General features: G+C 42.6%; 3 protein-coding genes and 1 long non-coding RNA gene across 8 annotated transcripts in view; 3 read left to right on the top strand and 1 right to left on the bottom strand.

Annotated features, from left to right (window-relative positions):
- The first annotated feature begins 7,421 nt into the window (after positions 1–7,421).
- Positions 7,422–8,485, top strand: LOC118455085 (uncharacterized). The gene is made up of 3 exons (XR_004844012.2): positions 7,422–7,450; positions 7,528–7,586; positions 7,890–8,485. It is a non-coding gene; the product is annotated as an uncharacterized LOC118455085 (long non-coding RNA).
- A 7,860-nt stretch (positions 8,486–16,345) lies between these two features.
- Positions 16,346–24,665, top strand: si:dkey-3h3.3 (E3 ubiquitin-protein ligase DTX3L). 3 transcript variants are annotated; one of them, XR_015719825.1, is made up of 6 exons: positions 16,346–16,437; positions 18,776–19,747; positions 21,496–21,713; positions 22,294–22,370; positions 22,586–23,161; positions 24,132–24,665. XR_015719825.1 is itself a non-coding variant. In XM_087848842.1 (5 exons), exons 1-5 carry the CDS (start codon positions 16,414–16,416, stop codon positions 22,587–22,589), a joined length of 1,284 nt encoding a protein of 427 aa, XP_087704968.1. In that variant the 5' UTR covers positions 16,346–16,413; the 3' UTR covers positions 22,590–24,665. The 3 variants fall into 3 exon arrangements, 2 of the variants coding, with proteins under 2 accessions (XP_087704968.1, XP_087704967.1); XM_087848842.1 differs by having other exon boundaries at positions 22,294–22,359; positions 22,586–24,665; XM_087848841.1 differs by having other exon boundaries at positions 22,586–24,665.
- A 237-nt stretch (positions 24,666–24,902) lies between these two features.
- golph3a (golgi phosphoprotein 3a) lies at positions 24,903–34,737 on the bottom strand. Its single transcript, XM_087848843.1, has 4 exons — positions 34,340–34,737; positions 29,671–29,802; positions 27,416–27,530; positions 24,903–27,030 (listed from the first exon to the last, which is right to left on the bottom strand). The coding sequence occupies exons 1-4, from the start codon at positions 34,547–34,549 to the stop codon at positions 26,606–26,608; spliced, it is 882 nt and encodes a 293-aa protein (XP_087704969.1). The 5' UTR covers positions 34,550–34,737; the 3' UTR covers positions 24,903–26,605.
- Positions 34,738–42,115: 7,378 nt separating this feature from the next.
- pdzd2 (PDZ domain containing 2) overlaps positions 42,116–68,032 on the top strand; it is a 57,064-nt gene continuing 31,147 nt past the window's right edge. For 2 of the 3 annotated variants that reach the window (XM_087848838.1, XM_087848840.1), the window contains exons 1-7: positions 42,116–42,418; positions 55,535–55,612; positions 57,477–57,744; positions 59,456–59,931; positions 62,330–62,822; positions 66,193–66,338; positions 66,458–66,590. In XM_087848838.1, the coding sequence (XP_087704964.1) occupies positions 57,655–57,744; positions 59,456–59,931; positions 62,330–62,822; positions 66,193–66,338; positions 66,458–66,590 (1,338 nt within the window). In that variant the 5' untranslated portion in view covers positions 42,116–42,418; positions 55,535–55,612; positions 57,477–57,654. The remainder of the gene's footprint in view (positions 42,419–55,534; positions 55,613–57,476; positions 57,745–59,455; positions 59,932–62,329; positions 62,823–66,192; positions 66,339–66,457; positions 66,591–68,032) is intronic. The other variant, XM_087848839.1, reaches the window with a different exon arrangement.

The raw sequence follows: 68,032 nt of genomic DNA, 5'->3' as shown, positions 1-68,032 counted from the left end.
GGTCAAACCAATGGGGCAGCAAAATCCTGTTCAGCCATGGCTCATCGAGGTCGGGGGTGTAGCGATTTTATTCAATAACTTTGCTGGGGATCTTGTAATACAACGGACTGACTTGGATGGTCATTGGTTGATTGCTGTAATGAGAGTTGAAAGTTTGTTTTTCATTTTAGTCAACGTTTATGGATACAATAATGAAAGTCAGAATAAAATTATGTTAGAAGATATAACTTAAATATTTTTGAACTTAAAGGTCGATACCCTACAGAATACATTTTAATGGGTCATGATTGGAATATGACTCCTGATGAATGGACTGATAGATGGCCCTCAAGGACAGGTACAGGTACAAACAACAATTTGACAGATATTTGGAGAGTAAGAAATACAGGAATTAAGAGCTTTTCCTGGTTTAAACCAAATGGAGCTTGTAAGTCTAGAATAGACTATAGGCTAGGAAGTGACAACATTCTTAACCACACTGTAAACGTTGTGATGTCAAATGCATCTTTCTGATCATTGCTTTATTGAACGATGCTTAGAACCGGAAATTAGACAATCAAATAAAAAACTTATTGGAAGTTCAATGCCAAACTTTTACAAAATGAAGACTACTGCAACATAGTCAAAAAAATTATAAAAGATATTATGGCTGATCATCTAATTGTAGGATATATCAGTAAATGGGAATTCATTAAATTCAAAATTAGAGAATTTAGTATTTAATTCAGTAAAAACATAAGTCAAAAGCAACGAGAATATGAATGTAAATTATTCCAAGAAATGACTTATTGCTGTAGTAAAGATGATCTAAATACCCAAGAAAGGAGTAAACGTATGGAGTTGCAAACTAAATTAGATCAGCTCTACCTAAATAAAGCAGAAGGAGCTTTTGTGCGTTCACGGGCCAAATGGTTTGAGGAGGGGGAAAGAAATTCCTCATATTTTTAATTAAATTTAATCGGGTTATAAAATCCATTACATTGTCACTTAAAAACATAGTTGTAAATGATATAATATATTCTGACATCTCCCCCAAGTTAAGGCAATTATATATAGATGGTATTCAGTTTTGTGATGTTAAATGTAATAATAAGTTTCTAAGATCTTCATTAAGGAGTCGTTATTCTCCAAATTTACTTAGACGTAATTACATATTAAAATATTTCCAAAGGAAGAAATTGAAAGAATAAGAACTGATTATATCACCTTCCCTATCCCTCCTAAAGGGAAAGAAGTCCAATTTAAAATTTTTAATAAAATTTACCGGACAAATAGACTCCTTGGTGATAGATTCAGAATAGAAACAGGTAATTGTGTATTTTGTGAAACAGAAGAGGATTTGGACCATCTATTCTTTTTGTGCAATTTTATACAAATATTTTGGATTTTCATACCAGGCTTTATTCCAGTGGGATTCAAATTACCCCATTTACCTTAAATATGATAATGTTTGGAGTGTTTTTGAAAGAAAACAAAGCTAATGATGGTGTTAATGTGTTATTAATCTTGTGCAAGCAATTTATACATAAATGTCGTTTTTTTTAAGACCAAACCAACACTAGCTTATTGGAGAAATGACCTGAACGTGTTGGTTAAATCTTTGACTTTAGTTAAAAAGAAAAAGGCTGCTTTTTTGTTTCCTTTTTGGAAGATTTTAATTTAGTGAGTTAATAATCTGTTAGATTATGTGACCCCATCTTTATATCTTCTTTTTCCTATGTATGAAAGTTGCTAATATGTAAGGAATGTCTATTCTCTGAATGTGTAATACATGGTGCATTTTGTTTGTATGTTGATTTTGCTAATTAAAAAAAACAAACAAAAAAAGGGTTCGTGGTGGTCCCATATATCCCACAATTCATAGCGCAGTGGTGGATGTGGATAATTTTGCCGAAAAAAACGGCAGAAGCGGAGCGGACGAAGAGTAAACTTTTTAAAGTAAGTACTGAATATTATGTCACTTATTTATGTGCGAATGTTTAATAATGAAGAACATTAAAACATTACTGTTGGCCACATGTCGGCAAAGTTACAAACATTAGTGATGTTTGTACTAATTTGGTTTTAAAGCCTTTACTTTAAAATACACGCCGTTCAATAGTCGACCTTAATCTTGCAGAATGTGATGATTTTATGGATAATTAAAGTCAGTCATATGTCCACAAACACAACAAGCTGAAAGTCAGTGATGCTGCTCGGTTTGCAGTCCTGAATATCACGGCACAAGCAGGATTTACTGCACTGTTAATGTTAGAATAGAATAGAATAGAATAGAATAGAATAGAATAGAATAGAATTCAACTTTATTGTCATTGCACATGCACAGGTACAGGGCAACGAAACGCAGTTTGCATCCATCCAGAAGGGCTTTAGTGATATAGATATATTACAATATATATTAGCAATAATATAGATATGTAAGTATGTTACAGAAATGGGTCTATTATGGTATGTTATAATGTACACGGTATGAAGTATGTTATGAATGTATGTTATATAAGTATGTACAGGCTATGAACAGGATATAAATATGAAATAAAAAACTTTACAGAAATCTGAGATATACAGTTATACAGAAATGTGAACTATGCAGGTTATAAACAGTTGTAGGAGTAAAAATTATCGTATGTACAGAATGATTATTTACACAGAACTATACAGTAGTGCAGTTAAGATCAGTGAGATATGTGGATAATTTCTACAGAGGCTATAAAGTGCTGGTGGTTGTGAGTGGTGGTTCAGTCCATGTTATTATTGTGTGTATGAGGGTACGGTTGTCCATGTGTGTGTGTGTGTAGGTGGTTGTGGGTGTGTGTATGTTCAGTCCATGTGTTAATGTGGGTCAGAGGTCAGGAGGCAGAGTTCAGGAGTCTGACAGCTGTGGGGAAGAAGCTGTTCCGGTACCTGGTGGTCTTAGTCCGGAGGCTCCTGTAGCGCCTCCCAGAGGGCAGGAGGGTGAAGAGTCCATGTGATGGGTGACTGGGGTCTTTGATGATTTTCCCAGCCCTTTTCAGACACCGCTTCCTGTAGATGTCCTTTATGGCAGGAAGTGGTTCTGTTCCGTGTCCTGTGTACTGCTTGTTTGTATATTTGTCTTTTTGGCTGCTGTTACAACCAAATTTCCCCCTTGTGGGACAATTAAAGGATTATTCTATTCTATTCTCTGTGTTAAGCAGCAGGTTGTTTCTGTCGCACCACTCAGCCAGACGATCCACCTCCTCCCTGTAGGCGGCCTCATCGTTGTCACTGATGAGGCCAATCACCGTGGTGTCATCTGCAAACTTAATGATGGTGTTGGAACCATCAGCAGGTCTGCAGTCGTGGGTGAAGAGGGAGTAGAGGAAAGGGCTCATCACACAGCCTTGTGGTACACCGGTGTTCATTGTGATTGTAGATGAGCAGCGGTTATCCAGCCGGACATGTTGGGGGCGATTGGTCAGGAAGTCCAGTAACCATTTGCAGATGAGGGAACTGATGCCCAGGTCTGTCAGTTTTCTGATGAGTTGTGAGGGGTGGATTGTATTGAACACTGAACTGAAGTCTATAAACAGCATTCTGGCGTATGTGTTGTTGTTGTCCAGGTGTGAGAGGACAGAGTGCAGTGCGATGGAGACTGCATCCTCTGTGCTCCTGTTCTGGCGGTATGCGAATTGGTGGGGGTCCAGGGTGGGGGGAGACAGGATTTGAAGTGTGCTAGGACCAGCTGCTCTAAGCACTTAGTGATGATGGGGGTGAGGGCTACTGGGCGGTAGTCGTTGAGGCTTGATGGGTTGGAGTTTTTGGGTATCGGGACGATGGAGGTGGATTTGAAGCAGGCCGGTACCACAGCGTGGGCCAAGGACAGGTTGAATATGTCTGCGAGCACTCCTGCAAGCTCCCCAGAACACGCTCTGAGAACACGCCCGGGATGCCATCAGGACCTGCAGCCTTGTGGACATTGATCCTGCTCAGCACCGCTCCTACATCGGTGGGGGAGAGAGTCAGAGGTTGGTGGTCTGGCGTCATGTCATGTGTGACGACTGCAAGTGTCCAGAGTGAGAGCCAAACGGACTTTGACGTGTGTTTGAACGAGCTGACGGTTCACTCGTTAAGCTGAAAGAAAGATGCTTTAATCACAGCAGTCACACATGTGTCCACTGTACCATCTGGGACTCTTCTTGTTTAGCACTCGTAATAACACAAACACTAAATCCTCCTGTTTGTAGCAGTGTGTACACCTGAGACTGTCACCTGTGTGTCCTGCACTCTCTCTCTGTTTCTTTCTCTCTGATTGTGGAATAAAAGTATGAACATGTGTTTATAAGTTACACTTGTGTTTGAATCCTGCAGCTTATCACACATTTGATTTCCATGTGTGACGACTGCAAGTGTCCAGAGTGAGGACAGACTGAGGGACCCACTGCTGCACATCATCTGTGAGGCTTTGCACCCCTGATGATCCACCAGGACAAACTCGGCAGTGTGTGAGGAAGAGGAGGAGGAAGAGCCAGCAGCAGCTGACAGATGGAGAGAATAGACAGACTGTTCCCTGTTTGTGAAGGACTGCTAGGAAAGTTTAACATCACTAACTGTCTGTCCTGAATCAGTCTTATTAGGTAATGTTCAAATAATGTTATCATCCAGTGTTTTCAGTGTGGGAGAAAGTACTCAGGGCCTTCAAGTTACACACTATGAAAGGCAGCAACAAGTTTAATGTTCAGAAACCTAAAGTATGTATCAGCAGCTGAATGGAGCTAAAAATAAATGTTTGTTTCAGTTCTATGAAGCTTTGAGTATTTTGGATCAGTAGCACTGCTGTGTTTGTTGCATCATATCGCTGTAATTGTTTATATGCTTTATATATTCTGAGCTAAGTTGAGCTAAGTTGATCAAAGACTGATTGTGTGCATATATGAGGCGTCTCAGGAGCCTGAGGTGTTTGTGGGCGTTTCCTCCTGGACTGTGGCTCTGACACTCATCTTCTGCCTAATCTTATGGACATATCTGTTTTGACCTTGTTTTGTCTGCACTGGCCTGCATGTTGTTAAATGTTGGTTTCCTTTTTTCAGATCTTTCTACACTGTATATATTATTCTGCTGCGTGCCTCTGCTTCTGATATCCACGGTTCACTTGTGTCATACACAGAATGTCCTCCTGTTGCCTGATATGCACTCATCCATGTGTTTTACTTAATAATATTCTCTTTATTATATTTATGTGAACTCAGTCGAAATTGTATTAAACCCCTTTGAAGTTATAAAGAGCTTATAGAAGAAAGTCTGACACATTTTAACCCACAGCCCTGCAGATCACTGAGGCTGCTTAGCTAATGCATAGCAATCAATAACACTGCACAATGTTTAAGCTCACTATGATAATGCATGTAAGTCAATATGATTGTTTGAGAGAAACTGCACCTCAGAGAGCAGCAGTAGGGGGGCATCAACAAAAAGCTCGAGTCCAGAGAGTTTCCATTAAAACAAAAGAAAAGAGCAGGATTCTTCAAGCCTCATGAATAAAGGTGTGAAGAAGAAAAATGTTCTGCTTTCTGTTTGAGATCATCAGTTCATCTGTTCTAAGGTAGTTAAGTGAAGATTAAATCCTCAAGAATCTATGTTTTACTTAAAAAATATATTTCACTATGTTATGTACTCCAATTGTTAAGAGGAAATCTGGCACCGGAGCGGTTCACAGCCGAGTGTGAAGCAGCAGGAATGAGGATCAGCACCTCCAAATCTGAGGCCATGGTCCTCAGTCGGAAAAGGGTGGAGAGCCCACTCCGGGTCAGGGACGAGTTCCTGCCCCAAGTGGAGGAGTTCAAGTATCTCGTGTTTTTGTTCATGAGTGATGGGAGAAGGGGGTCCGTGTGTCGATCTCCTGCTCCCTTATATACCGGTCTGTTGTGGTGCATTGAGAGCTGAGTGTAAAAGCAAAGCTCTCAATTTACCGGTCGAGCTACGTCCCTACCCTCACCTATGGTCACGAGCTGTGGGTAGTGACCGAAAGAACGAGATTGTGGAATTCGATTCCTCCGAAGGGTGGCTGGCCTCTCCCTTAGAGATAGGATGAAGAGTTCAGCCATCTGGGGCTCAGGGCAGAGCCGCTGCTCCTCCACATCGAAAGGAGCCAGCTGAGGTCGTTCAGCACTGCTAAATTTCATCAAGGCACCACTAAATATAACATAATATTATATTTTCCTAAGTTCTCTGTTGGAGACAGTGCAGGTCACAGTGCAGCAGGTCAGGCAGAGTGGGGCCTGCTGATGGTCTGTTTGAGGCTGAAGCTCCAGCGCATGTGTCACGTACGTCCGAAGCTTCATTCGAGACGTTCCCACCTCAGTACCCGATTCAATCATTTATAAAGAAGTGAATCACTGGCAGAGTTTGTGCCGTGTTCGGGCGATGATTCTGCAGGAGAGAGCGAACCAGGATGCCACACATGGAGCAGGAAGGACGAGCCGACGTTCTGCCTGTTCAAAAACCAACTAGAGTAACCTTGTGTTTTTATTTGACTAGTTAATAGACAATTCTACCCCCACGTCAAAAATACACATTTAAGTTCTAATACATATATACATGTCTGCTGGTTAATGACATAATCACATGGAGGCAGGAGTCACAGCACAGGCAGAAGACTGTGTTATCTATTATTATATTTAATGTCATTTTTATCTATTATATTATATAAGGAAGGCTTATTCATCAAACAATAGACACAAAAAACTTCACCCAAAAAATGCCTGCATAGCGGCGCAGCGACAGATATCGCGCAGAACTGTCACGTGATATTAAACCTACGCTCTCCGGTGGGTTAGATGATTCAAGATGCTTTGCATATTTCTGGCCAGCAGATGTCACCAAAGAGCAGCAAACTTGTTCTCTACAAGCTTCAGAAAGCTTCATTTGGTCATCACGAGCAGGACTCGGACTTAAAGTGATTAACTAAACTTATTTATTTTTATATTATCTTATTCTTTTTTGCTTGAAGAAGAATGGACTGGCTTTATGCTGTTAAGAGACTGGGTCATGTTTCTCCTTTTATCTGCTCTCCTATAGTTCTCTAGCTTACTCTGGAAAAGTCATGATAACTAAGGTGTCCACACTCACATGTGTATATTTAGATCTGTGATTATTCATTCTGAATCATTCTTAGACACCACAAAGGTAGTTTTGTAATTAATTTTGTAACTTTGAAAGTAACTTTTTAATGTTTATCCAGTTGAACTGAGGTTTGCAAAAGGTGAAACAGACTGAATATGTTTGCATGTTTCCTTCTGAACAGATGCAGGTGTAACCCAGAGTAAAATCTGTTTCCTGCACTTATTTCCTGCCATTGAACGCATCACAAGTACATGACTCCAACCACATGACTTTGCTCAACCAATCGGATGGCATGCGGGTCATAGTAAGCCTGTCCGGGCTTCCTCCTGTCAGATGCGTGGAGGCAAGCCAGGTGACAGAGCTGTTGCAGGTTTGTATTGGCAAACATTGGTTGCTTTTCCCGTTTTAATGCATTTATTTTAACACCCACTAACTTATGCAACTTAGATGCTGATTACTGTGAGCCAGAGCCATAGTGTTGTTGTGCACTGAACAGAACGGAAGTGGTAAGTTTGAACTTTTAATTGATTGTTTGTATTGCTACCAGCTGACGCTAATTGGCTGCTGCCGGTCCAAACAATTTGATGTTGATTTGACTGATATTTGTTGAATACAAAATGCTGTGATGCTATATAGTATGTATATAGCAGTTGAAATGTTTCAGTTAAATCCTTATTGGTTAATATACTGTTTGTTTATTTATAAATTGTTTACACAGGAACAAGAATAACTTCATGTTTTTAGCTTAATTGGCTAACATTTTTGTGTTATTCTTGTGATTTCTTATTGGCCTTGTTTATTTAATGCAGGCCAGGTGAACCCTTTTCGGGTATGAAAAAGGATGGCGAGCCAATGAACGGCTAGGAGCAGGACTCATTCTGCATTGAAGCTTCCACTGGTTGGGTAGGAAGCTATCAAAGACGACGCTCTGTCCCCATTTTCCAAATACACTGATTTCCACACTCATACACACCATTCCCCCCATTTCTGGACAACAGCGCTTGGACATCTCTCATGGACATTCAGATAAAACTCATGGACTTCAGTGTGGATCAGTGGTTCTGATGTTAACATGTGTTATTTATGGGGAACTGTTTTTTTTGAGAATCTATATTGCTTGGTATAAGCCATAAGAATTTGCTTAGTTGTCTTTGTGCACCCCCACTGGGTTTCTGATTAATTGAGTAGCTGCAGCAGGAGTGATTATTTAAGTTCCCCTTTTCTTGTTATTTTCCTTTGGGGTTCGATTAAATACATGGTACCAGCAAAAGCATTTTGTGTTGTGTGTATTTATTTATTACTGCCCATCAGCTCCAGTAGCATTCGTAAATCTTCTGATTAATAATGACCATAATATTTCACTCAATACACAGCTTTCTGTATCCTGTCACTGTGTTTGTGAGTTTGAGATAAATAACTTCTTTGTAACTAAAACTGATTTTGAAGCACAATTTCACTAACTCATCTACACAAAGCAATAACATTTCTCTCTATTTTATAGCCAACAGCCGGATTTATGAGCACCTCTTTCTCAAATCTGGCTTCACAGAGTTACATCTGTCTGGTTAGGGATAGCCCATTTTAATGTCCACTTTAATCTCAAAATCATCAATATTGTTTTTTTTTAAGGTGGCCCTAACTCTCCTTATATTGTTATGACGATTGTTCTGTTGCAGATAAATAAACCACAGTATCCAATGCCGACATCTTGAAAGCTGTTAATTGTCTGAATGACAGATTCTCCAGTTTTGAACAAATGGTGAACAAAAACAGAGATTATTGCCGTGCAGGATCACGTGAAAGGTCTTGAACTACAGAGCAAAGAGACAGACGTCACCGTGAAGAAGCTGAAAGATCGCATTGCTGCGCTCCGAGGAGTGCATTTAAATTTTCTATAAAACTTTTCATACCTCCAAGTTAGTCGTACGAATATTTGACATTATTATGGTAATGTTTGGACTTGTTTGCGTTTTGCATTGTGAGTAGTTAAACACAAACTTTTATAGGAGTGTAAATGTTAATTTGCTTAAGCATTTGGGTCACTTCATTGGGAAAAAAAAAAACAAAGAAAAAAAATAGAGTCTGAAGAATTTTACGTAGGTACTCAAAACTTAGTGTTCCCTTTTGAGAGTATCTTCTTTAGGTGTTTATACCTTAGCACCTTATAAGTTTCAGGTTAATTTAACATCCAGTTCACTTTATTCGTTCCCTTCTTCCCTTATGGCCGGCTTACATTTCAGTTCCTTAAAAATACTATCCTTTAAAGCTCAAGGTATTCATGACAGTACCAAAAGAAAGTCCATTTTCATTTTCTGTAGACAGAAAAATGCTGATTTGATTTTTCTACAAGAAACTCATTCGTGTGATAATGATGTAAAATTTTGGAAAGCAGGGTGGGGTGATCACTGTTATTTTTGCCTCTCAACATTCGGCAGGCGTAGCTGTTAGGTTTAAATTGTTAAACGTTGTCATTGTGTTACTTAAATTTTTAAGTCTTAGATCAAACAGCATGATCAAAGACATTCCTTTGTTTCTATTGCCCTCCCCAGCCTGTTGGTGGGGGAGGCTGTAGTGTTTATTATAGGCACATCCTATGTGAAGGTTCTGTTTTCTTGCTTATTAAGTTTCCTGCTTTTATGATCCTTTTGGTGAGCAGGAGGTCACACAAACGCACCCTCAAACACAAACGCACCCTCAAACACAAACACACACACGGTACCTTATCTTTTCTGACCATAGGGGGGTTTACAAGGGGTGGTGCTGTGTGTACTGTAACTGTTTTCAATAAAAAGCAGCAAGCGGAGGCCGGGGTGGAAGTGGTCTGAGACGGAGGGCAGAAGGGCTGCTCTGAGATCCTCCCCTTGCGCAAGTTAAATCGCTGTTCGTCTTGCTTCCTTGTCATTAACGGGAATAAGTGTCTAAACCAGCGGCCTGTGGAAGCACAGACCCAACAGTAGCCATTCTGCTTAACAACTTTAAAGGTAACATTATTGAGTCATTGTCTTCAGATGAAGGCAGATGCAAACAAATATGTAAGACTGCGTTCTTCCATTTGTGCAACATCTCTAAAGTTAGAAATATCCTGTCTCAGAGTGACGCTGAAAAACTAGTTCATGCATTTATTACTTCCAGGCTGGACGACTGTAATTCATTATTATCAGGATGTCCTAAAAACTCCCTGAAAAGCCTTCAGCTAATCCAAAATGCTGCAGCAAGAGTCCTGACAGGGACTAGAAAGAGAGAGCAGATTTCTCCTGTTTTGGCTTCCTGTTAAATCCAGAATTCAAAATCCTGCTCCTCACATACAAGGTCTTAAATAATCAGGCCCCATCTTATCTTAATGACCTTGTAGTACCATATCACCCTATTAGAGCACTTCGCTCCCACTCTGCAGGCCTACTTGTTGTTCCTAGAGTATTTAAAAGTAGAATGGGAGGCAGAGCCTTCAGTTTTCAGGCCCCTCTTCTGTGGAACCAGCTTCCAGTTTGGATTCAGGAGACAGACACTATCTCTACTTTCAAGATTAGGCTTCAAACTTTCCTTTTTGCTAAAGCATATAGTTAGGGCTGGACCAGGTGACCCTGAATCCTCCCTTAGTTATGCTGCAATAGACGTAGGCTGCCGGGGATTCCCATGATGCATTGAGTTTTTCCTTTCCAGTCACCTTTCTCACTCACTATGTGTTAATAGACCTCTCTGCATTGAATCATATCTGTTATTAACCTATGTCTCTCTTCCACAGCATGTCTTTATCCTGTCTTCCTTCTCTCACCCCAACCAATCACAGCAGATGGCCCCGCCCCTCCCTGAGCCTGGTTCTGCTGGAGGTTTCTTCCTGTTAAAAGGGAGTTTTTCCTTCCCACTGTCGCCAAAGTGCTGCTCATAGGGGGTCATATGATTGTTGGGTTTTTCTCTGTATCTATGAAGCGCCTTGAGGCGACTTTTGTTGTGATTTTGCGCTATATAAATAAAACTGAATTGAATTATTCTGGTTTTCAAATTGGACAACACCTTCTTTATAATCTGTAATTTATACAGTCATAACAACACAAATCAGGCCAAATCTATGTGCATACAATTATCTGAGAAACTTGATTTCTTAAAATCAAACTACAAGGGAGCCCACATGATTCTTGGAGGAGATTATAATGATGCTCCAGACGATCTTATAGATAGAGTACCAATAAGAACATCTCAACACTCACAATTTAAAAGCACTGCGTTTTTCTGTGAGCAACTTGCAGATATAGACGTATGGAGATTTTACCTGGAGCAATGCAAATAGATCTCTACAATCCAGAACTGACTTGTGGTTAATATCGTCTTCATGTTTGCATTCTGTTTCAGAATCTTCTCATGATTTTGCTCCATAAACTGATCACAAATTGATCACAATTCACGTAGTTGGAGTCAAAGTCAAAGTAATCTACGTGGTTTTTGGAAGCTAAATAATTTATTGAGTGATGATACATTTTGTAATATAGTGGAAAAAACGGCAGAATATTTGGGGATACCAATATGAATCACACACTAAAATGGGTATTTTTTAAATCAAGGTAAGAGAAGCAGCAATAAGCAAAGAAATAAAACAAACAAATGACTCTAAAGAAATCAGTATTATGAATGAATTAAACATATTCATGAAGAAAGATGCTCTTTCAGATTATTCAGAAATTAAATTGAAAAGACTAAAGGAAGAAATAGATAATGCATATATTAACATGCACTGTTCCAAAAAATAGTAATGTCAAAGTATCTTACTGTATATTTTACAGTTTTGTCTTTCTAGAATATCATTAAATTTAGTAGGCTGTGATTTCACATGTCAAAGGTAAAATAACATAACATCACTGTAAATATAGTAAAACACAATTTACTTGTTTTTAAATATATTTTTTGTACATGTGCATATTCAGATTGTAAAAATACATTCAGAAATGTATCAAATTTCACAAATATTTGTCTGTATGTGAGAGAATGATCTGTCAAATCCAAATGTAATACTATGGAAAAATATATAAAATGATCGAAAATTAATGAGAATAATCAATAATTAAAGGAGTATTTGAATTATAACATTTCATGTCATCCAGGTCTGATTCAATAATTCAGAGGTAACAAGTGAAAATATAATTAATAGGAATAAAAACATATAAAACTTTGCACGGCCACGCTGCGCTAATTATATATTTTAAAAATAAATGTAGAGGCAGGAATTGCAATTAATATAAATCTCAAAGTATTCACAACATTCCTGAACAGAAACAGGCCTCTGCACCTGGGGTGAGGGTGTGGCCATGAAAACAATGTGACATGCCATTGGATGTTGGGACACATAATAACGTGACGCTAAGCATCGGCCAATGAATGTGAACTAACAACCACAAGGTCGCGGGTATGGCTGCACTGTAGGAAAACATCCTGATATAAAAGTATTTTACTGCATTTCACAGTTTTGTTCTTCTAGAACATCATTAAAGTTACGTAGATAGACTGATTTCACATTTCAAATGTAAATTAACGTTAAACTGTAATGCAATAAAACATCATTTTCATGATTATTAAATGTATCTGTCTGTACATGAGCACATTTAGATTGTTAAAATAATTCACAAATGTATCATGATTTCACAAATATCTGTCTGTTATTTGAAAGATCGAGCTGTTGAATTCAAATGTGATGCTATGGAAAACAACATGATTCCTATAAGCTTGTGTTACGTCACATAAGTATTATTATTATTGCTATTTAGGGCGATCGTGGCTCAAGTGTTGGCAGTTCGCCTTATGATCAGAAGGTTGCCGGTTCGAGCCCCGGCTCGGACACTCTCGGTATTGTGGTCGAGACTCTTCACCTACTGGTGTTGGCCAGAGGGGCCGATGGTGCGATATGGCAGCCTCGCCTCTGTCAGTCTGTCCCAGGGCATGCGATCCATTATTATTTAAGTTAACTGTATATTTCTGTACATTTGCGTATTATGATTCATATTGCCACATTCAGTGACCTTGTTTATAGGTAATTTCATTGTTTGATCACGTTAAAATGTTCCTAATTTAATGTCTAAATGGCTGGCTAAATGTCTCACTTGGAAAAGGCAGAATCCCATGTAAAATTAGCACAACAAACTCTATTTTCATTACTGAAACTAACTGTATTTTCATGAGAAAGTTATTTTCTGTTATGTTACGGTAGTATTTTGGCGCCCCAGCTGCCGGAATATTACTGTTTTTTTAGGATTTTTTTTTTTTCCTATTTATAGATGATTTCATTGTTTAATCACATTAACATGTTCCTAATTTAATGTTTAAGATCACTTGAAAAGGCAGAATCCCATGTAAAATTAGCGTAACAAACTGTATTGTCATTACTGGAAATAACCGTATTTTTATGAGGAAGTTATTTTCTGTTATTTTACGGTAGTAAAATAGCTGCCGGGATATTACCGTTTTTTTAAGATGTTTTTTGTAACAGTGTGGCTACTGGGGCTTTTATAAAGTCCAAAGCAAAATGGCTCGAACTAGGTGAAAGAAATTCTTGTTACTTTTGTGCTCTTGAGAAACGAAACCAAAGAAGAAACAATATATCTGCTCTTAAGATTGATAATAACATACCCACTAATCATTTAGATATCTCAAAACATGTTGGTTCATTCTACAATGATATATACAAATCAAATTGTAATGATTGCGATAGATTTATCGAGTCAGTTAAAAATTTTGCACCAACTATCTCAGAAAACTTTAAAACTAATTGTGAACGTCCCATAACAAAATCAGAAATTTCAGGGGCAATTTGATCAATGAAAAAGGGCAAATCTCCAGGCAAAGATGGTTTATCAGTGGAATTTTATTTACAGTTCTGGGATATCATTGCTGATCCTTTATTAGAATTATTTAAGGAATGCCGTGATAGAAAAGAAATGTCCACAAGCATGAAGCAGGGTATTATAACTTTAATTCCCAAACCTGATAAAGATCTTATTATAGAAAATTGGAGGCGTATCACGCTTTTGAACATAGATTTTAAGATCATCTCATTGGTCTATGCCAAAAGATTTAAAAAAAAAAATCTTGATGAGATCATAGCTGAAACGCAAACCGGATTTATGACCAACCATATCAGTTCAACCATAAGGCTTATTTTTGACCTATTACACTACCCTGACAATATAAATAATGGTTCCCTTATTGTTTTTCTTGATTTTTATAAAGCTTTCGATACGGTAGAACATTATTTCTTATTTAAAGCACTCAAAACCTTTGGTTTTGGTCCAAACTTTGTGTCAACTATCAAAATGTTTTATAAAAATATTGACAGTTGTGTTATACTATATCCAAATACTACTAAGGTTTCCAGTCATGAGATCTGTTCGCCAGGGGTGCCCAATTTCACCCTTTTTATTTTTGTGGCTGAACTACTTTCATTACATGTTTTGAATAGCCCAGTAATTAAAGGTTTATCTGTTATGGGTAAATCAGACTGACTCAACTAGCAGATGACACCACGCTATTCTTAAAAAACAAAGATCAGATTGAAAAGACTATTTCATTAATAGACAGATTCTCAACTGCCTCTGGATTAAAACTAAATAAATCTAAATGTGAAATTTTATTTTTGTACCAATCAAATGTCAAATCTTTATACGATATTCCTGTCAAAAACTGTGTTAGATACCTTGGTATTCATGTCTGTAAGAATGACACGTCAACAACTCAATTTCTCTCCCAGGATGGAAAAAGCTCAAACTATGTTGAACTTATGGCTCCAAAGAGACCTATCAATTTTTGGTAGGAAGTGTTTCCAGATTTGTGTATCCAGGCCTTTCCGTTAATGTGTATGATTCCATGTGTAAAAATATTTTGTTAACTTTGTATGGAAGAATAAGCACCATCATCTGAAAAATTATTGCTTTGTGGACCTAAAGATAAAGGTGATTTTGACCTTCTGGATTTCATGGACCTGAACTGTACATTAAAGGTGAAATGGCTAAAAGAATGCTTAAAATCTCCTGGATCATTATGGCATTTCATTCCACAACATTTTTAGGAATGTTGGAGGTCTACAGTTCTTATTGTCTTGTAATTACAGTATATCAAAGTTACCAGTTAAAAACAGCTTGGAAACGATGTTGTTCACATAACTTTTCTCCACATAGATTTATTATCTGGAATAACGAATGCATCACTAAAAGGAACAAATCGCTTTATTTGCAGAATTGGATTGATAAAAATATAATCTATTTAAAAGACTTATTTGACTCTGAAGGCCAGCTACTTAGTTACAATGACTTTATTACAGAAAAACATTCCTATCAAATTTAAAGATTTTAGCTCAGTAATAAAGCCCGTTCCCAGCGGACTGATTGATGAAAAGCTACAAAAAACAGAACACACTACATGCATCCGTTAACACTCTTTATATAAATGGTATTGATCTCTTAAGCAAGAAATGCACCAATACACATATTAGAGAATGTTTGTGTAAGGCGAAGAAAATAACTCCAAGAAGGAAGTTTTTTTGGAATGCTATTTTTGAAAATATCAACTGGGATAAGGCGAGGCTTATTCCTTTTAGATTTTGTATCACAAACAAAATAAGAGAATTACATTTACAACAGGTAAATACTACATAACATTTTACAACATATACAACATAACATATACACAACATTTCAAGATTCTGTGACACTGATAGAAAATGTACCTTTTGTAAAACTAAACCTGAAAGTGTAACTCATCTGTTCATATAGTGCTACATTTTGGAGAGAACTTGAAATTCTATACTGTGCAAAACAACGTACAAAGTCGAAATTGAAGGGAAGGACATTATCACTTATTTTGAAACCAAAGGAAAAAGGTTAGTGTACCATTATCTTTATATCTTACTAGGGAAATTCCACACACATGAATGTAAATTTCAAAACTCAACCCATTTGTTTTTGATTGAAATGGAATATTACTTAAACTCTCTTAAATCAACTTCAAATAAAAAAGATTTATCATTGATTGAAATTCATTCTGAATTTTTCAACAAACGAGCTGTCACAGATACATTCAAGTACAAAGCTATTACGAAGTCTGTCACATCCCTCTTTTTCCCTTTATTTATTTACCCTTCTTATTTTTAGTGTACTGCTTATTGTTACGCTGATTTGTCCTGTATCTCTACTGTACAAACTGAACTGGAATGACTGACTGTTCACGTTACAATTTCAAATAAAGTTCTGAAAAAAATCAAGGTTAAAAAAAGTTGTTTCGAGTTTGATCACGTGATGAACAAAGGCTGAAAGTGAAAGCAAGCGACGGTCTGCGCCGAGTCCACAGACAGCTGCAATGTCCGCGCTCAGCAGAGCAGAGGTAGGTGCTCCTGTTCTCGTGTACAGCTAAAGCGACGGAAGCACAACAACGTTTTTACGGTGGTCCGGTTTGCGCAGTGTCGCCTGCAGCGTATCTGCGCAGTTGCTCTGGCAGCACGTAGGGTCAGAGTGCGCTGCTTTCTCTTCTTTAGTTCATCACAAAAGCAGCTTTTACAAAACAGCGTTAACAGAGTTAACTGCGATACGGCGCTCTAATACGACTTCCGGTGTCTGACAAAACACCGTAATTATCAAGCTGTGAATCTGATTAATACGAGCTCTGCTCTGAGCTCTTCCACTCATGCTACGGTACTGTGGCTGTATCCCAGTTCCGCGTCTGCAGCCTTAAAGGCCGCGTTTTAAGGCCGATTACGTCACAGCGACGCGACGAAGGCTGCTGGAAATGCGGCCCTCAAATTTATTTATTTATTTTTTAACTTTATTTAACAAACAATGAGTATACAACATACGAACAGATGAAGTATACAAAACAACAGAACATGAACACAAAAAGCCAGGGGTAAAAGAAAAAGGTAGTGAGAGGAAGTTTAACATCACTAACTGTCTGTCCTGAATCAGTCTTATTAGGTAATGTTCAAATAATGTTATCATCCAGTGTTTTCAGTGTGGGAGAAAGTACTCAGGGCCTTCAAGTTACACACTATGAAAGGCAGCAACAAGTTTAATGTTCAGAAACCTAAAGTATGTATCAGCAGCAGAATGGAGCTAAAAATAAATGTTTGTTTCAGTTCTATGAAGCTTTGAGTATTTTGGATCAGTAGCTGCTGTGTTTGTTGCATCATATCGCTGTAATTGTTTATACGCTTTATATATTCTGAGCTAAGTTGATCTATAGTGTTACATCATATTCTATAAGGATGTTATGTGTTTGTAGACTTTCTGCCCAGTTTGACCCATTTAGCAGAAGTCAGCCTGTTTAAGGCTCTGATATCTATTCTGTGTGACTGAAAGCAGTTATGACATGGTCTGATTTTCTCACCCAATAAAGGAATATTTCATATATCAGTCTACTCTTCATTCTATCAGACAGTTATCACAGCTCAATGTTTGTCTCTTATATATAATACATCTGTATATACACTGTCACAGATACTTGTCTTTGAGTGAAGATTTAAGGTGATAGGAAATATAAATAACTGCAACTTGAATCTTTACTGAAGCTCAGTATTTGACACAGAGTTCAAACTCACTGCTGTAATAGCTAATAATGATTAATATAATTACTATAATATTGGCCATATTATATTTACATTACCACAGTGAGATGACTTTAGTCTCATGAACAACATCAGCTAATTGTTATTTACTAGCTAATCTTAAATGACTGTTCAGTACAGAAATGAAGCCCAACAATCATGTTTTACAGTCCTGTGGCCTCAGCCTCAGATACTCAACTAATCAAAGTGATGTCATGACAAAAATGAATGAACAACAAAACATTTTTCTCCTTCATTTCTGTCACACAAAGCTGTATGAAACGTTTCTCGCGGTTAGTATCATGGTTGCTAGGCAACCTGAACAGCGCGACGACGGGTAGACCGTCCCATTTCACAAGCCTCTCACTTCCGCACCGTACGTAGTAGGCGTAGTGCGCGTACTTCAAGCGTGCGGTCTCTTAATTGGGACACAGCCTCTGTCTCTGTGAGCTTTAGAATAGAATAGAGTAGATTAGAATAGAATAGATTAGAAGAGAATAGAATAGAGTAGATTAGAATAGAATAGATTAGAAGAGAATAGAATAGAGTAGATTAGAATAGAATAGAATAGATTAGAAGAGAATAGAATAGAGTAGATTAGAATAGAGTAGATTAGAATAGAATAGAATAGAATAGAATGCCTTTATTGTCACTATACAGTTGTACAATGAGATACAGAGCATCTCCTACTCAGTGCAAACATGGGGGCAGGGTGCACAGTTCTGCAGCAGTATTAAATATATATATATAAAATGTACAAATATACAATCCGGTGTAAAAAAAAAAAGTAAACATGTAAATATGTAAATAAATAATGTTTTGTATACAGTTCAGGTTATTGCACATTCATAGAGGAGAATGGGGGGGGGGACTGTGTTATCAGTGCATGTGTGCGTTAAGGGTGGTTATGGTTATTCCTGTTGTCCTATGTGTCCTCCACAGCTGGTGTGGAGCACCAAGGTTTTAGTGACAATAACAGGCTATTCTATTGTGTTTCTATTTGTCTGTCTAACGTGGCAGCTCTGGTATGAACACAGTTCTTGACTCAATATTCTGAGCTTTATTATAATGTCGTGCATTTTAATGGCATCAAATAACTAAAGCTGTGCTGTCTCGTTGCAGTTTTTCACAGACATCATTCTCAGCATTGATGAAACTGCTTTTAAAGATAAGGGAACATTAAGGAACATTGTTGAAAGCAGGAGGGATTGTTACTCCTGTGAGAAGAAGGGTTCCTGTTACAGAGTGAAAGGAACCTTTGAACAGCTGGACAAACTTGTAAGAAGATGCCAAAGAGCGACCGATCCTCACAGTACTGCTCCACAGGGATGGACAGGTCAGCACAGTCATCACGCTTCCACTCGTGTCAAACCTGTGGAAGTGTCTCAGGTTGTTATGGACTACATTAATAAAAAATGTGAAGAAAAACTCGGAAAAATTCTTGGAAACTGTTCACTGGTCCTTGTACCACAGTCTGACGTCACTGCACGGATTACTTTCAGACCACAGAGCGACTCGTTCCACCAAGATGCCTTCGTCAGGCAGCGGTTCATCACATTTTACCAGAGAGTTGCGTCTGACCTGCACGTCATATCTGTCCCTGGGAATCTCCACGAGCACAACAAGCTGCAGAGAAAATTCCCAACTCTCATCTTTGAACCAAGCAACAATAAACTAACAGTCATGGGACCTTTCCCACACGTAGCTGAATTTAAGGAGTTTCTTTGGAAAAATCGTTCAACCAAGCGTCTGGTCAGCAAAACTCCAACAGACAGTCTGAGCAACAGAATCTCAGCGTCGTCATCGGCACACAAAGATCCCGATGAGGAATCCTGCCCCATCTGTATGGAAACAATAGTCGTAAATAAGAAAAAGACACTGCGGTGCAAGCACTCGTTCTGCAGCGACTGTCTGGAGAAAGCTTTTGTATACAAGCCCGTCTGTCCCACCTGTGGGGAGTTATATGGTACTCTAAAGGGGACGCAGCCTGATGGAGGCACTATGGAGGTCACCAGAAACGCTTCACCTTTGCCTGGTTATGAGAAGTATGGAACAATAGTCATCCGCTATTATATTCCACGTGGCATTCAGAAGGTGAGAGTGCAGACACAAGGTCATTTTCTCTGTGATCTGCTTCCTGGTTTCAGACATGTTTGACCCGGTCAGTCAGAATCATTAAAAACAGAAATCAGACTGAGGCTAAATCCAGAGAGCAGAGTATAAGAGCTTAACTTTCAGTGTGTTTGTTACCCTTTCATGACCCCAGTCTGCAGCATCTAGGTTTCACATCATCATCATCAGAAAAATGTTCCATCTGCTCACCTCACCACCACAAACCTCTGCACTTCCACCAGAGCTCCACACCCCTCCTTTTAAATCACATGTCAACATCCATCTGTTCAGACCCCTCATTATAACTTGGTCCCAGTCTCTTGGTACCTTGATTAGTTTTAGAGTTGTGACTCGATTTGTTTACTTCATTTAATCGTCTGTTTTTATTTTGCTGTACTAATGTCAGGTGACCTTGAGATCTGAATCTAAAACAAGATACCTGATAGAGAGCCTGAGTCTCCTGTCACCACAGGTCAGCCACTAACCAGAAGGTCGGTGGTTCGGTCCCAGGCTGCTCCAGGCTGCATGCCAAATATCCTTGGGCAAGATACTAACCCCATGTTTGCCTACTGGTGGTGGTCAGAGGGCCCGGTGGCGCCAGTGTCCGGCAGCCTCGCCTCTGTCAGTGCGCCCCAGGGTGGCTGTGGCTACAATGTAGCTGCATCACCAGTGTGTGAATGTGTGACTGATTGTAGTGTGAAGCGCTTTGGGGTCCTTAGGGATGAGTAAAGCTCTATACAAATGCAGGCCATTTACCATTTACACTAACCTGGTCCTGGTGACCCTTCCACTACTCTTATCAGTACCTGCACCAGATTTGATGCTGTGTGACTCTTGCAGTGGGCGTGTTTGTCCAATTGCATGACCCTCTTGGTTGTGTTGTAGTGAGCAGTCAGTCACGTAGCTTGCCCCAGTTCACGTGTCAGTGAATTATGGCTGTGGCTAGTTCACTGACAAAATGTAGCTTGTTGTATTTAATTTTATTTATTTAGAACCAAATCACTACCAGAATCACCTGGAGGTGCTTTATATTGTACTGTAAAGAAAAACCTACACCAGGCAGCTGCAGTGAGCATCAGGCAGCTGCAGTGAGCATCAGGCAGCAGTGGTCACAGCGCCGCCCGTCTGATCCTGCAGGGGTGAGAAACTCTGCAGCTTTGGAAGTTGTGTTGTTGACAGCTCATACTGGTCTGATCGAGGTCACCTCGTCTGTGCAGCAAAGCTTGATTTATTGCCACAGTTATATGGTCAGTGTTGTGTCACAAAGTTCATGTTACTGGAATCACATCACAGTAAAACAGTGGTCTGTACTAAACTCAGTAATTACACACTGAAAGATCAAAACCCAGCAGAGACACGTGTCAGCGTGAACTCTTTGATCAGACTGAGCAGGAACACAGTGTGCTCCTGATGGCACCAGCCTGGAGAAGTGGGGGGGCTGTGTTAGGGAGGGCGTCCAATATGAAATATTTGATCAAACAAAAACTCAGAGGTGTTTTGGAGGTCGTACTGTGAACTAGACGAGTGTACACGAAGCACACAGGTGGGTTCATTCATGTGAGACTCACAACTTCTGTCTCGTGTGCATAATTTTAAGGATTTCTCAGCACATCTAAGCTTTACGTTTATAAAGAGCAACTGCAGGGTCAGGCCCTAAAACTACAGCTACCTGAGAGCCACATTGAGTCAAGGCAAGTTGGATAAAGCAGAGAAACCTTGTCTGTCTGCAGGAGGAGCATCCCAGCCCAGGTCAACCATATGAAGGAGCATCCCGGACAGCCTACCTCCCAGACTCCCCGGAGGGCAGGCTGGTCCTGGGCCTGCTGAGGCGAGCCTTCGATCAGAGGCTCATTTTCACCATCGGACGCTCCACTACCAGTGGCAGAAACAACACAGTCACATGGAACGATATCCACCACAAAACCTCAACACACGGAGGACCGACTCAGTAAGGACAATGGCAGCACTGCAGCTCATTGATCGATCACTTTGGATTGATTGTACCCTCAGTCTATATTTAAGGGGCGTCCACACAGGAAGCATCGCTAGTGAACATTTCAAGCAGCGGTTGCAGAGATCACACTTTATTTTCCACATCAGTGGTTCTTTTGTTCACTGTTGCTTGAAGTCGCTTACTTTCATGTGCACGCTGCGGTCTCTGCACGGCACCTGCTGTGTGGACGTCGCCTCACAAACGTACTGATGAGTGCAGGTCAGCAGGTTTTTGCCTCCGAACATTTCTCCCCTTGCAAAGAGAACTAGCGTGTATCGAGTCTGTGTTAATGTCTCAGGCTCATTATTAGTTTTCATCACAGGTGAAACTGGCTGTAGTTCAGTTTGGTTTGTTAGTGCTAGTTTTAAGTTAGACACCTTACATATTAGCCTACCTTACAGTCAGGCAGCCATCTGCTGCTGGCTGGTGACAGGATAGAGGCGAGCGTACCACAATCAAGCACAAGAGCAGACAGGAGTTAATGACGTGCAGCAGTAAGAATATAAGGACTTATTTTGCTGTGCCTGTGTTACAGCTACGGATACCCCGACCCCGAGTATCTCAGCCGAGTTCGAGATGAGCTGAAGGTCAAAGGAATTGAGTAAGTTTAAGGTTTGTGTCTACACAAAGAACACGATTCCTTTTCTACGTTTTGTCTGTTTCATGATTCAACATTTTGAACATAAACTGTATTTAATATAAACTGTAATGTTGGAAGTAACAGTAGTAACACAAAAGGTCACAGTTATGTCCCATTTCAAAGAAAGTCACAGTGCATACGAGTAGATGTGAGGAGCTCTGACATGTGTTTCTGTTCACTGTCACAGGTAACAGATGCAGCCGTCCCAGACTGACCGCTGCTCATCACAGGCTGAAGCCACGCGAAGCGTTTCCTCTCGTCGTGCTTTCATGAGTCGTGGTTTTTGACAAGAAGCCAGTTTAAGTTGATTCTCCATTAACTCCCCCCATAAAATATCAGCTACATTGTATAAATGCACTTTGGTAACTCTAACCAGAGGTCTTAATGAGGAGGATGGCTAACATCCCCGGGGTCACTCAGTCGTGTTGTTGGACCTGCAGTGATTACGTTGTTTCATTCTAGTGTCGACTAACAAACATGCAAAGTGCTGAGTGTTATCTTTAACTGTCTGATTTTTGTGTTGTTCTTTCATTATATGTATGTAGATGTTTGTGAATTTCCTTTTTTAATTATAAGCCACATGAAGCTAAATGAAGGTAATGTTGATTTCCTCTTCTGAGCACAGGCAGCCACAGCATGGCTCCTCCAGGTGGTGCTGTTCTCCAGGCTGATTGGTCAGTGAGCTGTGATTGTATACCTGTTCAATCACACCTGTAACCTTGAACAGAACCTCCTCTTAAGCAGTTTAGAGTCGATGTACGAGGTGAGAAGTGAATCATCAGTAAAACTAAAGTAACCTTCAGCCCAAATCACACTTTGAGCTACAAAGAGTACGAAGTGTGTTTAACACACAGGAGGAGCATACAGGGCTTTATGAATGAGTGTGAGGCGCTTTGAGTGCGCTTTAGAAGAAATCTCCAAAAGTTGATTCTGTTCATCTGGACGTTTTGTGGGAGAAACGTTTCGTCATCATCAGGTGACGTCTTCAGTCTCAGCTGAATGCAGGTTTCAATCTTATAAACAGGACATTTGCATAATGACTGAAACCAGCCCACTGAGGGAACAATGGGCTGGGAGGTCAGTTCCTTCATCATAAATATGCAAATTATGATTAAGGCAAATTATTATGCAAATTCTCCCAGAAAACGTCCAGATGAACAGAAACTTTTGGAGATTTATATTCCTGGATGATTGAGATGCATCAAGACGTTTAGAAGAACTGTTCTGTTTACTATTCAGGTTTGAGGTGACAGAGTGCTGAATGCAGTGTAGTGTATCAGTGTGACACAGTCCACTCACCCTGGTGTTTACATTCAAACCTGAGCACCTAAAGACCGCGTGGACGTCCCTGTAAGACTTCTTTAGTGTTTGTTGAAGCTGTTCATCAGCACGGTACAGCAGGCTGCACCACACATCTGCCCAGCTGTGTCATCTTTGTATAAATGTTTATAAATTCTGACTTAATTCACTGTGTTGCAAACAAATAACAAAAACCATGAGTAGGTGTGTCTGTGACTTCTGTTCAATAATGTTCACTGGCCGGGCAGATTAGTGCGACACAGCTCACACAAACAGAGTTTGTTTAAACAAAAGTCACACATTATGATCTGGCTGTTCTTGGATCAGTGTTCAGGACAGTACACAGACTGGAGGTCCCTTTATTTAGAGAGCACACATCACTTTGCTGCAACATGTCATGCCTTATGCACTCCTGATGTCTCTGCCCTTGTTAGATATGGAAAAGAAGAAGCAACATCCTTCATCACATCCATGAGGATCAAACCCGTGACCCAACAGTGTAAAACGAGCATTTTGACCGAACTATGGTTCATGGGGAAAAGGCTTTGTACATTTTGACAGTGAGCCATAAACTTATGCCTGATTCAAACACATCAACAGGAGAACGTGAGGTTCTTCTGACAGTCTGACGTGTGCCCAGAACAGACGGATCAATCTGAGGAGGTTAGCTAAACGTAGAGACATCGGCTCCACTGAGAACCACAAAGATGTCAACACAGAGCTTCTGGTTTACACACTGTAGGTGACACTTTACTGATCAACCCTCTGACTTCACAATGGGATGAGTCGACCAAGTTAAAATAACCTCAGGACTCCCGGGCACATCGTGAGTGGGTTCACTGAGATCACAGACCCACGCTTGATAACACAGAGCCTGTCTTTCCACTGATAGTGGTACAGTACTCATTTAAACTGAAAACTGCTTCCAATGATGGCATTAAAGATACACATCGATGAACATGATACAATCAGTGTGTGCAGTTCTTAAGGCCTTTTGTTTTTGGTGTGACGTGGTTGTTACTGGTGAAGGAACCCTGCTTACGCTTCAGACGACGTTCTTGATTAGACGTCCAGGTGCCCAGACTGAGGTGCAGCCATCGCATCAGTAACGTGTAAACGGTCAGTTTGGGACACTGCTGTGTTTGGAGGTTCCTGTCGCCCTGTACTGGAGAAGAGGTGGATTATGAGTCATCAGACGGAGCTCGTTTCACTCAGTGAACACTTTTATTTTATGCACCAGGCAGCATGAGCACATTCTGGAGGAGCCTGCGTTCAGCACCACGTCTCACTGAAGTTGGGAACGTACCAACTGTAGCTGATGCTGAGTCTGTTCTCTATTAAAGTGGAACATTAATGAACAGAGTAAAAAGGCGCTGTCCCGCCACCTGCTGCTTTAACCCTGGCGTGCTAACATTAGCCGGCGTGTGAAGGTCATCCAGCTCTTTCCAAACTCCTCACAGGGCTGATATTAGTCCTGCACCAAAATCTGTTTTCATTGCAAATAATTGTTTTTGTTCAACTACTTTTGAGAACATTTCTCCTTTGATCAGCACAGAAAGGACAGAAGCTCAAATCCACCTTCTGCAGGAGCGTGCCGTGGTCCACGGTCGGCACGATCCCACAGGAACTCATCCAAGAACAGCGCTCACATCTGCATAGCTCTAGTCTTTACCAACCACACGCACACACAGGACTTTATTCTGTACACTTCATGCACATCAGCTCCATGACCACCAGAATGACCATTTACCCAAGCATGCATGTCTTGACTGTGGGAGGACTAGCTGGAGCAAACCCATGCAGCACAGGGAGAGCATGCAACGTCCACACAAAAGGCCTCAGCCAACCACGAGACACCGCAGTGCTAACGCCGACACGGGCGCCGCCCAGGCCGACAGCACTCAGCTGCTTCTATGCTGTCTGATGTTGTTCTGCGTTGGAAACTGCCACAGCCTGATGGGAAATGACTTTTGGCTTCTCAACACTTGATGCGTTTTTGCAAACCAGAGAGGAACTTTGTTTATTATCATCACGGGTTCTCAGAGTTGTTCAAAACTGGAACTGAAGTTGCACTTCTCCAGTCAAAAGCCTGGTCCAAGTGTGAGCGAGCTATACACCAAGTTTTACTTCTTCATTCCCAAAATGTAAACGGCCATACAAACCAGTGACGTCACAGAGCTACAGACTGGTGTCAGACGAAAACTCAATCCTGTGGGTTAGTAAGAACAGAGCCAGGACAGCTTCAGTGCTACAGCATCGTCCATCACCGGGCGTGTTGATGATGCAAGGCTCGCTCCATCACGTACGGGTCCGTGCTCGTGCCTCGACAGTGGCCACACTGGTATTGTAGGAGAGGTTCCATCATCATGACCAATTTATACTGGTTTTCAGTGACGCACTTCTAACTATGCCAGCAGCACAACAGAGCCAAACCAAACTGGAGTTAGTGTCCCAACAACTGAGCAAACATCTGGAACTCAATCTGATGGTGGCCCAGTCACAGTGGACCAGTACAGATGTTACTCCCAATAAATTAGACTCCAGCTCATCTAACCTTTTACTTCCCTGCTGCTGTGCACACGTACATCATTGTTGATAACCTGTGACGTCTGTACCACTCGTTAAAAAGAAAAACAGGATATGAATCAGTGATTTCAGGCCTACCCAACCATCAGCAAGCACTTCATGTGACGTGGCGTTTAACCACGGTTAGTCTTTATGAAAGTGAACACTGATGCAGGGTAGAGACAGGGTCATGGAGCATCATCAAAGAGAATCAACAGGAAGAGGAAACAGGGCAGCCCATGCCACAAAATCCAGGCGTCTGGTACCAGAAGTCACTAAAGTCAAAATGTTGGGGTCAGGAGTAATTTTCACCCCCACTGTCACGCCACTGCCTGCTGTCCCCTCATTTAGTGAAAGCAGCCACCACAGCCCACAGCAGCTCGTTGGCGTTGGCCTTCATGCTCTCCCCTTCTGGCTCCAGTTCCAGCAGCTGCCGCACTCTCTTCATGGCGAGGTCATACTGATCGTCTAACAAGGGGGCAAAGGCATTTTCCAGAACATCAGAGGAATGGGCTAAGAAGATGAGAGCCAGGAGCCGCTTGTCCATTCGATGAGGATCGTTCACCCACTTGTCCAGCACAGCCTCCTGCACCTTCTTAATGAGGCGCTGTTTGATGTTGTTGTTGGTCAGGGGATGCGTCGTCATGTCAAACAGCAAAAAGTTCTGCTTCTCCGTCGTCAGGACACCTTTCTCCACCAGGTTTTTGGCCAGCCGTTCACGGACGTTCCTCAGCTGGTAATGAAGCTTCAACGGGTTCCACGTCTCTCCTACAAGGAGCCAACAGAACACGAGACCGTTAGTGCCATCGCACGCCAGTGTAACCAGCTCAGCTACGTCTACACCACAGACAACAGAAGAACCGCATCAGCGCCAGTACGGCCTCATTGAACCTTTAGCTCAATAAACTGTAGACAGTTTGGTGTGATTGGAGATGTCGGTTCTTTAAAGTTGTCGGTGGACCGGTTGTTACAACAACATGCCTGTCAATCTATTCAAGAAGGTTATTTACCTGCTTCATAGTGCACACATCACAGCACTCACTCTAACTACACTTTACCTGCAGACACAGTGTTTTGCTAAGAGTCACCTGGAAACACAGTGAGGAAGCACACAGTGCAGTGGGAGAGCCCACAGCAGGACGGCTGAACTCACCGCTGAGCAGCTCGATCCAGCTCTGCACAGTCTCTGGTGGCTGAGTGTCTTTGATGTGTTTGAGAGCTTCGTCCAGGAGCACATCACCTGTAGGAGCATCTGACTTGCAGATCACCTGCAAATGCATCCAGAATCAGAGCAGGCAGAGCGTGGAAATGTTCTCAACCCTGAATCCTGAAGTGAATCCAGGCTTTGCTGAACCATGAAAAACCCTTACCAACAAAGTGGGAGCAGATTATTATAGTAAACACTTACCTGACGTGAAACAGCACTGAGTGAACTAAAACACAAACTAGGCATGTGTGGGACTAGTCAACTCTGCTGCTGTCACTAGTCAGTGCCAGACTTACTAGTCAGTTAATCTGTTAACATTTTATTCTCAATTATGAGAAATGGTTGTGTCCTAAGCAGCCACCAGATGGCGCATCGTTGTTGAGAAACACATCAAATCTCAGCCTGATGGTTTGTTATCAGGATGAGACAGAGGATAAAAACAATGGAGAGGTCACATCTATAGGCTCCATGTTTCCCCTGATGAGCTGAAGGAGGTGAAAGAGCGAAGTCTGCGCCTCCCTGCTGCTGCTGCCTCACGATATAACCGTGTCATTCAAATACATTAACTGTCACAATGTTGGCAAAGAGAGGAAGTGACGTAAGATTTGCGCATGTGTGGTACGGATCGGGTTTTTGGTACGGATCGGGTTTTTGGTACGGATCGGGTTTTTGGTACGGATCGGGTAGTGACAGTTGCCACGTGCTGGGTTTACAGTCGTTGTTGCTAACGACAACGCATAAAAACAGTCGCTTGTCCGTCCGTAGTGTGGTTTTATTAAATATAAGAGAAAAAGAGAACTTTAAGAAATTAATACTACAGTGACCATCAAAACCATGAAGAAATATTACCGTAAAGTTTATTTTGTACCAATAACGATACAAACGACAGACGTTTTCATATCGTCATCCGATATATATCGTTATATCAAACAGGCCTAGTAACACCGGTACTTATTTTCCTAAATCCAGCCTCTGACACACGCCGGCTACACACAACAATTAACCCTTTAAGACCTACCATAGAACAAGTCCGCCAGAGCTTATATTATATTTTTACATGCTGTGGAGCCATTTTTGGGAGCATTTCAAGTTGATATACATCAATACAACCATAATATCCCAAATTTTAATAATATGTCTGCATTAAGTGCATAGTAATTACATAAAAGTGCAATGAACTACAAAAAAATTTAAAATTGTTTATTTTTTTTAACATATATTTCTAGTTAGAGAAATTTAAGAGGCTTATCCCTCAAAACTGTAAATACAAAAAAGTTGCACAAAATAGTTTCCCACCGTAGGGAAATTTATTTTGAGTATTTTTGAAATACACCAATTTTTATATACTGCAGGAAAAATGAAAATAAATATTATTGTACAAATTTGCAAAAAAGCAGCATATGCATCAAAATAAACTATTTCCAGCAGTGCAATATGAGTCCTAAGCATCCCAGAAACGACACAGAAAGTCAGAAAGTCAAAGATAACTTTTAAAAACACCAGTATAGGCTCATGAGGCCCTGAAGTTAAAAAAAAACTACTTTTTCCGCGAAAATGACGTCACTTCCAGTTTCGGGCAGGTCATGACGGACATGCAAAAGTTCGCGCTGACGTCTATTCCAATGTAGGAAGTGTTACAAACAGCTGATCGGATCGGCAAAGCCTGTTTCTGGAATATTATGTTTTTGTTGCTGCAAGTGCTTTTTATGCAGTTTTTGCAAAGCTATATGTGGAAGGAAACTGTGACCGAGGACAAGCTGATGGCATAAGATGTAAGTACAACTCCTCCGGTTTCATATGCAAAAAATAATTGCGCTAGCTTACGTGGTTGCAGAGCTACCGGTATTTAAATATAGTTACGCAAAACGGAGCGTGCTGCTCTGACCGGCTTTAAAGGGTTAAACAGACTAATAACTAATAAAAACTAAACATTTTGAATGAATCCAAACTAAACTGAAATGAAACTGAATTAAAAACAAAAAATCTTCAACGCAATAAAAGCTGATTAAAAGACACAAAACTGTAACAACATGAGATTTTAGGTGCTTGGACATGAACAGCTGATATTACACGTCTGTTAAAGATGATCGTTCGTGCAGGCCTTCACTACACCATGACACTAATACACCAGCAGGGTCACGATGTCTAAACGGGAAACAGCTTGTGTACGCAGTGAAAGCTATAACATAACCGTGTCGTACCTTCCTGGCCAGCAGACCTTTCCTCCTCATGCCACAGGCCTCCAGCTGAAGGCGTCCTCGCAGGGCCAGCTCGATCAGCATGCACCCTCGCAGCCCTGATGAAATGCAGTCGTTCCAGAATGAGGTGTAGCCCTGTGCAATGGGACACATCGTCACAATCCAGGCTGTCAAAGAGTGCCAGAAGCAGACGAGCTCAGCACCAAATCATTGCAGGTACTTGGGCGCCTTGAGGCGACTTTTGTTGTGATTTGGCGCTAAATAAATAAAATTGAATTGAATTACTTTCAGTTAGACGCACTCTAAACACACAGTGTATGAGTGTGGCTCATCACCTCTGATGTTACAACAAACATCACCGTTGTGTCTTCATCCATTCTCTTGTTCACTTATCCGTGTGTGTGTGGGGGGGGCTCTTCCCTGTACTGCCCACTGTTCACCCTGACAGACACCATGGACAGGTTGCCGGTCTGTTGTCCATGGTGTCTGTCACAGGGCTAACACACAGAGACAGACAACCATTCACACTCACATCCACACCTAAGGGCACTTCCTTTCTGCTCTTGACGAAGGCATCGCACTTTTCTCCTCCTCCTCCTCTCCCTTAGCTTCCCTGCTTAGCTTCTTGTATCCTCGTCTAGTCTCGTGTTTTTTGTATTACTTTCCCTGGAACTCTCTCTCACAGTCTGTTCGATGGGAGAGACGTGAGCTTCTCAAAATGGGCTCATTGAGTCAGCACGGATAAGATCTTGGAGAGGCTACGGCTGCTGTGAATACTCAGAATAAGACCTCTGACTGCAGACCGGATACATCTCGGAAGGGCTAGCTCGGAATAACATCTCTGGGAGCAAATTGGATGACATCTCGGGGAGGCACACTGCCGTGAGTTCTCAGAAATTGGCTCCTTCGGCACAAGAAATGACAACATCACAGAACGCAAGTATGGCGAAGCTCGCAGCTCTCCAATGGGAGATTGAGAGACCAGTGTTGGACTGTAGAACTGCTTTGAAATTCACATGAGCTGTTTGCACTAAAGTAAAAACCACCATCACTTCATGCGGTTATCCCTTTGGCGCCAGCTGCGGTCGCAAGGCTGGAGCTGAACAACAACACCCTGATAACGACTGTGTTTAGTCTGTTCTTCCCATTCCATGCAAGGCCACCTGGGTTGGCTGGAAGACTGTTTACTTAGCCTGGTGGGGCGAAGGATACTGTCTCAGCTGAACTATGGACACACACACATATACACTGATATTAGGGGTGGGGAAAAATGGATACTGTGTAGCATGGAGATATTTTGTTTGCTAATAATGTATGGATACAGGGACAGCAGAAATCGATACTTTGTTACAAAAAGGTTTTTGTGCTCTGACTTCAGAGCATGTTGATCCTTTTTCTGAGCAAGAATCCTGACATTCCTTCACTGTCCAAATGTGTTTCACTTGTTTTTGGCAGCAATAAACATGACAGTTTACTTATTTTAATTTAAGACATGTTTTATTTTAATTAAGTTTAAAACTTTTTTATTTCATGTAAAATTATATTTTGTTTTAATTTACTTTCAAATTCTTCAGTTGCTGAAGGGGCTGCATAGTTTTCATAAACTGCATAGTTCAGAATAGCTATAATTGTACCAGATGGTTGATTCAGTTAAGTTGGACTAGACTGTAATACAAACCGTTCAGTTTGTCAACAATCAAACTGAAATGAGAGAAAGACTGAGTGTGAGACTTTGATATTAGAGAAAATGAATATTGATAAAGTTTACCTTTATGTACAGAATCTGAATATCGCAAAATATTTTTAAAAATTGCAATAATATCGTATCGTGGGATGTATGGTGATTCCCACCTCTAACTGATATGCACACACTCATCCCCCCTCCCTTTCCAAACGCCTTCGACGCTTATTCCCTTCCGATGCTGACGGTGGATCAAGGAGACCAGCGCACGCAGGCCCGGATGTGCTGTCTACATCAGCTGTCTCTCACCCTTTACTCACCCCTGCTGCTTGTCATGTGTTTCTTTGGTGCATTTAGAGTTTTTCATGTGCAGAGGTGTTTTTCTGCTCTCAGACTGATCTCCCTGTTGGAGCTCAGTCTGGAGTGTTATTTTTTTCTCCTCATCTTTCCTCATGTGGTGCATTTTCCATGTTATACCTCTCTGACCTGTCTTCCCCATGTGATGTTTGTGTAATGTATGTATGGTCGGAGGGTAAGATGGCGTGCCATCCGTTGGCAGCCTTGTGAAATTTCCCCTTGTGGGACTAATAAAAGTATATCAATCAAACCAACTAACTCAACCCCACTAACTGCATGTCTTTGGATGGTGGGCGGAGCTGCAGAGGACCCACGCAACCACGGGAGAACATGCAAACTCCCCATAAAGGGAGATGGAGGAATCGAACTGCATCCTGTTTGTGGTAAATTCAGTTGACTGTACATGATTGGGAAAGGCACAGCTGTCTACATAAGTTCCCATAGGTAACAGCACAAGTCAGAGCACAAACCCAGCCATCAAGTCCAAGAACGTGTGTAAACCAGGACTGTATCGAGGCACAGATCAGGGGAAGGGTACAAAAAGACGTCTGCAGCACTGAAGGGCCCAGAGTACAGTAACATCATCTATAAACACAAGTTTGGAAACACTTCTTAGAGCTGGCTAATCTGAGCAGCACATGACAGGCGCTTGCAGTTAGTCACCTGAGGGACTCTCAGATGAGAAACAAAAGTCTGATGAAACACAGATTGAACTCTTTGGCCTGAAAGACAAGCGTCATGCCTGGAGGAAACCAGGCGTCCCTCATCACTTCCTTACAGGTGCTGCCCATGGTGGTGGCAGCATCACGCTGTGGAGATGCTTTCTAGCAGCAAGAACTGGAAGACCAATCAGAGTCGAGGGAAAGAGGAACGCAGCGACATACAGAGACATGATAACGTGCTCCAAAGACCTCTGGATCTGAAACTGTGAGCTGTGCGCTTACTTTTGCTTTGACGATCAGAAATGTCTTGTTCCTCACCTCCCACAGAGTTACTTACTGATCCTGACAGAACATATATGCATGTGTCCGTACTGACAGCAGTGTAAGCTGAGTGAGCTCTGGGAGACACTTTGACATTTTTGAGGCAGAATATGGACGACAAATGTCATCGTTGTTCACTGTTAGCATCACAGTGGAATCATGTTTTGGCCACCAGGGTTGTGAGTCGGTCACACGACTGAAAACTGTGAGCTCATTTAAATGTGTGCACCACCCAGGCTAACTTTTATCATCATTATTTAACAGTTGTTGTTGCAGCAGAGCTTTCCTGACCTCTGACATTCCTCCTGAAGTTGTTCAGTGCTGTGAATGAAAACTACTTCAGTCAGTGAGGGAGGGACTGAGTGAAATGGTAAATGGCCTGCATTTGTATAGCGCTTTTCTAGACCCCAAAGCGCTTTACACTACATTCAGTCATTCACACACTGGTGATGGCAGCTACATTGTAGCCACAGCTGCCCTGGGGAGCACTGACAGAGGCGAGGCTGCCGGACACAGGCGCCACCGGGCCCTCTGACCACCACCAGTAGGCAAACATGGGGTTAGTATCTTGCCCAAGGATATTTGGCATGCAGCTAGGAGGCAGCCTGGGATCGAACCACCGACCTTCTGATTAGTGGCTGACCTGCTCTGCCACCTGAGCTACAGCCACCCCAGAGTGCTGGTGAAGCTCCATGTCAGCTGGAGGAGGCAAACACAGCACCGTTTGTCTCAATATTGTTGACAATTTCAATTCTAGATGACCTGAATATCAGATTATCAGTTCTGTTAACAACCAATCAGCAGCAGCTTGTCATCAGAGTCCCACAGCCTGGGTGAGAGAGGACCAGCTCTACTTTGTCAACATGGATCTGAATAATGTTTGGTCACCCACTGAAACTCATCCGTCTTCATTTCTCAGCCAAATTTGTGATAAACTGGAGTCTTGTTGTGTACCTGAACCTCTCCATCAACCTGTATCCTGTGTCAGCCATTTGGCTACTAAAGCTGCTGCATTTACTCTTTACAGAAGAAAAAACAGTTTGTGTTGCTGACGTCAAAGTTAAAACGAGCAAACATTGTTTGTATTTTTGTTTAAACTGACACACGTTTCCTGTTAAATTTGGAGGTTAAATGACTCCGTTTTAGTTGCATTGCTAATGTTATGTGAACGGGACTGAATCCGTACTCGAGGATTTTAGATTTATCGTAGATTTCACTTTGCTTGCTGTTTGTAGTTCAGTGACAGCAAATCATCGATACATCTAAACACACCTTTAACTGCTACTGTGGCACTTTGTATTAGTTATAATAATCAAACACTCCTGTAAACAGTTTTGACTCCATTCCCCGTTTATTCTTCTTACTCATTGTGTTAGCTTAGAGCTACTAACATCAAGCGATAACGCCAGGATCGTCACACTTACTGCTGAACTAGTGGAAAATATCATTTCTTGTTATAATCGTGTAGCACCAGACATTAGCTATCTCGCTGCAGACCGAAGACAGCAACTGTTGTTAGCTACAGCTAGCATTGTAGCAAGCAGGGATGCTAACTTACATAGAGCTGTTTGGAGACTACAGCTAACGTTAGCCAAGCGATAACGTTTACCTTATTAGCTACAGCGTTAAGGCGCAGTTTATCTGCCATTACCTCTCGGTCCTTCAGTCCTAACAGCAACACTTCTTCCATCAGTGTAAGACGTGTTTCTTTGGAGTCTCCGGTATCATCATCGTCCTGATCCTCCGCTCGCCGGGGCCCGTGGTCTTCTTGGCCGGACGGTCGGTCTTTCTCAGCGGCGTTACGCGAGGCTTCGGTCCGCCTCTGCACGAGGCCCGAACTCCTCTGAGTCAACGAAGTCATTTCTGCCGGCGAGTGTGCTCAACAACTACGAAAGCAGCAAGTCTGGGACTACGTTCACCCAAGTACTTGTCAACCATAAGTATTTTGCGTATAGGTTAGTACCCTTATCAGGAGGAGTCCTCCTCCCCTTCCCCACCTTCCGCACCAGCGTCTGTCCAATATGGCGCCGAGCGGAGACTGTGGTACCAAACCCATCCAGCAGGTTTGGTACCACAGTCCTGCTGGATACCAACCCAACTTTAACTCAGTCTGACACCAGCTGGCTAAAAGTCTCATGCTTGGACAGACCCACTGGACTCCTCCATATAATAACAAAATCTAAATATATACACAGATTAATGAAAACAAATAAGTACATTAAAAATACACTTGTTCCCAAGTGGAACCACAAGATAAACATGATTAAAGAACCAAATTAGTTATTCTGGACCTGTTCCTCTCGTGCTCTGTGTTCATTAATCATCTTAACTAACAGGGAAGGAATGAGTGCTTGTACTGGTCGTGCTGACATAGAAAAGCTGTTGCCCAAACTTTAATAAAACATACTCAGAATGCAGAGCATGCAGATCTGTTATAATGCCGTCTGCCTGTGTGAGGTTGGTCTGCTAGTAATTCCTGAGAGTTTCACAACATATTGATTTGGCTGGGAGCTAGTACAGTCACGAGTGTAAAGGTGCTAAACGCTGTATCAGAGAAGACAGAGTTCAGCTTCACCTGCTGTGGCCCATCTGACATGAAAGAGCGACACCAGTTCATCATCATCATCGTTTATTTGTATAGCACTTAAAAAAACACACCAGGCAGACCAAAGTGCTGAACAACACAAATCAAAACAACTAGCAAAGTTAAAAATACAATAAGTTAATAAGAAAGGTGTCAGTTTCCTACAGAGTTAAAAGCCAGGGAATAAAAATAGGTTTTCAATCTGGACTTAAAGACCTGCACTGATGACACTTGTCTAATATGGAGGGGAGGGTTACTCCAAAGCATCGGACGCTCGGTCTCCTCTGCATTTCAGCCGCGAATTAGGAACCGACAGCAACAGCTGCTCAGCTGAACGGACGAGCGAGTAGGAACATGTGACTTCAGCAAATCAGATAAGCATACAGGAGCCAGACAATTTACAGATTTAAAAACCAATCAAAGGACTTCAAAACGAACCCTAAATTAAATGGGAAGCCGATGTAAAGAAGCCAGAACCGGAGTGATGTGATCGAATTTTCTACTACCGGTTAAAAATCGTGCCGCCGCATTTTGCACTAATTGCTGCCATGATAAAGTGCCCAACTCAACCCCTATTAAAAGGGAATCACAATAGTCCAGACGTGAGGTGATAAAAGCATGAATAAGAGTTTCCCAACTGCGTTTGAAAAGAAAAGGCTTGACCTTCGACAGGCGTCTGAGGTGATAAAAAGCTGATTTTACCATCCCATTTACATGACCATCAAAGGTAAGTGCAGAATCAAATTTAACACCAAGATTAGTGATTGAACTTTTCAGATGGGAGGTCAAATCACCAAAATCAACATCTGGAGAATCAGTAGAGCGATGCGGGCCATATAAAATTCTGTTTTTGATCATTAAAATTTAGAAAGTTATTTGCCATCCATGATTTGACATCGCTAAGACAGTCAAGCAGAGATTGACATGGGGAGGTATCCAAATGACTAAAAGGTGAGTAAAGCTGACAGTCATTGGCATACAAATGAAATGACTCTTTGTGTTTATGAAAAATCGCACCAAGAGGGAGTAAATACAGCGAGAAAAATAAGGGCCTGAGGATAGATCCCTGAGGGACACCCCAAAGCAGAGGGGCTACAGAGGACGCGGCCAGCCCCACCTCAACACAAAAACTCCTTTCGGAAAGTTATGATTTTATTCACGACAATGCCAAATCAGAAATTCCCACACAGTGGTGTAAGCGGGAGATCAGCAGGTCGTGGTCCACTGTGTCAAATGCAGCTGTCCAATAAGACAAGCACAGCATATTTACCACAATCAGTCGCAACAAGAATGTCATTCATAGCTTTAACAAGAGCTGTCTCCGTACTGTGAAAGGGCTTAAAACTGGATTGAAAGATTTCAGACAGCTGCGAGTCATTCAAGTAGTCTAACAGCTGGGTATGTACAATCCTCTCCAAGATCTTACTTAAAAAGGGAAGCTTGGAGATAGGTCTAAAATTCTACATAACAGAACTATCAAGGCCAGGTTTCTTAGTAAGGGATGTATGACTGCATGTTTAAAGGTCCATTAGACATGGATCCACATTCAGCTGGAGCAGAAGGACCTGAGGGTAAATAGAATTAAAAGCAGAGCTAAAATCAATCCCACATATGGTAAATGGACTGGATACACTTTTCTACTCTATCTGAGCACTCACAGCGCTCTACACTAGTTTCCTACACACTTCCTGTCTAACATTCACACTCTGATACATCCGAGATGCAATATGGGGTTAATGTCTTTGCCCAAGGATATTTGGCAGCAGATTAGGATCAAACCACCAACCTTCCAGTTAGTAGGTGACCACCCCATATGCAGAGGGACATGAATTATCAGCAAACATTCATAAAAAATAAATAAACAACAGTCTGGTCTTATATAACCTATTGTTCCCACCTAAACTATTCAGCCTCTTCTCTCAAGAACTTCTGCCGAGATTTTTGTCAGTTAGCACCCGCCCGGCTATAGCTGGGTTTAATTTATTCTGGTGCTAGGATTTAAAAACTACAAATAAAATAAAATTATAACCCTTACCTTTCATAGACTGGCAGCTGTCTCAGGTTGGACTGATGACAGCTGGGTTAAGGGCCAAACCTCTGCCACTATTCAGATAAGCAGAGTGTTTGAAGAGAATGGATGGAATTAAAATCAGCAGATGTTGAAGTTTCCTATGCAGTACCCTAAAAAGACCAATAAATGGCGCTATTGTACCATTTGCCCTGTAGAGTAGCTCTGTTATACCTATTCTTCATACTGTTTGTGAGTGTGTTCACCTGTCTTTCCCAGGGTACAAAAGTTGACCAAAAAATGGGCCGAAGAAATCAAATCTATAAGAAAACTTAGATGGAGGTATGCCTTCACGCACGCTCAATCATCCGGGTAAGGAAATCCCAGAAAGTTGATTCTGTTCATGTGTTTTCAGTGGGAGAAATGCTTCGTCATCATCAGGTGACTTCTTCAGTCTCAGCTGACTGCAGGTTTCCAACCTTACAAACAGGACATTTGTAAAATGACCTAAACTAGGACCACTGACTAACTATTGGCCATAAGGTCACTGATATGTCACATGGAGGATGTGGACACGTAAGAGAGAGAAAAACTGTCAACAACTCACTCAAGCAGAGAAAAATATCCTTGCAGAACTTTGCTATGATGCTGAGATTGTGTAACTGATCACAGCCACAGAGTCAGAAATTCAAAACAACGACACCGCAGATGTGAAAGCAACTGTGGATGAAAATGTTGGCCTGTCTCAGCAAAGCAAAGTCCCCAGCATCCAATATCAGCATGGAGGAGAGGAAGGTGCTTACACCGCTTAGTAAGGACGACAACAGCACCATCCAGCAGACTACAGCAGGTGTTGGTTTGCTAAACCACACAGACCTTCATGAGAAACTTTAGCTCAGTGACAAAAATACTAAAAAATACTAAAATATGAACCCTTGAAACAAGACCCAGGTAGTGGTTACAGGAAAAGGGTGATAGATTGTCTTAAGCAGCTGACTTTACTGACCAGACCTCAGACCACAATCACACCAGGGGAGTCTACACCAAGTCTGTATAGTTAACCAAAAAAACAGGGTGCACCTTTAAGACCTCCTCTAAAGCCTGTATGATCAGCTCGGTCACTTGTATCATCTCTTAGTTTCTGGCTTCGATCCTCAACCCATTGGTAGGCAACTCTGATCACCACATCCAGAACACCCTGGATTGTGTTGAGAAGGTGAGAGATGTCATCATGGAGGCAGATGAAACCACGGTCTCGTACGACGTTACATCTCTCTTCACCATCCCAGTCACGGAAGCGTTGGAGGTAGTTCGTAAGAGATTACAGGATGACCCCAACCTCAGCAGCAGGACCACTCTCAGCATCAACCAAGTGTGTTTGAACTGTGTCTTCATTCCACCTACTTCACATACAAGGGTCAGTCCTACAGGCAGAAACATGTGTGTGCCATGGGCTCCCCAGTTTCACCCATCGTGGCCAATTTGTACATGGAAGAAGTGGAAAAGAGGGCTTTGCTATCCTACCCTGGAACACCACCAAGCCATTGGTTCAGATATGTGGATGACACCTGGGTGAAAATCAAATCTCAGGACGTACCACATTTCACGGATCACATTAACTCATCAAATTCACCAGGGAGGATATGAAAAGTGTCAGGTTAGCCTTCTTAGACTGTGAGATTTCCATCAGTAATGAGGGACATCTAAAAGCTGACGTGTACCGTAAACCTACACATACGGATCAGTATCTAAGGTTTGACTCTCATCAAACGTCATTATATACTCTCTATTGTAACCCATCCAATATACATTCTGCAAAAAAGAGCATGTAGTTTGTTGTTGCTGTGGTTTACGTGCTGAAAATGGTTTTATTTGTGTATGCTCATGTGTTAGACTGATATATAGTGAAACATGTATGGATCAAATAATGTTCATTTTGGATATGGATTTGAAAATGAAATTTGAAATAGGGGCTAGGAACAGGAAAAGTGTAAACTTCATCCTAATCCTACACATAGTCTGTAGACATAGATATATGCATGAAAACCTGATGATTTTTAAGTTTTGTTTTTGTTTTTTCTCTTGTTATTTCAGTTATATTTGCATGTTTCAAATAAAAATCTATCTATCTATCTATCTATCTATCTATCTATCTATCTATCTATCTATCTATCTATCTATCTATCTATCTATACATCCATCCATCCATCCATCCATCCATCCATCCATCCATCCATCCATCCATCCATCCACTGGAGCACAAAATGGGCGTCATCAGGACGCTACAACACAGAGCGAACACCATCCGCACAGACACAGCGGCCAGGGAAGCAGAAGAACATCACATCAAGAAGGCCCTGAGTAAATGTGGTTATCCCAGCTGGATGTTTGTGGAAGCTGGGAAGGCTCCTAAAGAAAGCTCCAGCCGATCCAGGAGTACGTGTCAGGAGTATCAGAATAGTTGAGACAAAATCTCATCTCTTTGACTTTCAAACCCCAAAACGTGCTGCGATAAGGATCCAGAGTATCAAACAGAGTAACATAGTGTACGCTGTTAAGTGCAGGAGGATTGGTAGGATTCATACATCGGGGAAACCAAACAACCTCTGGCTAAGAGGATGGCACAACACAGAAGAGCCACCTCGTCGGGCCAGGACTCTGCAGTCTGTTCACACCTACAGGCCAGTGGACACTCTTTCAATGATGAGGATGTAACATCCTGGACAGGGAGGAACGCTGGTTTGAGGGCAGAGTCAAGGAGGCCATTTATGTGAAAAGGGAAAGACCATCTCTGAATGGAGGAGGGGGCCTAAGGGTACATCTGTCACCATCTTACAATGCTGTGATTGCAGCCATTCCCCAACTCTCTGTGAATTCTTGAATGTGTTGTCTGTCACTTCTTTTCACCCACTTGTCCACATCATCTGTGTGGGTGTGGCATATCAATGGCCCTGGTACTGACCTCCCAGTCCATTGTTCATCAGTGGTGCTAGTTTGAGTCAATAACCAAATGTACTGTTGTGTAAACCTGCAGTCAGCTGAGAGTCACCTGGATGAGTCATGAAAACTCTTCATCCAGATGAACAGCTGCAGTCTAAGAGGCTGAATAACAAACACTCATAAAGCAGTTTCCATGTTCAGACATCAGAGACTAAAACAGCTCTGCTATCACTTCAGACATAAATAAAGACAGAGTGTTTGAAGGGTTAGTGAAGTCTGGCCAGCTGAAACATAATAGTGTGCTTCCTGGTGGTGCTAACATAGTGTAATGAAGACCGAGGAATAGTGGTAGCTAATAATAATGAAAGTAAATGTGAGGGTCCCTGATTGGATGAATGCAGTCCGACAGTGACCAGTGATTATTTTCAGGGGCTTGTTTGTGTCAAAAAAAGGAAAATGCAAAGCACTGCGACATGTTAAAAAGATGGCAGCCTTAATAAACTCAGTAGGAGCTTGGAACCAGAGGCAGGGTTGATACGTCACCATATATGACCTCTTGTTCTACATGTTGGAACAGCAGGTCATACTAATGATGACGTGCACCAGACACGTCCTAGTATCAATAAGCATAAAACAAGAAAGGCACTGCTAAGTGAAATGAAAGGGCACAACTGGTAGAACTCGCAGTACACGTGGGGCTCAATCTAGGCTGACTGCTGCAGAGCCATGTGTTTACCTGAGGACACCAATCACCCAGCTTGATGGTGGAAGCACCTTCAGTTGAACTAATCATTTACTGTATGACTTTATCAGTCCCTAACATTTTGGCTCATTCTTCTTTATAACATTGCCTCAGTTCAGTGCTCTGTGTGGGTATTCAGTTATAGACATTTGTGCTCTCTCTGAAGGTCCCGCCAAAGCATTTTAGTGGGGCTGAGGTCTGGAATGGGCCTTTGCAGCAGCTTGACTCTTTTTCAGCTGTGCTTGGGATCATCGTCCTGTTGCATGACCCAATTAGAGCCAAGCTTTAACAGTCAGACAGATGTCCACACTTCATGCTCCACTCAGTGATTGAAAGGTGCCCAGATCACCACGCCTCCACCACTGTGCTTCACAGTTTGTGCTGATATTTAAAAGTGGTCCTCTGCACGCCGCCAGACGTCTTCACTTTGGTATCGTCTGTCTGAAGGATATTGTTCTGAGTGTTTTGTTGTTTATTTTGCAGCTATGCAAACCTAAGCTGTGCTACCACACTGACTTTAGACAGAAGAGGCTTCGCCTGGCAGCCCTTCCAACAACTTGTATGATTTCAAGTCTTTTTTCTAATTGTACTGACATGAAATGCATCATTTGAGATGCAACACAGGCCACCTATATCGCCTTATCCCAAGGAAGCATTAAGGTGTTTTTTGTACTTTTCTGTCCTCTGCAGGGTCCTGTAAATGATTTTAACATGGTTTTATGTTGAATATATGTGAGAGTGTGCTGTTTGAGAAGAAGAAAGCCCAGGTCTACCAGTGCACTAAAGGAGGTGAAGAACAAAGGTTACAATGTTAGAGAGATGTCCATGTGTGTGGCAACATAGTAACCACGATGAATAAGCACAGTCACGTAGCCAGTACGGCTGGTTTCATTTGAACTTGGAGACAGCCAGAGGCTCTAACGGTAAAGAAACAGCATGCTAACATCTGCTAATTCCTGCTTCATGTTGTAACAAGTTCAAGTTGGCAGAGCGCAGTTTGACAGACCATAGTATTATTACTACTGTAGAGTTATCACACGACGTGATGGACAACACATCACAACACGTAGTGGGGAGCCCACGGGGGGAGGAGCTGGGCGCAAAAGAACCACCTCAACAAATCTGGACGTGACTCCACCCTCCGTGTGCAGTGGGGAGTGGGGCAGCCGAGTGACAGTTCAACCCGAACCTAAACCATCCGTGACTGTGGCTCAGCAGGCTGAACTTTGACTTTGTCTCTGTGTTTTTTTTCTCGGTGTTCCCGGAGAGGATATCGGGACTTCTGAAGTTTGGAGCCGCTTTTCTTCAGAAGCTTTGCGCCACTTTATTCCTGCACACAGGCGCTCTGTGAAGCGCGCCTTTCATCTCTCTTTAAAAAGGAAAAAACCCGCTGAAAACACGGAGGATTGTTCGAGCTGGAAGTGGAAGCCTTAGAGGAACACAGCGTAGCCCGCAGGTACAGTAGCTCTGCGTTATCTTCGCCCTGAGTACACGTTTAGAGACGTGGACGGTAACACGGCAGTGACGGAGCCTTTGCGAGTCTTTCACAGAATAGGGACACGCTGGAAAACAGCGAGCATCAGCAGTATCGTGCTCGGCTGCACAGCTCTGGACCGTCTGAGCGCTTCACTTTATTACGCACAGCTGTGAACTAAAAGTGACGTTATTGAAGACTTTCAGATACTAACTAATCATAACCAACCAATCTGACCAGCAACGTTTTCTTCAGAAAAAGTTTGGTGTTAATGCGTTATTATTATTATTATTATTATTATTATTGTTGTTGTTGTTGTTGTTGTTATTATTATTATTATTATTATTGGTAGTAGTGTATCTAGATACATGTAGATAACAGCAGAAGGTTAAACTATATAACCTCAACAACAACACCGTGTGTATGTGTGTGTGTTTGTGTTTGTGTTTGTGTGTCTGTGTGTGTGTGTTTGTGTTGTTTTTCTTCTTCTTGAACTCATCATTTAAAAGCAAAAAGCGTGAATGTCTCTTTGATGTGTTTACTGACCATCAGTCTGTCAGACACAGCAGTGATTCCTCTCTCTGCTCTCTCAGCTCCACTCACTGTTGCTTTCAAGCTCTTTTGGCTCCAGCTTTAAAATGACCTCATTAAGAAGTAATGTGATTTCTTTTCAGTGTAGAGGCTGCCATCCAACATTCACAGCCTACCACCCTCACGTCCACACAAGTAATACTCAGCTGAGCAGAGCATGTGAAATATGTACAGTATGATTATGAACATGTTGTATACGAAACCATCCAAACACATTTCACTGCTACATGTCTCATGTCTCTGATGTCTCACTGATGTATGAGAGGACACGTCGTGGGCTTCACTAGGAAAAAAAACACAAATAATCTGCAATACCTGGTCCTGGTACTGATACTGCAGATTATATGGATGTTTTTCCCAGGTTCCAAATTGAGTGACTTTGTGTTCGTCTGTATGTAAAACGCCTCGAGGCAGCTGTACTTGCTGTGAATTGAAATTGAACTGTGTCGTAACAGAGGTCAAAAGTAACAAAATACAAGTACTTGGTAACAGTGCATAGAATTTTCTGTTATTTTTATTGTTGTCCTTTATTTATCCAGATCAAAGTTTCCAAGAGGGCAGCACATAAATACGATACATAACAATATAACAAATGCAATATTCCACAGACACAGGAATAATATGCAACAATGACATTATAAGCAGTCACACTAACCAGAGGAGCTTTTCTCTCGCTCATATAAATACAACTAAAGTCCCACATTGTAACTATTTCTGACCATTTCAGTTCATTCTGTGGATTATTCCAGAAACACAGTTTCTGTTTTGTTTTTTAATTGTGTTCTGACTCAGGGGACAAATATTTGTATAATGTTGGGAGAGAAGCTAGACTGGATGTGATTTTTACACATAAACACACATATAAGAAGGAACCAGGCCAAGGAGACGTCGATTTACCAAAAAACTGTGTATGCAGGTGAAACTGGATATGTGCAGTCTGTGGATATGTGCGGTCTGTGGATATGTGCGGTCTGTGGATATATGAGGTCTGTGGATATATGAGGTCTGTGGATATGTGCGGTCTGTGAATATGTGCGGTCTGTGGATATATTAGGTCTGTGGATATATGAGGTCTGTGGATATGTGCAGTCTGTGGATATATGAGGTCTGTGGATATGTGCGGTCTGTGGATATATTAGGTCTGTGGATATATGAGGTCTGTGGATATATGAGGTCTGTGGATATGTGCGGTCTGTGGATGTGTGCAGTGTGTGGATTGTGCGGTCTGTGGATATGTGCAGTCTGTGGATATAAGAGGTCTGTGGATATGTGCGGTCTGTGGATATATGAGGTCTGTGGATATGTGCGGTCTGTGGATATATGAGGTCTGTGGATATGTGCGGTCTGTGGATATGTGCGGTCTGTGGATATATGAGGTCTGTGGATATATGAGGTCTGTTGATATATGAGGTCTGTGGATATGTGCGGTCTGTGGATATATGAGGTCTGTGGATATGTGCGGTCTGTGGATATATGAGGTCTGTGGATATGTGCGGTCTGTGGATATATGAGGTCTGTGGATATGTGCGGTCTGTGGATATATGAGGTCTGTGGATATGTGCGGTCTGTGGATATATGAGGTCTGTTGATATATGAGGTCTGTGGACATGTGCGGTCTGTGGATATATGAGGTCTGTGGATATGTGCGGTCTGTGGATATATGAGGTCTGTGGATTTATGCTGTCTGTGGACATGTGCGGTCTGTGGATATATGAGGTCTGTGGATATGTGCGGTCTGTGGATATATGAGGTCTGTGGATATGTGCGGTCTGTGGATATATGAGGTCTGTGGATATGTGCGGTCTGTGGATATATGAGGTCTGTGGATATGTGCGGTCTGTGGATATGTGCGGTCTGTGGATATATGATGTCTGTGGATATGTGCGGCCTGTGGATATATGAGGTCTGTGGATATGTGCGGTCTGTGGATATATGAGGTCTGTTGATATATGAGGTCTGTGGATTTATGCTGTCTGTGGATATATGAGGTCTGTGGATTTATGCTGTCTGTGGACACGTGTGGTCTGTGGATATGTGCAGTCTGTGGATATATGAGGTCTGTGGATATGTGCGGTCTGTGGATATATGAGGTCTGTGGATATGTACGGTCTGTGGATATATGAGGTCTGTTGATATATGAGGTCTGTTGATATATGAGGTCTGTGGATTTATGCTGTCTGTGGATATATGAGGTCTGTGGATATGTGCGGTCTGTTGATATATGAGTTCTGTTGATATATGAGGTCTGTGGATTTATTTTGTCTGTGGATATATGAGGTCTGTGGATTTATTTTGTCTGTGGATATATGAGGTCTGTGGATTTATGCTGTCTGTGGACATGTGTGGTCTGTGGATATGTGCAGTCTGTGGATATATGAGGTCTGTGGATATGTGCGGTCTGTGGACATATGAGGTCTGTGGACATGTGCGGTCTGTGGATATATGAGGTCTGTTGATATATGAGGTCTGTGGACATGTGCATCTGTGGATATATGAGGTCTGTGGATATATGCGGTCTGTGGACATATGAGGTCTGTGGATATAAGAGGTCTGTGGACACGTGCGGTCTGTGGATATATGAGGTCTGTGGATATGTGAGGTCTGTGGATATATGAGGTCTGTGGATATATGAGGTCTGTGGATATATGAGGTCTGTGGATATATGAGGTCTGTGGGTATATGAGGTCTGTGGGTATATGCGGTCTGTGGATATATGAGGTCTGTGGATATATGAGGTCTGTGGATATATGAGGTCTGTGGGTATATGCGGTCTGTGGGTATATGCTGTCTGTGGGTATATGAGGTCTGCGGGCATATGCGGTCTGTGGATATGTGAGGTCTGTGGATATATGAGGTCTGTGGATATATGAGGTCTGTGGATATATGAGGTCTGTGGATATATGCGGTCTGTGGGTATATGCCGTCTGTGGATATATGCGGTCTGTGGATATATCCTGTTTGTGGATATACAGAAAACATTATTTAGCAGTAGCAGAGAGAACAGTGACATGCACGATTTCGGTTTCGGTTCGGTTTGAAGGCGAGGGCTGTTCAATGCGATCTGAAATCTAAAGCTTACATGAGAGCGACCTTTAATATACTATATACTGGATCAGTATATGGTGCAAAATGTCATATGAACCTGAAGTGTGTACAAACTGTTATTTACAGGGTGCATGAAAACACTGCAGGTTAGAGCAGGATGATGGCTCACAGTGAAGCTCACAGCAGAAACTGATTGTTGTTGATTCACTACAGCTAATGTTGTACTAATGCACTAAATATATTATTTTGTTTTTATAATTAGTAGCATGACGCTCAGTTAGCTTTGGACAAAATAGTAGAAACATCTTCAGAAAAGCTTTCTGACTGTGAGTACATTTCACAGCCTGCACGCTTGAGTTCAGATTTTTAACACAAGTACTTCTGCTGACCCTCCTGTTCTCAGGTACAACAATGATGTGTGTGGGTCAGTTTGACACACGTCATTGTTAGTCGTCCAAAAGTGTCAGGAACCAAAATATTCCCATAAACAGTGTTTATATGTCACGATTAACTCCATTGCTAACATTTCAATCAATATTTAATGCGATGTAGCTCACAGATCATGGTTCAATGCTGATATATAACTCGTTTTTTCATAAAAAATGTGTATTTAAACATTTTTAATGTACATTGGAAAGTCCTGCATACAAAACAGAATGTTTTCCATGATATTGACTTTTCTAATAGTAATAATAGATGTAAATGTGTTGAACATTCGTATCTCAATTTTCAAATCAGATTACTGAGAGAAAATACAAAGTCTGCAGAGACGTGTTCTGCATCCCACAGACGTGCTGCTGACTACAGACCCAGCCAGGACTCCCAAACCTGTCTCCCTCAGATACACCGTCTCTTCAGATTAGCTGTTCTCAGAATGACTTTCTGTACCGAGCTTTGTGATGTCTGTCACACGAGTCACTGCCACACTCGTGGGACTCGTTGTTTGTTATTGTGTTTCATGCAGACAGTTTTGGCTGATGTGTATCTCAGGATGAAGATCACTATATTTAACCATTTTTTGATAATATTGTTGTCCTTGGAGAGATATGAATAGCAGTTTCCTCATTTGGTTCATAATCTGAATCATCAGACTTCAAGATGTTCTTCAGCCACATCCTCCTCAGACAAATCTCCCACCCTGTGATTAAAGCTCCAGAGCCTGCTGGACTCTCAGCTTTTTACTTCCCGTTTGGTAATAAACTGACAGGCTGCAGAGTGTAATGTCTCCACTGCAGAGTCCTTATGTACTGCTCATTTCCTGCTGAGTGTACAGTCAGTGTGGGTGGAGCTGGCCCGGAGAGCAGAAAAGGTTCCCATCAAAAGTCATAACATCACTTTACACATGAGGTCAGTAAGTCAGTTGTGTGTTTGAAGTGAAATATGGCTCACCCCGTTAGCCTCCACTTTGACTGCCAGGTCAAACTGACTCGAACCGTATCTACGTAATATGAACCTGCAGGGTTACAGATGTCAGATGGACCATTTATATGTCGATCACACTTTTTTAGCCAAGCAAAAGAAGTTTCATGTTAAAAAAGCAATTTGAACTATTTATTTATTTAAAATGTTTTTCAAATATCAAAACAGTCAGTTGGACCCACAACATAACAGGAGGGTTAAATAAAGCCTGTCTGTACCTCAGCTGCTTCCCTATCACTGTGCAGAGGAAACAGCCTGAGCTGCATTGGTAATGAGAGCTCAGCACAGAAGCAGCAGAACCAGAAATCAAGTAAGACGAGCCTCACATTCCCACCAGCAGGGTCAGCTGCTCTCCCGATCTCAAGTCATTTTTTGGTATCAGAATTGACCATAATGGATCAGTTGGGGTGACTCTGTGTTAACAGGCTCAAAAACTCATCCTGACAACCATCAAAAGGCTAAACTTGAAGTTTACATACATGACTTCACACAGTGCGCTGCTTACTGTACTTCTTTCAGAGTTACTAGTTCTGTGCCCTGTGCTCTCACTTACACTTCAATTCAATTCAGTTTTATTTACACAGCACCAAATCACAACAACAATCGCCTAAAGGCGCTTTATATGGTACAGTATATCCTATAATAATAGATACAGAGAAAAACCCAACAATCATATGACCCCCTATGAGCAAGCACTTTGGCGACAGTGGGAAGGAAAAACTCCCTTTTAACAGGAAGAAACCTCCAGCAGAACCAGGCTCAGGGAGGGGCGGGGCCATCTGCTGTGATTGGTTGGGGTGAGAGAAGGAAGACAGGATAAAGACATGCTGTGGAAGAGAGACAGAGATTAATAACAGATATGATTCAATGCAGAGAGGTCTGTTAACACATAGTGAGTGAGAAAGGTGACTGGAAAGGAAAAACTCAATGCATCATGGGAATCCCCCGGCAGCCTACGTCTATTGCAGCATAACTAAGGGAGGATTCAGGGTCACCTGGTCCAGCCCTAACTATATGCTTTAGCAAAAAGGAAAGTTTGAAGCCTAATCTTGAAAGTAGAGATAGTGTCTGTCTCCTGAATCCAAACTGGAAGCTGGTTCCACAGAAGAGGGGCCTGAAAACTGAAGGCTCTGCCTCCCATTCTACTTTTAAATACTCTAGGACAGGAGTCAGCAACCTTTAAGACCCAAAGAACCATTTGGACCCGGTTTCCATGCAAAGGTCTCAGTCACGCAGCGGTGCAGAAAGAGTTAAATTAGTTCTCTACTGGAGTCCTACGTCATGTGACAAATATGGCCAATGTGATTGGCTGAGCCTTTCAGGGAGCTCTGTTTAGTTTTAGCAGCGGCAAACCTGCTGCGAGGAGGAGAGGAGGACAGCAGCAAAGAGGAAGAAGCTGGATATAAGAAAGTGTTTTTCAAAGAAACCTGTAAGTCGCTTAAAGCCAAGTTCACTCATTAAATGTGTCATAATAACGTTACAGGCTATGCTAGGCTTTGGCCCACATCAGGCTAAAACTGTATGTAACCATGAATGTTTGGAAACTAACTGCACAGCAGCACTATTAGTTCTCTCAGTCTCAGAGCAGCATTTCTGAATTTGATTGAAACTGTCAGAGAAAACGTCAGCCTCGAGCAGCCAGGATATTAGTTTACAGAGGCTGTTAAAATTATGTCTAACGTTAAAATGTTGGTGACACAATAATTTCATCCTAATGGTGCTGACATATTTATAGGGTTCATTTTTGACACAAAATATCATCATGATATGCAAATATCATGATGATATTGGTAAGCTACTCAGAAACACCACTGTGTTTGAGCAGGAACAGGAAGTGATACTCTACCACAGAGCGAGCGAACACCAAGTGACCTTCACATAAAAAAATATTTTGGCATGCGACTGAAGAAATCCTAGGTCACACCGGTGCAACCGTAGAGCCCTACATGGGAAGCAAGAAATATTCCCATTGCTTAACTGATCCTGAGCCAGGAAGGGATCTATCAGTAACCAGTATGAACAAGTGAATAACTGCTGCAGATAAAAGCTTTGTGTATGCAGCTACACATGTGATTATTGTATGAAGGTTTGACATGGAGGCTTGTGTGTGTTGTTAAGTTTGCACCAGTCCAAACTCGAGGAACAGAAACCTGGTTGCCTCTAGGTTAGAATGCAAGTTCGAACAAGTGTACAAGTCTAAGAACCATTACTGGTTCATAAATGTTGAAGGACGAATAAACCCCCTGTAAGAAAATACAAGCCTCTTTTCTCTCACTTATATTGTTTATGATATTACATGTTGGCTGCGTACGACTCTGGATACTGTAGCTCCAGTGAAAACTAAGGTCTCTAATCAGAAGTACCTGACCCCGTGGTATAATTCTCAAACACGTACCCTAAAGCAGATGACTCGTAATCTGGAGAGGAAATGGCGTGTCACAAATTTAGAGGATCATCATTTAGCCTGGAGAAATAGTTTGTTGCTTTATAAGAAAGCCCTCCGCAAAGCCAGAACAGCTTACTACTCATCACTGATTGAAGAAAATAAGAACAACCCCAGGTTTCTCTTCAGCACTGTAGCCAGGCTGACAAACAGTCAGAGCTCTTTTGAGCCAACCATCCCTTTAACGTTAACTAGTGATGACTTCATGAACTTCTTCACAAATAAAATTTTAATCATTAGAGAAAAAATTACCAATAATCATCCCACAGATGTAATATTATCTACAGCTACTCTTAGTACCATTGATGTTAAGTTAGACTCTTTTTCTCCAATCGATCTTTCTGAGTTAACTTCAATAATTACTTCCTCCAAACCATCAACGTGTCTTTTAGACCCCATTCCTACAAAACTGCTCAAAGAAGTCCTGCCATTGATTAATTCTTCAATCTTAAATATGATCAACTATCTCTAATAATCAGCAGTGAAATCTGTGCGAATGTTTTTGTGCGATAAAGTTTTTTTGACTCATCTGTTCGTGAAGCAGCCGCTCACACTGAATGAATCATTATGCAGGACGAATTTGCTGCATTTATTTTTTCACATCAAGTTCAATGTTACGGTGTTTTGGATGTGTGTGAACATCTGACCAATCACATTGTTGTGCAGTGATGACACAATCAAAACGCTGTTGTTGTGTCACAGAATGGCTCACACTCTCTGACTGTGGTCCCCTCCTGCTAACAAGAGCTCAAACCGCCCACTGACATCCTGCAATATGTAAGAAAGTGATTGTGAGCTTCAGCTCCTAAAAACCATGAACTTCTCCATGCTGCTGCCTCCTCTTGAAAATGGGAAGAACCCAGAATCTCAGTTTCTTTCTTTCTCGGCCTGACTAGTGTGGTTGAGCCAAAACCCACTCCTGCATACAACCAGGCTAGATGCAGGCTCAGGCACTAGAGCTTCACATTTATCACAACATTGTCAAGAAAATTTACAATACTATTTTGGAGCATAGAGAAAAAATACATAGAAGAGTGTTTTTGCTGCTTGCAGCTCCAGGCAGCAGCACGTATAAGTGAAAGGTATGTTTCATCCTTCTAATGTTACTGTTGCTCATGGCTAGGGTTAGGGTCACCACCATGTGACCATATCAGACGCTCTCCCTGCACCGTTTGCTCTTCTTGTCATACGAAGCACGTGAGTGACTCAGTGATATGACACAGCCCTGCCACGGAGGACACCAGCAGCTGCTGATATGTAAGGAAATATGGATACTTCCTTTCATATGACATATTACTGATGTGGATACACAGGCTACAAGCAGCTGCTTAGAATGCAAAAGATGCAACATCCCTGAAAAAACATGTTTCAGTTTTATTATGTGGCAGTATCATGCAGCTCATTAACAGTTAATCCATAATTACATTAAACTTTTTACTCGAATATTCGATACAGTCCCATAGTCACAAAGTGAAGAAGGTTTGCTTGAAATTCTTGCACATTTATTAAAAATCATATTTAAAGATGACGTAGATGAGGCTTCAGTTGCAGCTTTAAGTCTTTTCGAGGATGATGCTACAAGCTCAGCACGCTTATCTTTGTCTCTCCCATTTATCTTTGCAGCACCTCTCAGCCTCCATCAGGGTGGGTGAAGAGCATCAGTGCAGTTATTGTCAGGTCTCTCAGGGATGTTCAGTTAGCTTCACGTCTGGGCTCTGGACATAAACAGAGACATTTTCTTTCTCCTGCCCGTCCGTGTCAACTATACTACATACATACTATATACATGTCATAGTTTATGTTCATAACTTTGTAACAATTTGAAGCATTTTGTCAGAGTGTTGTGCATAGAAGGCTTTTTGTTTGAATGCAGGAGGTTAATATGTCTGTAGTTGTGCACAGACGCAGCCTGCTCTGCTCGGGCCCCACACAGCTCACATAAACTGCTGACAGCAGCTCAGCGAGGCCTGAAACAATAAATATCTGTAATCCCCGCATGTTCCAGTCTAGCCAAACACACTGCGTCCTGTGCTGTGTGCTTTATTACAGAGCTGAAGCTAAAACATAAGAAAGGGAACTACAGCTGACTGAATGTCAGTGTCGGTTTTTATTTTACATGTTATTACTCATAAGTTAACACACACAGACACACACAGTTATTAAGTACAGGCATGTGAGAATAAAAAAGGACTTGAGTCTGCTTTTGATTTCAGCCACAGTTATAACTGACCTCGGGTCAGCAGGCAGCTGTGAACAGGCCCACAGGAGCTGAAGCCTCCTCAGCACACTGACTGATTCTGGGAAGACTAACCAGGTTATAGTCAGTGAGCAAGTCAGAGATGTACCAGGGGGCCAAACCACTGAGATGCTCTATTGGTTCCCAGTTCAACACGCCTTTAAAGTCCTTCTGTTAGTTCATAAAGTGATTGTAATACTGGGTATGCTTACTATGCTTCTATGAGAGTACTCTTTAAAAGGTGTTTGAATTCTCTGAGGCCTCGTCGTGCACCGCATGAAAGCTCTAAGACCAGGCAGCAAAGGAAGTTTGACCTACTTGTTGTGCATTAAAAAGAGCGTCCTCAGTGGGCAGAAAGGATAAGGATGCCACACCGAGGATGTGGACAAGTGGGTGAAAAATGGCTCAGCCAAGCAGAGAAAAACATCCTCGCCAAAGGGCTGAATGACAAACGTGGGCCTGTCTCAGCGATGCAAAGCCCCCAGCATCCAACATCAGCATGGAGGAGAGGAAGGCTCTCACATCCCTTAATAATGACATCATCATCATCCATCAGCAGACGAGGGTAGGTGCACAGTTTAAACCAGAAAGACTGTCATGAGAACATTTTGTCACTGCGCACTGAGTAAAATACTTACAAGCTCCTGAAACGAGACCCAGGAAGTGTTTACATGAAGAGGCTGATAGACTGTCGTACACAGTCGACCTTAATGACCAGAATAACACTAGTTAAACCAGGGGAAGCTACACTAAGTTGGGCGATTGGACGAATATATCGACTATCGGCTGAAGGACAGGCCTGCCTGGAGCGCTGAGAGGTTCACAGCTTCCCCTGAAGCCGGCTGAGGCGCGTTGTCACAGGAGGAAGTGGCGTGGGTAGGGGTGAGTCGTCTTCTGCTGTCTCTGAATAGGACAAGCAGCTGAGACTGTCGTGGTTCTTTCTCCGTGTGTGGGCGTCAGAGCTTTGTTGTGTTGATTATTTCGGCCTCGGCTCACCCTGAAGTGTTGACACTTGTTGTGTTGCTTCCTCCTCACTAGTCTGTGAATACGCGACATGCAGTGATTGTTTCTGTGGCTGCTTGGGTTTGGGGGGAGCAGATGCCTCGTCTATGCTGTGGCCATTCTGTGCAAGCCGCTGCCTCGAGGGGAGTTTAAGTATGTTGGGGTGTTGTTAGCACCTGCAGTGATGCAGATGTTCTACCAGCCTACTGAAGAACGTGCAGAGGGAACCTGTAAGTTTACTTGCTGTGTTCCTGCCATCACGTATGGCCACTGGGTAGTGGGTGGCTTGCTCATAGGAGGCCATATGGTTGTTGGGGTTTTTGTAGGGTCTACCTTACAGTATAAATCACCTTGAGGTGACTGCTGTTGTTGCTGGGTCTCCCTTAGAGGTAGGTTGAAGAACTTCAGGAGCTCAGAGTCGAGCTGCTCCTCATTAAAGAAGCCAGTTAAGGTGTTCTGAGCATGGGAGAGGATGTCTTGCCGCTGGTTTGGGAACGCCTTGGTTCCCAGGTGCAGGAGGTGGTCTAGCATGTGTGGACTGCTGCCCCTGCGACCTCTGGCCTCTGTTTATTTTAATATGACATTTCCAACAATATAACAGCAGTGGAGAACAACAGACTTCAGGTCCATGTGTGCACAGACTAACTATTTAATATATGAGTGAAGTGCCCGATGAAGAACCTGAGCTGGCAGACCACACAGAGCAGCACTGAATTATGGGTATCCTGGAAGACAGTCAGTGTCATAGCTGCGTGTGCTCCAGATTACAGTGACACTGTGTTACTACTCCTGTAGTAACAATGTGGCACTTTAGATCCACTGAAATGAGGCTGTTTCTAATCTTTGGCCATATGGTGCCAGGACGAAGAGTGGGCTGTGGGGGTGGGTGAAGCATGTAGGTCAGCCTGGAACACACAACCAACTAATCCTGTTGCCAAACTATAGATGGGCAGAAACAATGCTTCAACCAACAGTCTGAATAATACTGAGCTCGACTCCATAACGAGCACATTTCTCCTCTGAAGCCTCACTGGAGTCTCACTGGAGTCTCTGATGAAGAATAACATCAGCTGTTTTGTAAATGTTCTGAGCAGTTTAATTAGAAAGTAGCTTATTGATCCGTCCAAGTCTTAGTGTAATCGCCTGGAGCTTAGAAAAACACTGTCAGATTCAATAATGATCCCAGACTGGATTTCAGTTTTGTTTATAAGGCACCAGTTCACAACAGCAGCCACTTCCAGCTGCTTCTAGCTTCCTCTAAACATCCTCGTGCTATATTTATTGTGAGGTGTGGAGTGTTCCTGCCTCGGGCTGTGTGATATGACGATCAAATATACTTTTTCCTGGTGTCACAAAATAAACTGCTTACAGCAATATGTGTTCATGGTTTGGTCGACACGTGGATGCAGGCACAGGATCCCAGCATGACCAGTGAAGACGAGGCAGAACCAGTTAGCTCCAAACAGAAGGACCAGTCACATCCAGGACTCCTAAACGAGGGGCTGCCTCTGTAGCGTGGACGTGGTTTGGTTATGAAACATCTGACACGGACCAGAACCTGCACAGTGGCCCCGCCTCCACTCAAACATGACAAACCTCTACCACCTACGCAAGAATCACGTAGCGTGGAGAGAGTTTAAGACGAGCGGGGAAACGACACTCACACTTCAGCTCCCAGCTGATGGAGAGCTGAAGCGCTGGGACATAGTTTAACTTTATAAGCAGCTCTTATCATTTATGTACCAGTGACGTTACTGTTGTGGCTCTTTAGATGTGATGGGGCTGCTCAGCTGATGTATAGATGCCCATTGGCATTACCAAGATGGCTGACCAGTGTCTTTAAGGATGAATGAAACATACAGTGAGAACAATGTGTGACTTTCCCACGTACATAACGAGTAACCGTGGTCGTCAGCACACACCTCCACACGTCTCTATGAGCTGAACGTGTAGAGCGAAGGCTCCTTCTATAAAGTCATCATCACCAGCTGCTTCCTTCATCACGTCCTAATGATCACTGACACGTGTGCAGCAGGCCTGATGTGGAGCTTCACCAGTTTGACTGTGCTGAGCCAGCGTCCTGTAGAGGGGCAGCATCGCACTGTGTGTGGAGCACTGAGCAGAGATTATGGGGGGGGGGTGCTCCATTTAGGAGGATTTAGGTCATTACTGGAAGGTCATGTTAATGCTGTTGTTATTTAGCTGAAGTGTGTCAGCGGATGATCCTGTTCTCTCAAACTTCAGTCTGAAGATTACGAACCCTTCGTAGCCGATCACACGGGCTTATTGTAGATGTGATGTCAGATGCGTTTGTTCAGATGTCAGTACAAATAGAAACAGCTGCGTTTGTCGTTGTTTTCAGGCTTCCTGTGCTCACGTATGCTGGATGCACTGAAGGATCCTGTAGATGCCGAGGAGCTGCTACGTGTCTGCAGAGCTGGTGAGTCTGTGATGATCTGACAAAGCAACGAATGCATTTGTTTGTCATTTGTTAACTGAGTCTTAAACTCCAGCACTTTGTCCTTTATTGAACAAGTGAAAATGTGATCTGTTTGTTGAAGTACAAAAGCAAATGAAACCCATCCTGTATGGTTTTTGTCTTTCTGTCAGTCAGAGTCCAAGACTGTAACTGCAGTTTGTCCCCTCAAAGCACCCTGTGCTATACCCTCACCCTGGGACAGTTAGTTGTTCCAGCCCACGTTCAGCTTGGGCCAGGACAGGGCAGGCACTGCTGGTGTGCACAGGAATAGCAGACGCAGATGGTGCCACAGAGCCCAGCAGTTTATTTGAAGCCCAGGCTCTACATAGTCATTACAGTGTGGTCTCATGGTAGCCTGCGTTTTTGTCTATATCTGCCACAGATGTGGCCACACGTAGCTCTAAGTGTGCACATGCAGCGTCAGCCCAGATTCCTCGGGAGCAGTTTGTTGTGAAGATCCTGCTGGCTGAGCTGTTTCTGACTGCAGCCAGTTTAAGTTTGATCACCCAGCTCACTGTGTGTGAAATATCACATGATCTCGTGCATATCCTGCTTCTGACTGCTTCGCTAACAGCATCAGGACTCAGTCTTCAGTCATAAGATTTGAATGTGCCACACGGTGAAAATCTGAATTCTCTGCACAGTTTCAATCTGAACTGTAAACACACACAGTCTGCTGTATCGCTGCTCTTTACTCTACAAACTCTTCTGTGAGACGATGACGTCAGCAGGTTCCTGTGTCGCAGTCACAAAGACCAGGTTGTTTTCAGCGTGTAGTCCTAGTTAGTCCTAGTTAGTCCTAGTTAGTCCCAGTTAGTACTAGTTGGTCCTAGTTAGTACTAGTTAGCCCTAGTTAGTCCTAGTTAGTCCCAGTTAGTACTAGTTGGTCCTAGTTAGTACTAGTTAGCCCTAGTTAGTCCTAGTTAGTCCCAGTTAGTACTAGTTGGTCCCAGTTAGTCCCAGTTAGTACTAGTTGGTCCTAGTTAGTACTAGTTAGCCCTAGTTAGTACTAGTTGGTCCTAGTTAGTCCCAGTTAGTACTAGTTGGACCTAGTTAGTACTAGTTAGCCCTAGTTAGTACTAGTTGGTCCTAGTTAGTCCTAGTTAGCCCTAGTTAGTACTAGTTGGTCCTAGTTAGTCCCAGTTAGTACTAGTTGGTCCTAGTTAGTACTAGTTAGCCCTAGTTAGTACTAGTTGGTCCTAGTTAGTCCCAGCTAGTACTAGTTGGGCCTAGTTAGTACTAGTTAGCCCTAGTTAGTCCTAGTTAGTCCCAGTTAGTACTAGTTGGTCCTAGTTAGTCCCAGTTAGTACTAGTTGGTCCTAGTTAGTACTAGTTAGCCCTAGTTAGTACTAGTTGGTCCTAGTTAGTCCTAGTTAGTACTAGTTGGTCCTAGTTAGTATTAGTTAGTCCTAGTAACTGGGAGAAGCTTCGTTTTCAGTTCCTTCCTCTGCCTCTGTAAGCGTGGAGACGATAACAAGGAAAACACAGCAGACTCTTCCTGTTTAGCTGCTCCATATAAACTGTTGTATAACAGCCAACAACATGGCATAGCTGCACTGAAGCCCGAACAGCAGTAGGCATTACTTTGAGCTATTTGTTTTATATGTACTTTGTAAATGATCATGCACAGTGCGTTTTGATTGGTTGGTGCTGCACATCATAAGACTCTGAGCTCTTTACCCTCCAGGGTCTGTTTGGTGCACTGTTACCATGTAAAGCATCAGAGCACAGACGTGCAGGAATGACCGATGAGCTCAATGAAAAACAAACATCATCTGTGTGTGTATTAAAGTCTGTATCACACTGTTTCTGTCTCGTGCTGCAGACCCTACAGACGTGTCCTGTCAGTAATGACATCCACCCTGGTCTCTGCCACACGGTCTCTGCACTGCTCTCTCTGAGAGATGGGTTTGGGGCAGCCATCCCAGGCTGGTTCCTGCTCCTACACTGATCATTGGAAGCATCAGAGTGGCGTCTGGTGAAGGACAAGCGGAGATGCCAGGATGCCGATCACTCAGGACAACGCCATAAGCATTCTGTCACTGCTGGAGGATTGGCGTGGGGCTCACAGCACGAGGTCACAGCAGGATGATGTAAGTAAGGACAGCTCCTCTGGCTACACGGTACTGACCAGTCTCTCCACTGATAATGCTGCATGCTCTCATTGATGTTACCTGATTCCACCTTAAATCCAACCTCTGACTGACCAAGACGTCAAACAGGCAGGATGCAAACCTGTTAAAGACATGGACCGACAACCGATGAGGGAAAGACAGAAAGTCGTTCACTGACTGCTCTGTGGTGACCCTGGCCTGGGCGATCACTCATGGGGAGTAAAACATGCACGCTTCATTTAATTATTAAAATCATTCAGATAAATGCAGTTTGATTTATTCAGCACCAAATCACCACAACAGTCGCACTGACAGAAAAACAACAGTGTGTCTGCATTACAAACAAACAGGACTAACAATGACACATTTCCCACCACAGCCTCATTAATGCCCAGACAACTCAACATTGTGCGCTTTGTTCTGGCTGCACAAGCGTCGTTTTTTCCATTTTTACTGAACAAAGTTTGATGGTTTTGTAGTTTCACCTACCAAGTGAAAGATCCCTGGTTTGATCCCAGGAGGACGCACGGCTCCGTACGTCTGCTTTCATTTGGTGTAAAAAAACCAAAACAACGTCTTTTTCTACCCAAAGGTGGAGTGAGACATCATGACGTGCTCCTACGTGAGCATGGCCTCCACTTCAGTGCACACCATCAGAGGATTGTGGAGTCGTGTGTCTCTCCCAGCTGCTGTTTGTTTTTGTCTGTGACAGGTGAAGCTGTTGGTGACAGCAATGCTAGCACATACTGTACCACATTCAATGTAATATTTGAAATAAGACCCACAGAGATGAATAAACAAACAGATAAAGGATTCCCATGAACAAGAGGAGCCGGTAGATCAGGGGGTCAAACTGAGCTGAGAGCCACTGCTGGCGTCTCACACGTTAGTGTTCAGCTAGAACAGGGGTGTCCAACTCCAGGCCTCGAGGGCCGGTGTCCTGCAGGTTTTAGATCTCACCCTGGGTCAACACACCTGAATCACATGATGAGTTCATTACCAGGCCTCTGGAGAACTTCAAGACATGTTGAAGAGGTCATTTAACCGTTTAAATCAGCTGTGTTGGATCAAGGACACATCTAAAACCTGCAGGACACCGGCCCTCGAGGCCTGGAGTTTGACACCTGTGAGCTAGAACAAAACAAACACACAAATATTTCCTAAAATGTTTTGTTTGTTTTTTAAATTTCAAATCTTGTATGAGACAAAACTGCAAACTTAGCTGAAGCCTTTCAAACACACTGGTCCTGTGCGCGCACATTGTGTTTGTACAGAACAGAATAAATAAGTGCACACAGTGTGACTGTCACTGACAGCCTCAGCAGCTTTGTGCTCTCTGCTCATGTCGTCTTCATATTCAGTCATGTTGTGCTTTGGATTTTCCTCCCTAACAAACAGTCACTTCAAAGACAAACTGCATCATGTTTCTCCACATCAGTGCACGGGCCGCAAGTGGCCCGCGGGCCGCGAGTTTGACACCCTGATAGAGATGCTGTGCAGCTGTTCTTGCAGGAGCAAAGCGTGCTGCATGCATTCACATCACAGCTCTGAAGCTGCTGACAGGACAAGATTAAAAAAGAAAGACATAAAAATTAAAGGTGGCCTGTGAACAGAATGAATGTGTATTTGTTGAAAACTAACGTCTGCACAGATGCAAATGTTTCCTGATTGGTGACTCTTCTCTCTGCAGCGGCTGGATCCTGACTCCTACCTGAACGGGGATGGGGAGAGTGTGTGCAGCACTGTTAGTGGTGGAGGACATGTGGAGGACACGTCCCTCTGTCTGGCTGCTATTCAGAAGCTGGTGGAGTACATTCATTTCAACTTCATGGAGGGGGACACAGCTCCACCAGTCAGCCGGGCCTCACACAGTGAGGCGTTAGATGTTGAGCTTCATACGGTTTCCCTCAGTAAGGATGAGGGCGATGCTGCGGACTTCGGCCTCAGCTTTGGAAACATCCCTATTTTTGGAGACCCAAAGGGAAGAAAGAAGGGAGGCCCGAGGAGCAGGAGGGATCAGAGCCCCATCATGGATGTGGGCTGCATCTGGGTGACGGAGGTGAGGAAGAGGAGCCCAGCAGCTCGTTGTGGTGGGATCAAACTGAGAGATGAACTGCTGTCGCTGAATGGGCAGCTAATGGTGGGAGTAGATGTCAGTGGAGCCAGGTAAGATTAATAAAACCTGATACATGAGTGAAGATCTGTGAAAAGTAAATAACACTCATTACCTCCACAGCAAATACACTGAAGAGACCGGCAGCAGCATTGATAACCAAATCATCATTATGATCATTAACAAGTGTGAGCAGCTCTGTCAGAGCAGACGTTTGGACAGTTTGCTGCCACAGTCTGACCCCACAGAGTGATCAGAGCTCCAAGCACAGGTACAAAGATCATGATTTGGACTGGGGCAGTTTGAAGTCCTCTATACCCAAGTGCTCTACAGTGATGAAGAGTAGTGTGAGCTGTGAGCACACCATTGTTTTTCTTGTGACATTACCAATAAGTTTGATGTGTCACATGACCCTCTTCCTATTGAAAAAACAAAAGTTGTATCCAAGATGGCCGACTTCTAAATGGTCACCATGGTCACCGCCCATCTTGAGGAGTTTCCCATGTTATTACGCTGTATCCATATAAATCCACCCTGTAGATTTATATAAACCCTCTAAAGTTCTCACTGAAGCACAAAGTGCTTCAATCTGTGACTGGAAAGTACAGACAGAATTGTCTGGTAGTGTAATCATTTGTTTTACAGTGACTCTATGGTGATTTCATGGTGATTACATCAAACTGTCACGCTGAGGTTAAGTCATGCTTCTGCTGTAGATCTAAAATATGCTCCCACACTTCTGGTGGGCTTAAGAGTCAATGTTTTGTAATGTTACCTTTATTTTTCTTAGCAAATGATTTAATAATTGATCAACATTAATTTATCCTGCCTTACAGAGACCTGCTGGTTACAGCTCGATGACTTTTCATCTGTTTTCAGTCCATCCATCCATATTCTGCTGCTTATGCAGGGCTAGGTCACAGGGTCAAATCCTCTAGCTTATCCGGGGGAACACCAAGGCCCCGAGGCCTCCTCCCAATGGGACATGGCTGGAACACCTCACCCAGGAGGCATCCTTGTCAGAAGCCCTAACTATCTTAACTGGCTCCTTTCGGTGTGGAGGAGCAGCGGCTTTACTCTAATCCCCTCCTGAATGGGTGAACTTCTCACCCTATCTCTGAGGGAGAGGCCAGCCACCCTTCAGAGGAAGCTCATTTCTGCCGCTTGTATCCGCGATCTCGTTCTTTGGGTCACTACCCTCAGCTCGTGACCATAGGTGAGGGTAGGGACGTAGATCGACCGGTAAACTGAGAGCTTGGCTTTTACACTCAGCTCTGTCCTCACCAAGATGGATGAGTACAGCATCTAATTCAATTCAATTCAATTTTATTTATATAGCGCCAAATCACAACAAAAGTCGCCTCAAGGCGCTTCATAGATACAGAGAAAAACCCAACAATCATATGACCCCCTATGAGCAGCACTTTGGCGACAGTGGGAAGGAAAAACTCCCTTTTAACAGGAAGAAACCTCCAGCAGAACCAGGCTCAGGGAGGGGCGGGGCCATCTGCTGTGATTGGTTGGGGTGAGAGAAGGAAGACGGGATAAAGACATGCTGTGGAAGAGAGACAGAGATTAATAACAGATATGATTCAATGCAGAGAGGTCTGTTAACACATAGTGAGTGAGAAAGGTGACTGGAAAGGAAAAACTCAATGCATCATGGGAATCCCCGGCAGCCTACATCTATTGCAGCATAACTAAGGGAGGATTCAGGGTCACCTGGTCCAGCCCTAACTATATGCTTTAGCAAAAAGGAAAGTTTGAAGCCTAATCTTGAAAGTAGAGATAGTGTCTGTCTCCTGAATCCAAACTGGAAGCTGGTTCCACAGAAGAGGGGCCTGAAAACTGAAGGCTCTGCCTCCCATTCTACTTTTAAATACTCTAGGAACAACAAGTAGGCCTGCAGAGCGAGAGCGAAGTGCTCTAATAGGGTGATATGGTACTACAAGGTCATTAAGATAAGATGGGGCCTGATTATTTAGGATAAATCCAGGATATTTCTAATCTGCATCTGTATCTGTGAGAGACCAACAGACCTATCTGTGGATGCCCTGCTGCCTTCTCCCCTCACTCATGAACAAGACAAGACCCCGACACACTTAAACTCCTCCACTTGGGACAGTAACTCGACCCTGACAAATGTGTGTTTGTGACAAAGATTTAAAACAATTTAAAACAGTTGTTATTAATTTGTCTGGTATGTGTAGACAAACACTGGTTCCTTGAGTCAGGAGCCTTTTTATGTTTGAATGATTCACAGGAAGGCCTGTCGGTGTGAGAGCTGGTGTTTTGAAACTCCTGCACATTACTATATTTCAATGAATATAAACACAAATCGAGCATTTTATTGTAGAAAAGTGTAGAAATACTGACCTCAGTGCAAAGACTGTACTTCTAAAATAGTTCTGCCTTTATTTTATGACACCTTCATCTTTGCCTTATTCACAGTTACCTGACTGACCAGTGCTGGGATGGAGGCTGTATTTACCTGATACTGCTGCGGCGAGTCAAGCGAAAGGCTCCTCTTCCTCCCTGTGATGCAGCTGAAAGTGTTTGTATCCCACTCACCAGTGACAACTGTGAAGACCAGCGTCACAGCACATCTGAGTCCTCCGACAGCTCTGCAAATTACAGACGCACACGTAAATGTGGAGTGATATCACGCTCGTCCTTCAACCACGAGGACAGGCAGCGTACGAGCTCAGTCCGGAGGTCTTATCATGACTACAGTTCTCATCCTGAGAATATAGAAACTCGTCCTCCAGATAACTCAGCTCACGTCCTCCCCACACCGTCTAAGGAAAGCCTGGACCACTGTTCTCAGGTCAGAGCTGCTCCCCAGCGTCCACACGGTGGCGAGGCTGCCCCCCAGCCGCTAAGGTGTTACAGTCAGCTGCTAGAGTTCAAAATGGGTTCTTCCTGCGGTGAATATTTATGCCAGGTGAGACAAATCGGATCAATACACGTCTGTTAGAAGCTCCCAACATGTTTCACTCAGTAACTGTTTCAATGAGAAGCAAATACAATCTAATGCAGTTGTTGATAGGTTCATCTAGCACAAACCCATTGCTGGGACGCCAAGACAATTCTGCTACAACGGCAAAAACAAAACAAGTCACCACAGCTCTTTGTGTGCTCTCGTGCAAGAGGGCGACGCCTGAGACGAGCGCCGTTCCTGCCGCTCGAACGCCAGTCGCTCTCAGTCAGCTCCTCCATAGCACTGCTCTTTATTGTGGTTACATGAATATGCATAGGTTCATTAACATATGACGTCTTACACAGGTGAACAAAGAGTACCATCTGTGTGTGTGTGTGTGTATCAAGATGTGGCCCTGTGAACGCCTCCTTAAAAAGCCGGAGTCCAGCGGTCCAAACAAAAGGCTCTCATACTAAAAGAGATACAGATACAATCCTCCTGTACCATAAATCAGGAAGAGAAGGTACGACCTCTCATGGCCTTAGGATGTGTGTGTATGCCAGAACACTCTGGATTATGATTATGCCTTATTATTATTATTATTATTATTATTATTATTATTATTATTATTATTCGATTATGCACCTCTACGCATCTATGGTCATATATTTCTAAGCATAAATGACAATCCAACAATATAAACCCAACAATTGTCATGGAAACTTGATCATAAAACTGTAAGCCCAGGGGGCAGAAATGTCTCGTGCAAACAGAGAGCTCTGTCAGGACATGAAACAGCAGATCAGTTTGATCAGGCAACGGTTTCAAAATCCTAAAAACTTTCTAACATCTGTGAGGCTGAATTTTAGTTATGGTTTGAAAAATAAATTGTGATCTGTGTTTTTTCCTAAAGTTTATTTGGTATCTTGGGACTTCATCATATGACTCTAGCATAGACACCAGTGGGAGAGGAGAGTGGGAATGGGAAGATGCTTCCCTCCCTGGCTGCCCAGAAATGAAAAATAAAAGTTGTGGGTTTCCTTTGACCCTGTTTTACACTGACAGCTGTTGAACCTTTCAGACAGTACTGTGATGGGCCCCGAGGCCAGTACGTGGCAGTGGACACAAACGCAGCAGCGATAAGAACTCCACAGGTTTGATTAGAAACAGAAATAACCGTAATAAGACGAGGATATGTGGCGGGGAGTCTCTGACCTGGAGGCAGTGTAACAGAGGGACAGAGTGGTTAAGAGCTGAGTGTGAAGAGCTACAACTGGAGAGAAGATGATTCTGCATTACTTGCACATGGAGAGCACAAAGCTTTAGAGGGGGCAGCTGGGCGAACGTCCGAGTGGTGTGGGAGTGAAGGGCAGGTCAATGGCGCAGTCAAAGGCCCCGTGGGGTAGAAGGGACCACGCCTTGTCCTTACTGAAGACGTCCTGAAGGGTTATGGTATTGCTTTGGGGACTGAGGAAATATCCAGAGGTGAAGGTGTGGCTGGTGAAGATTCTGATGTTCCTGAGGCTAGAGCTGAGGATAAGACACAAAATACTCCAGCTTGTGACCTCGTTGACCAGTTGATGTGTGGATGTTTTCTTAATCGAGGGTAGCTGAGAATTCAAGGCGTTTCAGGGGAGGTAAAGGTGAGGAATAAGAGTGCTTCCCAGTGGTTTCCTGGCGTGACCAGATGGACAGGTTCGGCTCAGTGAGTGATTAAGACTTGGTTGTTGAGTGAAGTGGCCGGTATGGGAGGGTCGAGCTGAACGAGCGGCAGATTTAATTGTTTAGCTAGCGCTGTGTCTACGAGATTCCACTAGGATGAGGAAAATGAGGCAACCTGCAACAACTGATTAGAAACATGTAAAAACAATTGCAGAAAAAACAAAGCTCAATTTTGTTTGGTTAATTAAACGGGTTGCAACATAAATATTTGAGTATGGTCAGTATGTACTTGGTGCCAAGGATAATTTAGGAAAAACATCACATTGATTCACATCAGTGTCTTCTGTATCTGCAGCTGTATCTGCTCGCATTTTAACAAGAACTGGGAAATTTGAGCACATTAGCCTGTAGTGAACTCTCTTCATTGGCTACCTTGTCAGGTTTGAGCAGATTTTAAGGTCCTGCTGCTCACCTACAAGGCTTTAAACGGACTGGCACCTTCATACCTGTCCGACCTTTTACATCTTTACGTTCCACCCCGTGCTCTCCGATCTCAGGACTCTGGCCTTCTAAAGCTTCCTAGAGCCAGAAAAAAGACAGTTGGAGAGCTTTTTCTTTTCCTGCCCCGTTTCTGTGGAACAACCTCCTTCAAGATGTTAGGCAGGCTGCTCTGTGGAGGTTTTTAAAACTAAGCTGAAGACACATTTGTTCACCTCATCTTACAAGTCTTAATTTTATGGCTTTTAGTTTTTAAATTTTTACTGTTTTTAACTTGTATTGTGTCTTTTACCTGTATTGCTATGTATTGCTTTTATTATTATTATTATTATTATTTTTTTTTTATCTTTTTAGTTTCAAATAGTTGTTTAGGCTATCTTGTAGCCTAAGCCTGCTTTAAATTTCTCAATAACTTGACCTGTCTGGTGTCTAAATCCAATCAAGAAAATCTGTGGCAAGATCTGAAAACTGCTGTTCACAAACGCTGTCCATCTAATCTGACTGAGCTGGAGCTGTTTCAAAGAAGAATGGGCAAAGATTTCAGTCTGTAGATGTGCAAAGCTGGTAGAGACAGACCCTAAAAGACTGGCAGCTGGAACTGCAGCAAAAGCTGGTTCTACAAAGTATTGACTCAGGGGGATGAATAATTACGCACACCCCACTTTGCAGTTATTTATTTGTAACAAATGTTTGTAATCATGTCTGATTTTCGTTCCACTTCTCACGTGTGCACCACTTTGTGTTGGTCTTTCACGTGGAAGTCCAATAACATCGATTCATGTTTGTGGCTGTAATGAGACAAAATGTGGGAAAGTTCAAGGGGGCTGAAAACTTTTGCAAGCGACTGTACATTGTCAATGTGGAGCAACCAACCAGCAGGGCAGAAAATATAGTCGTTTGCAGGGGAAGAGCTGGAGCTTTTTTGGTGATTTATCAATAGTGCCTAATGGACCTTAACCACATGATTGCATATGACCAGTAAGTTAGTCCATGTTTAATTAAAGATTTCCAAAGCAAGAGAGTAATGGGATAGCGGTTTAACATGTAGGTCAGTGTTGTGAGAAACAACTGTGTCATTCCTGTATATCATGCAAAATGTATGCTAGCTTACTTTTGCTCCTGTTTTCTACATAATTCATGTTTTTGCACATTACTGATAATATAGCTAGTATGTAGTAACATTTATATCCGACTCTGTGTGATAAGTTGTTTGTTTTTCATGTGTTTTTTGTAGCCCAGAGATACCAACCACATCTGGAAAATGCACATGGTGAAGGGTCAGGAGGGCCTTGGCATAAAGATCACAGGGGGGCGTGGCTCCAAGCGTTCCCCTCATGGCATCATCATTACACATATAGAGGAGGGAGGCGCCATTTACAGGTGCAGTTAGGGAGGAAAAATGTATAAAATACATGGTTTAGTTTATATTTGTTGACCTCTCTCCAACCCCCCTTCTGTGTGTGTGTGTGTGTGTGTGTGTGTGTGTGTGTGTTTTACAGGGATGGGCGTCTTCATGCTGGTGATGAGTTACTGATGATTAATAATCAGTCTTTGGTGGGTCTTACTCATCAGGAGGCTGTTGCTATCCTCCGCTCTGCTGCAGGTCTGGTCCAGCTGGTGGTCGCCAGTCGGGTAAGTGCACAAACCCAAACACAGACACTGGAGGCGTGAGTGAGTTTGATCAGAAAGTGAGCAATTTATTGAGGCTAGAACCATAACATAATTAAAAGGCAAAACGTGAAACTGAGACTAAAGTAACTAATTAATGCTTCGATTTTAAATATGATCAACCTATCTCTAATAATCAGCTATGTACCACAGGCCTTCAAGCTGGCTGTAGTTAAACCTTTACTCAAAAAGCATCTCTAGACCCAGCAGTCTTAGCTAATTATAGGCCAATCTCCAACCTTCCTTTATATCAAACATCCTTGAAAGAGTAGTTGTCAAACAGCTAACAGATCATCTGCAGAGGAATGGTTTATTTGAAGAGTTTCAGTCAGGTTTCAGAGTTCATCACAGCACAGAAACAGCTTTAGTGAAGGTTACAAATGATCTTCTTATGGCCTCTGACAGTGGACTCATCTCTGTGCTTGTCCTTCTTGACCTTAGTGCAGCGTTCGATACTGTCGACCATAATATCCTATTAGAGCGATTAGAACATGCTGTAGGTATTACAGGTACTGTGCTGCAGTGGTTTGTATCATATCTATCTAATAGACTCCAGTTTGTGCATGTAAATGGAGAGTCCTCTTCACACACTGAGGTTAATTATGGAGTTCCACAGGGTTCAGTGCTAGGACCAATTCTGCATCCTCCACAATCAAGTTCAAGTTCAAGTTCAAATTTTATTTGCCACATGCAGTGGCAGGTTGCCCTGCAGTGGAATGAACCCGCCCCCGACCTTACACACACAACACAGACATCACATGGGGATACAAGTCAGAGATCGGTTGCATTACAGAAAAAAAAACACTGAAATATACACTACAATGGGAAAGTACAAGAGGAAAAAAGAGACCTCTACTCATGCTGGGCTGTAGAGGACAGCATGAGAACAGGAGGCAAAAAACTCCTCTGCACAGAAAGCACATAAATGTCCACAGCACAACATTATAGAGCACGTGACCAGCAACAGGGTTGGGTAGGGGATGAGGAGTAATCCCGGGCAACACAGCAGCCATCCTGCCACTGCGCCGACTCTCCAGCGCGGGCCCAGACCCGCCTCGTATTCCCAGGAGGCAACAAGCATCGAAGGCATTGGAAGTGGAGGGGGGATGTGTGAGTGCTTATCAGTGTAAATGTATGTGTGTGCGTGTCCATAGTTCAGCTGAGACAGTGTCCTTCGCCCTATCAGGCTAAGTAAACAGTCTACCAGCCAACCCAGGTGGCCTTGTAGGGAATGGGAAGGACAGACTCAACACAGTCGTTATCAGGGTGTTGTTGTTCAGCTCCAGCCTTGAGACCACAGCTGGCGCTGAAGGGGTATCCGCATTATGATGTTGATTTTTCTTTTACAAACAACTCATGAGAATTTCAAGCTGTTTTTAACACTCCGACACTGGTCTCTCAATCTC

The sequence above is a fragment of the Neolamprologus brichardi genome, chromosome 12 (genome assembly GCF_056152115.1).
Source record: "Neolamprologus brichardi isolate AB-2024 chromosome 12, ASM5615211v1, whole genome shotgun sequence".
In the NCBI taxonomy this organism is placed as follows: Eukaryota; Metazoa; Chordata; class Actinopteri; order Cichliformes; family Cichlidae; genus Neolamprologus; species Neolamprologus brichardi.
Note: the sequence above shows the minus strand (reverse complement) of the source record. Positions and strands in the feature narration are given on the sequence as shown.

Coding starts and splice junctions, on each gene's coding strand:
- si:dkey-3h3.3 (XM_087848842.1), top strand. CDS start 16,414: ATGTCCGCGCTCAGCAGAGCAGAG. Junction 16,438..18,775: donor CCGCGCTCAGCAGAGCAGAG/GTAGGTGCTCCT, acceptor GTCTCGTTGCAG/TTTTTCACAGACATCATTCT. Junction 19,748..21,495: donor TTCCACGTGGCATTCAGAAG/GTGAGAGTGCAG, acceptor GTCTGTCTGCAG/GAGGAGCATCCCAGCCCAGG.
- golph3a (XM_087848843.1), bottom strand. CDS start 34,549: ATGACTTCGTTGACTCAGAGGAGTTCGGGCCTCGTGCAGAGGCGGACC. Junction 29,803..34,339: donor TAGGACTGAAGGACCGAGAG/GTAATGGCAGAT, acceptor CCCATTGCACAG/GGCTACACCTCATTCTGGAA. Junction 27,531..29,670: donor AAGGTCTGCTGGCCAGGAAG/GTACGACACGGT, acceptor ATGCATTTGCAG/GTGATCTGCAAGTCAGATGC.